At 40.2% G+C, this 72,089-nt stretch overlaps 3 protein-coding genes across 15 annotated transcripts in view; 2 read left to right on the top strand and 1 right to left on the bottom strand.

Moving 5' to 3' along the window:
• Window positions 1-496, top strand: part of col27a1a (collagen, type XXVII, alpha 1a) — an 81,750-nt gene extending 81,254 nt beyond the window's left edge. For all 3 annotated transcript variants that reach the window (XM_081704304.1, XM_081704305.1, XM_035521251.2), the window contains one exon: window positions 1-496. This exon is cut by the window's left edge and continues 2,806 nt beyond it. The gene's annotated coding sequence lies outside the window, so the exon portion shown is untranslated.
• An 11,908-nt stretch (window positions 497-12,404) lies between these two features.
• On the bottom strand, window positions 12,405-41,124 carry LOC113568672 (cytochrome P450 2B4-like). Of its 11 annotated transcripts, none has more exons than XM_081704372.1 (11): window positions 40,802-41,120; window positions 29,874-29,951; window positions 17,545-17,773; window positions 16,472-16,631; window positions 16,089-16,241; window positions 15,781-15,941; window positions 15,360-15,533; window positions 14,968-15,112; window positions 14,634-14,821; window positions 14,181-14,322; window positions 12,405-13,996 (listed from the first exon to the last, which is right to left on the bottom strand). In XM_081704372.1, the coding sequence occupies exons 1-11, from the start codon at window positions 40,819-40,821 to the stop codon at window positions 13,806-13,808; spliced, it is 1,641 nt and encodes a 546-aa protein (XP_081560498.1). In that variant the 5' UTR covers window positions 40,822-41,120; the 3' UTR covers window positions 12,405-13,805. The 11 variants fall into 11 exon arrangements, 10 of the variants coding, with proteins under 10 accessions (XP_081560498.1, XP_081560499.1, XP_081560500.1 ...); XM_081704373.1 differs by having other exon boundaries at window positions 14,968-15,109; XM_081704374.1 differs by having other exon boundaries at window positions 17,545-17,770.
• A 5,514-nt stretch (window positions 41,125-46,638) lies between these two features.
• Window positions 46,639-50,126, top strand: LOC145652871 (uncharacterized). The gene is made up of 3 exons (XM_081704594.1): window positions 46,639-46,738; window positions 47,882-48,794; window positions 49,135-50,126. Exons 2-3 carry the CDS (start codon window positions 47,892-47,894, stop codon window positions 49,153-49,155), a joined length of 924 nt encoding a protein of 307 aa, XP_081560720.1. The 5' UTR covers window positions 46,639-46,738; window positions 47,882-47,891; the 3' UTR covers window positions 49,156-50,126.
• Window positions 50,127-72,089: the final 21,963 nt, after the last annotated feature.

Below are 72,089 nucleotides of genomic sequence, written 5' to 3'. Positions count from 1 at the left end.
TGTCTCCAGATAACTTCATGTAACAGCATCCCAACTGGTCTTGGAGTTGATAGATTTCTTCTTTTTTGTGTGTAAATTTGGGGCTCCAGAGAACAATATATTACAATGTTTTCCTGTTGTTTTCCTATCCTTTATATTTCATTTTGTTATAGGTTTATTTTTGTCTGCGATAATCCAAATCATACCATATGGAGCTGTCTTCAATCATATTAGCTTTTCAAAGAGGTTATGACATGTGAAGTTTTACATTCATTTTTGTAGACATTTGTTAATCCCAGTTACCTCACTCTTTCTTGCATCATGCACTGGCTCACCATATCACTTTATGTGACAGTTTCTCTTCCGAAAGCTTGCCTGAACGTTGGCATATTTTGACAGTTTTCAGTCTGTTCTGCCTTGCTTTCCTTTATGCAGTTTTCCATGCTTGGTTAAATATGTGGATTCAGAGCTGGAATAAATACTAACATTCCCATTAAAGATGCTCCTACATGCTGCAGTGTGTCTTTCCATTTTTTATTTTTGGTTATTTATTTTTTGGGACACCTAATGTAAAAATGAAGACCCAGAACGTGCAAAGATGTCATCAAAATGTAGAATAGTTGTTTTGAGGAATCTAAAATCTATGATTGTCAATATTTGTTTATCACAGCTTAATCACAGCTGCTAGCTAGTGTAACTAGTTAAGAGTGCATTTTGACCAATATCTACCTAAAGTAAGCTACTTTGAGTGGTTAACTACCTAACCTAGCTATTTACTTTACTTAGCTATTTTGTCCTGACATGTTTGAATCAAAACGAAATGAAAATCTATCCTGATTGTTTGCTGAATCAATTCTTGATGATTCAGGGTAGCTAGCTAACCTAGTGAATTTAGCCACCTGGTCAAAGTGTAAAAGCCATGATTATTAAGGTTGTCTGCCAGATTTAATTAAAAAAAAGAAAGAAACAAGTTCACATGAAATGGGCCTTAATGAAGACATCGCTTTAGCCAAAGAAATCTAATCATTTCCAATGTACCATTACAGGAGGAGAAAAAACACCAAAATCTAGGTTGAAGTTTAAGGTAGCATGTTAACTAATCATCGGCATGTGAGTGACTATAACAGTTGATACCTGCCTGTAAAGTGTCCTTGAGTCTGAGAAAGGTGCTATATAAATGTTAATAATAATATTAATAATAATAATAATAATAATAATAATAATAATAATAATAGCTAGCAAGATTAAACAAAAAGCATCAGGGAGATGAGGAAGAAAATATGTTACTTGCAGGTTTGTCAGCATGGGGAGATTTACATGTGGGTTCTTACAATGCGACACATAAAAAAAGTGAACAGAGCTCGAATGATGTGATATTGTTAAGGGACTGAGGGGGCAAAACGTTCAATTAATATTACAAATACAAGAAATTTTATACACATTCACAGTGTATATGTGAATGGTTTATACATTGAAAAAAAAATGCATCAAAAACAAATAAGATGAACAGTTCCATAGCTGGATACGCCTAATATATTCATGGACAGAACACTGGAGCTTTATGGCTAAACAACCTCTGCGCTTGAGAGGAAATAAGATATTTTAACTTACACTAACTATCAATCAAAAGGTCCAGTAATACACAGTCCAGAAGTACATTTTAGTAATGCTAAAACGAGACTGCCGTGTTTATGTCGTCACACCTGCTGTTTGTGACGTCACAGAAGCAGATATATAAAAAGGCTTAACTGGCGTCATGGTTACCATTTTGACAGAGTGCGCAAACTGGACAAACCAAACTACGAACTACAAGGATATTCAACAATTGTTATTTCACATTTTCCTGTGGATAAATTGGATTATTGTCAGTTATAGATTTCTCCGATATCAAAGGTAGGCCTAACTATTCTCTTTAAGGCAAACTGGGAAACGTCTATATGAAAAGAGTGCATAGGGACAGGAAAACACACACACAAGCAGTACAACCAGTAAACAATGAACACTAACACGAACGTGTACACATGTACGATGACCGATATCGAACGAAACACACACACATGAAACGAAGAACCGCGTGCAGGTGTGCGCTAACAAGGGCGGCGTATTTACAAACAAGACGCACGTCACACCGAACAGTCAACAGTGAACTCCCACTGCACGTGGCGGGGCGTACCACGTGATCAGTGGGAACGAGCCCTTATCATGACAAACGTTTGCTGAAGAGTAGTTGGATATCAACTAAGGGTTTTTTGGAAAATAATATACAAGTAAATAATAAAGTAAAATGCAAATAGTATACACAAATTGTGTTATGTAAAATGCTGCATAGTTTAATTTAAGAGAAAGTTTATAAATATACATTTAGTGGGATATCAATTGATAAACTTCAAATAATACATTATCAAAATGATCAATATTATTAATATGCACTTTTTGTACTATGTAAAATCTTTTTGATGTACGTGTCATTTGCATTAAGAGAATGTTGAACAGAATAAGTTTATAGAGGTATAATTTATAGTTTATAGTTTATTTGTAAAGTAATTAAAGATTTAATATATTTTCTGGTTTTCCCCAGTGAGATCACCATGAGGGGGGCAGGAAGTACAAATAAGAACTTCTTCCCTAATCTGAAGACCATCCCAGCTCTACCCAAAAGCTCTATGGAGGCAATGGCCAACCCAAATATTTCTCCTTTTCGTTTCGTTAATTCGCACAGAGGAGGAAGCAGCCACTATTTCCCAGAAATTTCTGGAGTCCCCCAGAGGAAGCAATATAAACCTCAAGTCTCTCAAAACCTGAGAAAATCTGGCACGGGCACAACATTAGCGGCACTGCTGAAGGCCACTGATGTAAAAAATGGTGGAAAGTCAACAGGCAGACTCCTGGATGAAGGTCAGCGATGCAGCAAATCTCGGTTCCCTTCTCTGGTTGTAGAGCCACACACCAAGAGCAGTGCTGTGAGTGTGAAGGCTGATCACACTCCACCAGCTCCATCCATCTCAAGGCTACCCGCCCTCCACCCAACGCTGCCTGCTCTCAAACAAAAAAGCCCCAAGCCTGCTGTGACCCTACATGTCCCCCACAAACATGTCAGGGAAGTCCCAGGAAAGGTGCAGGACAAGCACAGTGAGGTGAACTCTACATTTTACACCAGGCCAGAAGTGGGTGAGGTCCTCTACCAGGACCTGGAGAGGCTAACGTCAGCCCGTCAGTGTGCCTCCAAGGTCGAAGCTTCCCAGCACCAGTATGACCTGAGCTGCCACAAACCGCTGCTCATCAGGAGGGCGACCTTACATAAGGTAGAGAGCAGAGCTGCGCGCCCAGCTCCGCCTGCCCCCTCCCTGGTGCCACGTCGCAACCGTGTGCCCCGGCCATGCAAGACTGAGGATAAAAACAAGAGGCAGGACAAGTGCCAGGATGGCCAGGCTGCCTCTACTTCCCCTGGAGCCAAAGAAACAGCTGTCGTGAAGATTTATTTCTCTCTGTTGTTAACAGGGAGAAGGAACTGTGGGCTTGACCAGTTGGGACAACAGACAGGTGAGCATAGGGGACCTCGCATTAATGGGTTAAAAAAAATGACTTCTTTTGACATTTATTTCACCATCGAATACTAGAGTATTGAGTATTGAGTATTGAGTTAGATTTGTTTTATTTGTCTGTTGTGTCTCAGCACCTGCACCAGTGCATGTGAAATGAATGGACTTCACCTGCTCTGTAGATGACCACGGTCAGTTGCCTTACGGCCTTTGTAAGCAACAGAAACCTTCAGGGCCATGTTTGCACATTTGCTCTCCAACCTGAGATTGTCTGACATCCAGCATTCCTGACACTTATTACTTCCTGAGAAAAAAAATCTTTAAATAAATGTATGCAATTTTAAATGTATGCAGAGATGTTGGTCTGTGATATTTCTGTTTCAGTTATCTTGAGTGTTTCTCCATTTCCTGTAGGATAACTAAAAAGAGAACCTACAGTACAAATGTAAAAATGGGTGTACGTTTGTTATCTTTCTTCACAACTGCTTCCTCTCCAACATACACATACTTGTGTTCTTTTCTTTCTACTGGACAATTACAACACACATTACATTTACTTTGACTTAAAGCACAAAGTTACACATCTGACTTTTGGTCTCTTCTGATTCAGCAAACACCAGTTCTCTTCTGCTGGTTGATAATCAGGGAAAGAAAAACTTTATCAGATATGTAATGAGTTATGTTTGACAAAGTCACAAATAACACCAAACATAATTAACCAATGCTGATTTTAAAGACTGCATAGACCTACCGATCAAGTTATGTAAATGACCACATTACTTCCAGTGAGTAAAACCATAAGAAAATAAGTAATTAAGTAATTAATAGATAACTGTCTCAAAGCCCCATTAACCACATTAGTATTTTAATACTGGTTTTTGAAAAAAGAGAAAAGAAAAAAATAGTACAGTAGAAATTGCCAAATCTTGCAGCTGTGAAAGTCAAAGGCTGTCACTCTTTGGTGGTAGTGGAACTGATTTAGCATTATGGGAAAATTCATAGATATAGTAATCATACGTTCTCCATACGTAATCATATGTAAACCAAAGACATAAAATGGTGAGATACTTTTACTGACCACTAAAAGTATCTGACCATTTTATGGCTTTGGTTTACTCCGTTGTCAGTAAGTTATTGGATGGATGAAAAGGATTCCTGTGTATTATTTTTTTTGACATTGTCTTTTGATGTTGCTTAAAGCTGTAGATGTCTGTACGGTAGAGTATGTACTGTTACACTGTGTAATTCCTTATTCAAGTTTTAAGGATACGTTGAAAGAGTCTGAATGAGTATTGCACAAACAATGAAGACAAACGGTACTCACATGCAACACCAACACGTAACACGAACAAAACAGCGACAATAAGCACAAACATGAACATGGGCAATAACTGACAACTAAGCACACACCTACAACAGTTTAAATACAGACAGACTTAACAAGACTAAAGCAGGTGCAGGTGTGTGCTAAACATGGGTGTGGTTACAAACGAGACAAACAATGAACTCCCACTGTACGTGGCGGACCGTACCACGTGACAGTGAGATGGGAGCATTCCGTGACAGTTTTTAAATTGCTTTTAAATGTGAAGGATATTCCATATCAATACATAATACTTTATGGAGCATTAGAAGTGGTCTTCACTGGCTTTGAGTGAAGTGAGACATTAACATCTAGGTTGATTCACAAATAGGACATAGAGCTTACTTGTGCTTTATGTGTTGAGTAATGTTACACTGAACCGATGCTGCCAGTACTTGATCTGCTCGTCATTCTTTTTGTAGACTGAAGATTGCGTTCATGGTTTGACAGGGACAATTTTGGAGCATTATGTATGATGAATTAGGTTCAAATGACATTATTCAAATGGTGCTTGGGTTGAGAATGGTATTGCCATAATTAGGTGGCACTGTGGATGCATATTGCAGCACAGTTAAATATATAGCTTTACATTTTCCTTTTAAAAATAGTCAAATGTGATACCACTGTGACTCTCAGGGGAAGAACTGTCTTTTGGGGAAGGTTAGATTCCAGTAGCCATTTGGGAATATGGGTTTTTTATTACCCATTGCAATTCTGAACAGTCCAAAGAATGGTACCTACCTCCAAATTTCAAGTGAGATTTTATGGTTCTTGAGTCCACCAGACTGAGGTCAAATAGCCATAAAAGTTGATCACGTGTCCCTGTAGGAGTTTTAAACATTATTTGGTGAAATTTAAAACCTGATAATGGTGGTGGAATTCTAGACTTGCTGAAACTGACTCTCTGTTTCCCATAACTTGGTGCTCCAGAATGGGTGTTGTGGGTTATTCAATGGTAAAAAAAATACAGTCAAGGAAGATGAGGGGGAATTGCTGTTCTCTACTGCATAGTCCTGAAAGGGGAAGAATCAAACCAAACTAAGCTGGCTGTGATCACTACTCTGTTTGGTACAACCATACTAGGAGTTGGTTATTGTGATGTTAGTGGATGTTGGTTGTAAAAAACAAGGGCATAAAATTGTAGGCGCAATTTTTTGCTATTTTGATTTCTATCAAATTCTATCAAATAACAGAACTGGAAGCATTTGGGCAGCAGCTTGAGGCCACTTCACTTTGGCTATGCAAAACAGATTTGAGACACATAGATGATGCATTTTAGATACTGTTTTTGGAAGAATGTTGTTTTTTATATCCCCATGAACACTGCAGCAGTAGGTAATTTTTACAAAATTACGAATCAGGTAAGGGCTCTAAGGTATAAGAATTTTCAAAACTGTGACGTTGACAGCACAGAAAGCGCGAGAGGTGAAGTTTCAAGTAAGTAGCATTGTCCATGACAAAGAGAAATAAAAGACAAAGGTAAAAGTAGACGCGAGAAGAAGTCAGCATTCAGTGGCGCTCAGTAAGTCGATCTACAGTCCGTTAATGTGCAGCGCTGACTTCAGATACCCGTGGGCTTAAATAAAAAGAGAAAAATAAGGAACAGGTGCATTGGGATGGTAATCAGGTGATTGTGAGCGTGGCAGGTGTGTGGTGCGGTCCTGAGCAGGAGTGGGCGTGTCCCTCCCACGACTGGCCTCCCATGACAAAAATTCACTTGTTAAAGAAATAGTGGTAGAGAAGATAGCTGGTGGGCTTGGCTATATAATGTAAAACACCGCTGATTAAAACAGGAATTATAACAGTTGTAATGGGATTCTTAAGGCAAAGCAAAGTTTATGTATATAGTGCTTTTTACAACAGCTGTTGTAAAAACAGCCCCAGTAGAGCAAGCCAGAGTCGACAGTAGTGAAGAAAAACTCCCTAAGCCTGAGAGTGAAAAAGCTCAAGAGAAACCAAAACACAAAAAGGGGAACCCATCCTCCTTTGGTCAACACAGAATAGACTCTTACTACACTGCTGTATAATACATTTGTCAATTCTCTAGAACAGTAGGGTCCTTTGTAGTTCGGTATACGATCCTAAAATTGGGCAGGGTTAACTGAGCAGTTATGGTACTGGACTAGTAATCAGAAGGTTGCACATTCAAGCCCCACCATTGCCAAGTTACCACAGTTGAGCCCCTGAGCAAGGCCCTTAACATTCAAAATGTCCTTGGTCAAAATTATAAGTTGCTTTGCATAAAAGTGTTTGCTAAATGCTGTAAATGGAAAACTAGAGGATGGAGCATATGATGTGGAGTCTCTATAAACCTAAAATAATAAATAAAGGCATGGTCATATTAACAAGTGTGAGGAATGGTAACAGGCATAAATGAAATACTTTTTATTTATTTTCTTTTTTTGCATAATAAATTAAATTAAATTAAATATAGCTAGTATGGTAAACGTAACTACACTGTAATCATTATATGAGCTCAAGAATGGATAATGACACACACCGCATGAAAGCGCAGCCTGATCAAAGTTGGTGGTTGGGTGATGTGCATGTAACCTCTCCTCAACCTTCCAATTGCCCCTCCATGAGGCACAGAGTCACAAAGGGCAGAAGAAAAGAACACAAGCATTTCCCTATATCTCTCCTTGGCCACAGACAGAGCAGTTACAAAAAAGCATGTCGCTGCCAGTTATACCATGTTTGACTATATACGTGACAAATAAACTTTGAACTTTGAAGAGACATATCTAACACACTAAATTGTGCTTTATATTGCACCTGTTTATAACAATTAACCTTTCATGTAATGGTTGCATATTTGTATTCCAAATCACACTTTTATGTAATGATGACAATTGGCTCTACCTAGCAACCTGTCTCCCTGGATACCCTGTCTCATGTCTTTGTTTTGAGTTGGTTCCATTCCTTATCTTCATCTTCTCCGTTGCTGTTCCGGTCCTTGTTTTGGTTTTTGCTGTTTTATTAGTTATCACCTGTTTATTATTAGTCCTCATTACCCTGTGAATTTAAACCCTGTGTTATTCACTGTTAGATTGCTGGTCTTTGTGATTCCTAGCCTGTGTTTGTATTCAAAGCCTCGTGTTTTCTATGCCTGTTGTTTATGTTATCGCTAGTGTTAGTTGTTTGTTCTTAATGTTGCTTGTGTCATTGTTATAGCCTGCTTCTCCTTCTTTCATTATGTGTTTTGTTTCTTTTTGTTTACTAAACAACTCTAATTATGGATTTGTCCATAATAAATCTTGCTGTTCTCAGCAAATGCATCTGCTTCGTGATCCACTTCCCCCCTTTACAGTAATATTTAAATTCCTTCCAATTTAATCTTTAATCAGCTGCATCCTTATTTTCATATTACATATTGTATTTAGATAACACAATTGTATTTTTCTCTACACATTTTTTAATCAGTGATACAAGCAGGTCCTGTGCCAAACCCAGGCAATGATCACTATTCGGCAAATAGTTGGTAGGATGAGTTTGTTATTACACAAAAGGGAAAATAAAAAGTAAAGGGAATTTTAAATAATGTTTTACATTGATTATTTTTACCACTTTCTTAAAAAATACAACTGTATATCAAAGTTGTGTTAATTGATATTGTAACAGCCTGAGTGCCAGAGGGCATGGAACACGAAGCACAGACTCCCTTGACAGTGACAGACGTTAACAAACAACTAATAGAACGATGGCACTCACTTAACATAAACAGTTAACATGAACATGAAGCTAACTAGCGTGAACATTAACAACTTCTACAAAAACAAGGGCAAACATGAACAATGACCGACAGTACTGCACAAATGAACCTGGGTTTAAATACATAGACATAGCAAGATTAAACCAGATCCAGGTGTGTGCAGGCGTGGTTACAAACGCCAAAAACAAGAACCTCTCACTGCACGCAGCAGGCCAAACCATGTGACTCGTGGGGGGAGAGAATTCTGTGACATATCTAACCACCCAGACATGTAGCAGAACTGGAAGAAAAAAAATTGTGTGTGTACCCAGTCTGTTGGGGGACCTGATATAACTTGTAATGTGGCGCAATAGAGAAGCAGATGCAATCACTAAGAAGACTGAGATATAATTGGGGCAAATCCAAAATCAGAGTCATTGAAACAGTCCAGAGCCGACATGGAAAACATGATAACAAACATAAGGAAAACATGGAAAAAAAGGAAAATAAACAAAATAATTGAACAGGCTAATCAGAAACTGAAAACCACATAGAACACAGAGCAGTCTCCCTATTCGTTAGAACTGTTGAACCCTGTTGCCTGAATTATGGCCTTTCCATTATAACCTGAAGCCAGAACTATTATTGAACTATAGCCCTCAGAATGTAATTAAGTTATTAATATTATTACCCGTAGAATTGACTGTAAACGTTTGACTTGGCAGAGAAGTCAATTTAATATCTATATTGCTCCCATGCTGACAGATTACACTTAATATTAACAAAATTCCCACCATCCCAACATCCCACCATGAGACTGATTACTTTAAGAAATGTGACCAGCATCTGCAACAGGCTCAAACTGTTATGGAAAAAGAATAGCCGAATAAGTAAAATTTAAATGCTTATTGTTACGATTCCAGTAAGAATGAGGCAAGAGGTAGAACGCAAATGCAGGAGGCAGTTTATTAAATGAGGTAAATACAAACACGAAGGGCAAAACAAACCCAAAGGGGCAACACTAAGAGTAAAATAATACACAACCGGAGTGAACAGAAAAGCAATGGCGATGACATTACAACAAGCATAAGCTAAACCTGACAGAAGGAACATAACATCACAATAACCAACATGGGAAACCAAACGCAGGGTTTAAATAACCAAGACAATCAAGCACTAATCAGACACATATGAACATATGAACAGGGAGAACCAAAGGACTGGAATAAAGGAACAGACGAGCGGTGGAGAAAATGAAACTATGAAACGGAACAACCAGGAAGCAGAAGGAAAACAGACAACAGGGAAACTATGAAAACAGGGATGTCAGGAGGGTGGCCATTCGTGACACTTATAGTATAACATTTGCAGATAAAACACCTCATAAAATCTTCACACATTTCAGCATTTGCCTCAGGAGTAGATATAACACTCAAATCCAATGCCTTATTAACTGTATTAAAAAGAATGTTAGGAGTGCGGGAATGTTTGGCAATTATATTGAGAAGGTCATTTGCTCTTGCAGCTTTTACCACATACTGATAATTAAGTAGGCATTCTATGAAAATTTGTTAAGAAACTTAAAGATCTTTTTTCCATTTCCAATATCTAGCTTGCTACATATCTGTCTGAGTGCACATGTATATTTTTAAGGTTGCTGGATTTAAACAGAGCAATTAAGTCTAAGATGTCAGCACATGTAGCACATGTAGAATTGAATAAATCATCCAACTCATCAGTGCTAGTACATTGAGGAGGGTTTGCAATAATGCAATCTAGAGAAGTTGAAAACTGACTGACCATATGAGGTGTAACATAAAGTGTTGTTATGAAATGAAGGACCATAATACATTGGAAATACATGAAATTAAGATAATGGTTATAATTGTTCTCTTTATTACCAGAGAAAATATTTAGATTTGTGAATTTGTTTTGTTGTTTGTGGAGTTATCTTGCCCGTGATTAGCAACACATTTTGAGAAAATCATATGTTTGAATGTAGCCCTTAATGTCACGCAACCAGTTTCTCTTAGCTCTGAAAAAAATAAATATCAATACACTTCCCAGAGTCTCATTCACAGCAAAGAACAACATTCAACCCATGACTGATCATTTATTCATCCTCAATAGACTATTGATTTCACCTGTTTCACATTATCAATGTTTATATAAACCTGTCTGTTTCATTATATCCTTGCAAATTACTTTTTCTAGTCCATACTGATTAGTTTATTCTCTTTGCGTATATTTTGTTTGGACCCTGTTGTGTTTTTGGATTTTTGCCCTCTTGATTTGTTTGCCCTGTTGTTTCTGTCTGTCTTTGTTTTTGTTTTTTTAGGCTGGTTTTCTCTGTTTTTTGTTTTTTTTTTGGATTCTCCCTCTGGATTCTCTTTGTTAATTAATTAATTCTTTTTATCTGTGAGCATCTGACCATTCTGTCCTAGAACACTTTACCCTACCCCTCTAACTCAAAAGAATTAGCACACTTTATCCATAGATGTTAATTTGCAAATCGAAGGTTAGTGCCTATATCAGACCTATGTATTCAGGGATAATGACAATGGATTCATGATAAATAAACCTGGCTCGATAAATAAACATGAATCCTGCTTACCCTTGCTATCGATTACAGTTACACTCTTATTAGTAACTCTCATCAATTGTAGACTGATCTTGGTAAGACCAACATTTTTTTCACTTGAAGTAGCTTTAGGAAAAAAGAAAAATGTGGTCTTGATACTGTTTACTTCTACTGGTGAATCAATTAAATCATTTAATCATGTAAAGATTAAAGTTTTAGTTTTTGATGCCCCCCTCTGAGGTAATAAAATTATATTGTAAGTAGAAAAGTATGGATGGCTTAAAATAAACTTGGTTCACGTAGACAAAGTCCTCTGTAGGCTTCAGTGTAAGGCCTCAGAAGTCCTCTGTGTCAGGCCTCAGTCAAAGACCTCGGTCTAATGCTGGAACATCTCAACCAAGCACTAGAAGAAACAATAATATGATGAGCACCAGGTGGTTTTAATGAGATCACTTTTTTAAGCCAGAATGCGTGTATTGCGCTCAGATTTCTCCCGTTATGTCCCAGGCCTCTGAGTGAGTGATACAGTCTGTGAGCTCTGATCTTCTTGCCCTAGGCCTGCCCCAAAACCCACCTCTGGTACAGCTCAGAAAACTGATGGCCCAGAACCCTGACAGTGTGAGCCTGACTGAAGTGCGCAGGTCCTGCTCCCTTGTCTTCCACACAGACGTCCTGAAGAACTTCCCCTCCGTACGCCACCTGCTCGCCTCTGTGCCCAATGTCGTCCGGATCCAAGGGGTCGGCGTCCAGACACGCGTCCTGCCCCCTGATCCGTAGACGTCACAGGATGTGCTGGCCACTATGCGCTCTCCCAGTGACGGGTTTCCCAATTTCACAATCGATATTAAGATTCTGGGACTGCAGTAGTGTAACAAAGTGACGTTTTCCCATGTTTATAACCCCGTACTGCAGTACAGGCAGCTGACCAGAGGGGGCAGCAGCACCCTGAAGACTGAAAAGTGATCAACGCACAGCCTGAGTGGATAATAAGTACCTTCTTCAGGGGGCCCTCATGGGCAGTTGCATCCCAGAGGCCTTCCAGACGTGGAGTACTGACACATTTTGATACCTTTTAAAAACAGACATTTATACTTGGGACCATTGCAAACCTGTGGCATTGCATTATCAGCTTGGAGTGATGGAAGTCACAATCACCAGAAAAAAGACTAACCACCAAAACACAATCACCAGGAAAATACAGTCATGAGAAAAAGACTATAACCAGGAAAACACAGTCACCAGGAAACAAACTTAAGATGCAAAGGCTTACGTGTTTAATGAGTGTTTGTTTGCATTTAGCATTTTATAAAATTGTTTATCTTCTCTTAAATACAAAGTCATGAGATATCATGATTCAAATTGTGACTGCTGCCTTAATCTCTATCCAATGCAAATGAAGCTAACAGTCTGTAACCTCAGTCAACATTTTCTGTGCCTCTGAACTAACTTACATGGTTAGTAGTTGGAATTGTAAATAAACTTGAAACATATAAACAGTAAATAAAATAAATGTGAAATGTGTGTGTGTGTGGGGGGGGACATGAAAAAATGTGAAACTTATCTTGTAGAAAATGTAAAATAAAGCTGTAATAAACTGGTTCATTCAAGAACTAAAAAGCAATATGTTTCTTCATCTGATTTGAGCTGCACTTGACAGAATAAAATCACTTTATGGTAGTAAAGATCACTACTTGATCTGGTGTGGCATTTTTACACACTTAAGTTGTTTTCTGTTGTTTTAAAGACATTCATAATATCCCTTTAAACATAGATTTACATAGGGTATTGTTTATTACACTGATGTTGTCAAACTCTAGTACTTATTGTTTATTACACTTATCATTGGATAAGATAGACCCTATGTTTTTTGTACTTCTAGTATGTATGTATGTATTTTGTACTTCTAATACCACCACTAGTATGTATTTTGAACTTTTAGCACTTATAGGTATCAGCAGTGATCCCTGTATTTCTACAGTATTCTAGTTCATTGGTATCTTGGACTCTAACCTACCGTACTGTACTAGGATGTATCCTATGAGTAAATGAAAAGCACTTTTGTAAGTCGCTCTGGATAAGAGCATCTGCTAAATGCTATAAATGTAAATGTAAATGTATGTAGGGTAGGCAGGTTCTTAGTCACAGTAATTGCATGACATCGCACTCCTGTGGAATATGTAATAGCGAGTAGGAGGTATAAATTGTAACATTTATTACATTAACATTTAAAAGTGAATTTATTACATGGATATAGTTTATATCATCAAATTTGCATATTTGTTCCTCTGGATTTTTCAATCATAGAGAGAATGTGTAAAGTGAATTGCAAACCAGTGGTGTGCTGTGCAAAGTTAGGATAAAAAAGTAATATGGTTATATTAGCTTGTTTTATAATGCTAAACCATTCATACACTTCACCCACTCATTGTTTACATTGCTGCTAATTTACACACACATGGAACCAGATATGCACCTTTGTACTCACTGCAGAGGTAAGTGTCCCACTTCAGAGCAGTAGTCATGGTGTAATGTGTGTGTGTGTGTGTGTGTGTGTGTGTATGTGTGTGTGTGTGTGTGTGTGTGTGTGAGAGAGAGAGAGAGAGAGAGAGGCACAGGGTTGCAGTCCAGAGACGGTGTTGTCCACGTGCGGGCTCAGTGGGTCGGCTCCCTACTGCGACAGCAGGTGTTGAACGGGTACGGAGTACGGATTATACCCATGTTGCCGTCCATGTTGGGACGCGGAGCTCCTGGGGGCCAGGAGAACTGCAGGTGCTGAATCAGAGAGGTGAAGAAGAGGAAGAGCTCTGTCCTCGCCAGAGATTCACCGAGACACACCCTCGGACCTGCGACACATACACACGTACACATATACACACGCCAACCAGTGAGAATACACACACACACACACACACACACACACACACACACACACACACACTGTTCCCACTGATGCAGAACATCAGATTGATTGTCTACCAACAATCTGTCTGCCATTCCCCTTCCTGGACAGAACAGTGGCAGGCTCACCCAAAGAAAAGGGGATGAAGTGTTCGTGTTTGCAGAACTGCCCTTCCTCATCCAGAAAGTTTTCTGGGTTGAATGTTTCTGGGTGCTTCCAGTACTCTTTGTCAGTGAAGACTGCAGTTAGGTTAGTCATGATCATTGTTCCCTGTGTGTGTTGGGAGGAATAAAAAAAGAAATACATATATTGTACAGTCAGTAAAAGTCAATGATGCTTCTTCACCAAGAAGAGTGTTGTCATCTTGTATTTTAAAGGGAAAAAAATATAGTAAAAAAATGTAAATCAAAATCCAAGCTACTAAACCCAAACCCTAAAATAAATACAAAACATGCAGTGATTTACCCAGTGTTGGTATATCTTTCTGAATTTCAAAGTGTTCTCTTGGACTTCAGTTTGAAGATCCCTTTTTCACCCTTTCACCTGTTCAGACAGAACAATCCTCCCACCCTCACAGTTACCTTGGCGATGTTGTACCCCCGTAGCTGGGTGGGCTGTGTTGTCTCGTGAGCCACGCCGAGGGGCAGAATGTTGCCAAGGCGCTGGATCTCATGGACGGTGGCGTAGGTGTACGGGAGACGTGAGCGGTCGTCCATGCTGGGAGCACGGTCATAGCCCAGCACACCAACGATCTCCTCATGACAGCGCTCTGGCCAACAAGAGAATGTGGGAACATGCAGAGCACAGAGAAGAGAGAAGAATGTCGTTTAGTCATGAGTTTTCTATACCATTATCAAGTGCACATATGTGTCTAGGACACTGTTCCTTTGGGATCAGTCTGTCATTGAGTTTCACCTTGGACGTTGGAGTTGTCCATCATGAAAATGAGACCCCAGCGGAGAGTGGTCGCCGTAGTGTCACTGCCACCAAAGAAGAGGTCTAATGCCGTCATAATCAGGTTCGCATCATGGAACGTGGAATTAACTGTCGACTTGTGCTGCTTGGAACATGAAGACATGATTCTGTTGGTATATCAGAGATGTGATATACCAGCAAAGATGTGAGGCTGCACACGCCCCCACTCTGACACGCTGGGCTTTCTAACTAAGGGACGAGGTGATTCAGGCATGCTGAAGGGAACTTGGTCTGAGCTGCACCAGGCTCCAGCCCCCCTGACCCGGACTACAGGCCTCTCTCCACCGCCTGCTGTCCCAGTGAAGGGCTCCCCCTGCAGGTCAAACTCTCACCTTGCTTATTTCCACCAGGTAGGTATCGATGAAGTCCCGCAGGTTTTCTGGATCGAGAGTGTTCCTGTGCTCCACCACGGACTCCTGGACGAACTCTATTAAGGCACAAGCATTGCGGTAGATCTTCTGGTGTGGCCCTGGGAAGTGTTTTATGAAGGGGAACAGGTTGAAGATCTGTGTTAAAACAAGAAAAAATAATCTTACATTCCATGGTGTCATTTTAAAAGCAATTTCTTCTAGACTTGGTGGCAAAAGTTTGTCGCAGCAATCCACATTTATGAAAGAGGCAACGTGTTAAGTGGTGCCGTTTGCTTTTAACGTCACGTTAAATCTGGTGATATGTTTCTGGTGATGTGTATGAATTTGGCCCACTGTGTTTCGGTAGCAGCAATCATCAGGACAGTCCTGGCTGAGACCCTACCTGTGCTGCAGGTCCACCAGCTACTCGAATGTTTTCATTCAGAAGTTCCAGCAGCTGAGCAAAGCGCTTGTTGTTGTAGTCGAAGCGCTCTCCAAACACGATAGAGCAGATGATGTTGGAAACGGCGTTCATAATGGGGTGGATGGGGTAAAAAGGGTTCCCTTTAAAGAAAATAGCAGGAGAATTGATCAGCAATGGATCAGCAAAACGATGGCAGAACTTGAATTCTAAAGCTGTCACACAAGTAGAGCGTGGTCTAGAATTGTGTACTGAAATGTCCTTAAAGCCAAACCCTAGTGTCACCACACCCTCGTGCTGCTGGAACTCTTGGATGAGGTACTGTGTTTCCTCATTCACACGCTCCTCCACAGACTTCTTCCCCAGACCGAAATTACGCAGCGTGTGCAGCACAAAGCGTCGCTGCACCATCCATGCGTTACCATACGTGACCGACACAATACCTAAGAGAGAAATGTGTGTGTGTGTGCGTGCGTGCGTGTGTGTGTGTGTGTGTGAGAGACAGAAGGAGTATTAATTCTCTGTGGAATCTGATCTTTTCCTGTAAATGTAATGGGACTTTGAGACATACTTCTTCTGGCATGCACATTGTGTTACTGGTTTTAATGCTAGTTTTAAAAAATGTTAAAGTTTACAGTTAATTGGCAGAGTTCAGAGGTCATGCACTACTGACCGTACCCGTGGGTGATCCAATCAAATAAAGGCATGAACGGCCTTCCGGAAAATACAGTGCCTTTGTGAATGTACGCTTCCTTCATGAGCTCCATGCTGTTCAGCACAATGATTGGCTTTCTGCCCAAGTGCATGGTGCACATCTCTCCATATTGGCTCATCTGAAGAGGAAGCAGAATACCAGCCATGCAATGTTTACACCGTTACATAAGGGCAAAGGATAGGAGTGGTTTCATTTTTGTTTCTTGACTGACTTACAGTGCAGACGCCTGTGTAACCAGGTAGGTTACAGTACAATACAGATACCTGTGTAACCAAGTGTTTTACGGTATTTATTTAATGTTATTTAAGGCCAACATGAGCTCTGGACTAAGGGAACGAGGGGTCTGTACCATAGTGCAAACAGTACACTTACACAGGGCACACAATACATTTACACCTGTGGGACCTGAGGCACCTGGCTGTGCTTTCAGCTCACCACACTCCCAGGTTGACTCAGGACAGGTGTGGGCAGGAATGCAGTGTGCTGTATGGGGGTTGACCAGTCACCTGTGTAACCTGCTCACTACACAGCTGCCGGAATGCCGTGTGCTGTATTGGAGGTGACCTGCTCTGTACTCAGCCACTGGTATCTTTTTGAGTGGAGGAGGGGAGTGCTTGGGGGAGTGTTTGTTATGCCTGTCATTGCTGACCTGCTGGCTACATTCCATGGCAGAACAAGTAAAGGTTTTGACATGACGACATAAGGAAGTTCAGAAGTCTACCGGCAGTCACAACTACAGATTTCTAAATATTCTGAGGTCTATAAAACTGTAACTATTGCCAGTAATCAGCAGATTAGTGACTATATTCAATTGCATATGTAATGCTGTACTGACCACTTACATACGACATAAGTATTAGGTGTCATATGTATGACACTTGCTCAGTATGCTAGAGGATCAATGTTGGTTGCTTCACATAAATATTATTACATGACCACACATCCATACAAGTCATGATCACAGAAACAATTTCACAACCTCTACAGGACATGAACACAGCGTAAATAACCAGGACAATGAATAAACTGACCAATCTGATGTGGGCCATTGGATCCCTCAATATCTGGTGCATGTTTCCCAGGAATGGCAGTGGGGTGGGTCCTGGAGGAGTGCAACTCCTAGAGGAGGTCATCCTGAAGACCTCCAACAGGAGCAGGGAGAGCAGGAGCACCAGCAGTGCTAGGCCAGCAGAGACCCAGTCCACATATCTGAATAAAGACTGCATTCTGAGAGGTGCTGTACGCTGCAGAGAAGTGCTGCTTTATACAGTATCGCCCAGAAAGGAAGGAGAGAGGCAGGGAGAGAGGGTGGAGAGAGAAATGGGGGGAGGAGAGAGGGGGAAAGAGGATGAGAGAGATTGGGTGAGGGAGTGTGTGTGTGTATGTGTGTGTGAAGGAGAGAGTCCATGAGTGAGAGAGAGAGTGTATGTGTGTGTTTGTGAGACAGAAGTAGAGGGAGACAGAACCGTTTGGCTGTCGCCTCTATAAGATCCCCTCATGTGTGACATTACTGGGTAAAAGGCACATGAAGACAAACAGGTTTCTTGATATGATTGTAGAGCAGGTGAAAGGTCAAGAGCACAGAAAATGTTGCTTTACTTCAACTCACAAATTATTTTCACACACAAACAAACCTTATGTTTAATCTCACATCAGTAAGTCCTGATGTTTGAACCTTATAAACACTCATTTACAATTGTTACAAAAGAGAGGTTTTTTCACTTGACTGATGCAACCTCTTGTAATGGTCTGATGTTTCATCTTTGTTGCAGTATAATGAGTATAATGAGGAATGTGGGTTGTTGTGTCTCTAAATGTGAGTGTATAGTGGGGTTTTGTGTGTCTAAATGAGTATGTTGTGGGAGTTTGTGCCTCTAAATATGAGTGTATTGTGGACTTTTTGTGTAGGTTCACGATGTTCTGGGCATCATGAGTTAAAGAGTTGAGACACTATGGCTCAGGGATTTTGACTTCCCCTCCTGCAGGAGATTCTTGGGTTAAATCCCAGGAAGCCCTGGTTTAAAGAGGTGTACTTATTACAAATAAGAGCACCTGTTACAAAGTGATGTCGCAAAGAGCTTTAAATCACGTATACAGATGTAGTGAAGAGGGATGACTTATTTTGAGATGTGAAGATGTTTTTATTAATGCTCACATTGAGAAATACTTGAATAATTTGTTAACTAAATAAATGTTTTTTAAATAAACAGAAGCTATGCATTTAAAAAGTTAATGCAGTGGCCTTACATCATTTTGCTATAAATGATGTCTCTAAAGGAAAGCTCATACTCGCACTTTACACCTGTCAGTCGTAAATCCGGCTCATCTTACACTGCTTTCAAGTTCTGTCAGAAATATCATGGGGCGTTCCAATTGCATACTATTTACTAATAATAAATAGTTTTTGAGTATCTATTACCTAGTGTATTTAAAATTGAGTACACTCAAAAATACAAGATGGATACGTAGAACTAGGCAGTTTTGGAGTATGGTTTGAATGGACACTGTTGTCCGCTAATGCAAAACGGAAAAGGAGGAGCTACTCGCGTCTGGGAAATTTTGAAAACAGTTGGTTCAGCACCGACTGTTGCAGGCGGTTGGTGTATAAACGTCAGTACACCAACAGTAATATAATTAAGAAACATAAAATGGCTGATATTTTAACTGACAGTAAGAAATGTATTTGAAACGCATGTTACCTTAAATTAGCTATCAACCTAGCTGTAGTATTGTTTGGCTTTCATAGGTAAGATAGGTATCCAATTAGCCGACCAGGAAGCTAGCTGACGGCAGCTAAATGTAACTTATCCATGTTTGTAAACGAGGGAGAATATCATGCTTTACTGTTTTACGGTTAATACCAATGTTGATGTAATATATGAACTCAGTGAGAAATCTATGACCTCATACATGAATAACCATAGTTAGGATACAGTAGCTACTGCTCCTTAATTGCCATGTAGCTAGCATTACCTAGCTGAGGTGTGAGCTCAGGTAATGTTACATGATAATTGTTAGCGTGAGCCCAGAATAATTGTATCTTTAGGTGTGTGAGCACAAAAGGAATACAGTAAAAGGAAGTTAAACATGACAAATCATCTAAAACACTCTCAGGGGCTGATGGACACCCGCCTGCTGATAACCAGCCACAAAGAGGAGAGCGAGAGAGGAGGGAAATTTTGTAATTCGACCGGATCGCCGTGGAGCCCAACTGCCTTTCATTCAGGTTTTTCCGTTTTCTTTAAACGCAGCTCTGTTGTAAATGTGCTTTTCAGTCCCAGAGGGGCCGTGTTCCGTTAGGATATGAATGACAGTGCGAACCCTCCATGTGAAAGATGACCATTTACTGTGGTGAACTCGTGAAGGCTGCGGTTTAATTCACAGGAAAACAACTGGAATCTACACGTTAGTAAATAAAGCAGCACTCTTTTACCGGGGCGTCTTTGTCGTAAAGCAGTACGGTTAAAAAAAAAAAAAAAAAAAAAAAAAAAAAGCATCGTAAATTTACCGTTTTATTTGATCAAATATAATCTTTAATAAGCTGTAGCTTACAGTTACGTATGTTGGCATAGCAACGCTTCATCACTTCCTATTAGTACGAAACTAAGTAGTACGTTAATATTTTGTGTAGGAACTCGCCAAAGCCGAACTATTACGATCAGAATATACTATATATATATTATAGTATTAACATTAACAAAAGGAGTTCTCTCATGGCATCCATTTCCACGACCAATAACCTCTTGAACGCATAACCACGTCGTAATTACGACCTCCAAACTAGTAATTAGGACTTTCTGAGCAGGGCTGGAAGGCTGCGTTAATTCAGTTCAGTTCAGTAAGCTTTATAGTATTGCCAATTATAGTCTAGTATTATAGTATAGCATTAGCTGCTTGTCAGAACCGCCAATAAAACACAGAGCTAGCTAGCTAACGTTAGCAAACTACCAGCTAAACAAGTTAGCTAGCTAGCAGTTAGCGAGCGCTAGCTAGCTCAATTCGCCAGAACAACCACCAAGTCATCTATACAACAAGCTGTTAGCTAGCGAACTAAGTTAACGTTAGCCAGCAGTTAACTAACTCCTGTTCAAACACTGGGTTTCTCTAGCTTAACCGGTTCATTGGAACCATCTATGAAAAACTGCCTCAAAATACACTAATTGACTAGCTAGCTAGCCAGCCGTCGCAGCAAACAACTTAACAATGTATAGTTTGTTCACCAAAGTTCTCTCAAATGGATTTTGGGGATCTTATTGAATGTGTGGGCACCTGAAATGCTAATATATTAGATTACTAATATATGACTGATATTTCTTTTCCGTAGGCCTTATACATTCTACAATCAATAATGACGACATTCAAACATTTATTGCAACATTTCAATAATTAAATATGATTTTCAGCGGATCTGAACAAACACAAGAACTGTAAGACCACACAGTACACGCTTCGCAGTGTTGATGTGCAAGCTTTTTTTTTCTTTTTTTTTCTAGCCAACAGCTGTCACTCTTCTCTGTTGTCGGATTTCAATGCTCCAATGCATCGAATCTTTTTCGACACAATCAGGAAGAAGCTCTTAAAGCTTCAGTGGGTCTTCATCCACCCATCACTACAAAATAGGTTAACACAAACGAAGGCTTTGAAACACAGATTCTAATAAACACACCCATTCAAATAAACATGCAATGAACAGCCAAAAACAGCATCAGACAGGGTTTAAATACATGAACTTAACCAGGTAAGAAAAAGGGGCAGGTGTGGAAAATCAAATGAGGGGCGGACAAAACGAAACTATGGAATGGAACTGAAATACACAAGACAGGAAAAACACGGAACATATAAGCTGGGAGGGACTGATCATGACACTAAGGATGCAACATGCCTTATTACATTTGTTAATAAAAAGTACACATAGTAATAAATATGATGCAGAACACATGCCCCTGTGGATCTTACAACAATTCATTTTAACCTCTTTAATTTTAAGGGATAACATAGTTATGGTACATGATAACTGTGCACCAATAATCAGAAACATTTAACTACAAGTAGCTGACCTTAGACCTGCAATATGAATCCATTGCCTGGTCCTGGTAATCAGACAGTTGTTGTTTTATATTACACCATTCCCAAGGATTATCTGGGTTGCTTTCAAAAGATGTATACTAAATGTATAGTATAGTAGATGTATAGTAAATACATGAAAAAAATACCCTGCAAAATTGAACAATATTTGTTGCCAATACCAGACTCAAGGTATAATGTAAGAGTACCAGCAATAACTGCAGGTGGTATCAGGTACAAACAGAAAATATGTCTTCTGATGATGGTCATTTTTACAAGGGCACACAAAATCACTCAATACATTTTTCAGAAGCAACAAGGCTGATAATAATGAAGATAAGTGGATTTTTTAAAAGATGATTTGTAATCCGTGCCAGGTCCATTTCTATTTGAACTGACATTTGAGTGTGAAGACAAGCTTTTCAAGTTTTTCACATTAGCATAAGTGGGTAGGGACAGTTGTACACATAAGAGAGAAGCCCTGTGCATATAGTATATTTTTTTAAACCTCAGATACACTACAAGTACATACAAGTATGCAAAATATACTTGCCCATACTTGTAAAGAATTTGTGAGACACAAAAAAATTTCTGATCTCTGTAATAGTAGTTTAACCAATGAATGAACAACAGGGGTGAACAATTATTAATTGCTAAAATATTTGTAACTATACTTTTTTGTATTACATTATTATGTTTGTATTATATTATTTGTAATATATTGCTGAAAATGAATCATTTTATAGGAGCAAAAGTCTTATACAAGGGGAATAAAGCTGATATACATTTTTATTCTGAATGCATTTATTTATTAGTTTTTTTTTTTTAACTAACAAAGGTAATAGGAACCATTAACTTTAGAAGCCCCATTGTTAGTGAAGAGAACAATAAATTGCTGAAAATGAATTAGTATTTTATAGGAGCAAAAGACAGAATCTTCTGAAGGCATTTATTTATTAGTTAATTTTTAACAGCACTAAAGAACATTATGTTAAATGTTAATACCATATGAATCAGACTTAATTGGTTCACACAAATGGTGATTCTTACAGTGGATCATAAATGTATTACAAAGTAAAGTTGACATACTAGAATAAAAAAAATCAGGTGAATCCCAAAACAAGGTAGCCATAAGAAAACAAAGCTCAGCAAGAAAAAGCTGCAGGCCCCAATCCTACACATTTCTCAGAAGGTGGAGACACATCTCACAAGATGTGAGTTTTAATTTAACAAACCCAGAATTTAACGGTAAAAATCACAGCCTGCTTTTTGAACCGCACCAAGCAGTTTAGGTGGGCCCTCAAGATGGTGTGTCCAGTTAAGTGCATAATCTGGGTTTCCTGACCTGCTTTACCGCAAGAGGAGCTCGACCAAAGCTAGCTCCCAACAACAGATTTGTCTCTCTACTGCCAGGAAAGTGATTCAGAGACAAAAAGAGGTAGCGCTTCTTCTTGCGAAAAATTGAGGCCCTCATCCAGTACAACACTTATGACTTCTACACACATACATACACAGTTAAAAACCATTCTGGACACTGGACATTCTACACTGAAAAAATTATTGATGTTTATTACTCCTGGCTCACCACCCCTTCCGCGTTACAGTGCCACTCCTCAGACTTATTTACGTTAAATTGAATGTTTAGTGTTGTTAAATGGTTGATTTGTATATGCGTGTTAGTTTAGTCCTTTCACATTAATTTATTGAAATCCAAAATCAATATTAAATCCACAAGTCTTTTACTTTGACCTTTTCTCAGATAATAAATTTTTGTTTTTCTGTTAATCACTTCAGTTACACCATAACACAGTAATCATCACACAGTACACAATAGAACTATACTGTTCTCTTTTACCTTTTGTGTTGTGTTTGGGTTTTAAGTACCAACTTTGTGCTATGCAGACAAAAAAAAAGGAAAAAGTGCTGAATAAGCAGATGGTTATTTAGATGCTCATTATTAAGAACATTGTCATGTTTCAGGCATTTATGAACCAAACCAGCCTGTGTAGTCATGCCGTTAGCCAGCTGTGAGGTCACTGAGGTCTGGATCCAGCTAATTTCTTTAGAGCTCAAAATAAAAATTTAAGATAAATACAACTAGATTTTTTTTATCTTGTGGTCGACAAGTTGTCCTACATGATGAGTGCATTCTGAATTCAGATTAAAATTAATAAGTGTCCATTGTGTGAGAGAAGGTATTAGCGCAGCCCCATGCATCATCAGCGTTTCAACTAACATCAGTTGTTGGCCTCTAAAGTAAAAGCAACATGTTAAACATGTAGCATGATAGACATGTAGATTGAAACATGTTAAATATGCATACTCTAGCCATGATGAATACTAGGCTATTTCTTTCTTATTAGTAGGTTAGCTAACGTTTCTCACAACTGATTAAAAACAACGGTATCAATAACAGTAGGTCTATAAAAAATAGACGTTACGGGGATGGTTGATCAAAACAATCCAGTCAGATTTGTTTCTAAGACCCCTTGTTTGTATTTGTTTGTAAGCGAATTAAGATGTTAAGACGTTACAAGCATCAGGGTTAGGATTAAGGTTAGGGTTAGTATAAGGAAAAGCAAGCAGATGTAAGGACTACACTAAATTAAAAAAGGAGATCAGGTCAAAGTCGATTACAGTCATATCATGAGTAGGGCGTAAGCACTGATTTAGCCAGGAATTCAGCAGGACACTTCACAACAAAGTTAGTAATGCTATAAAATATCATATAAGATGTAATTGGTTCAATAATAGTACAGTAACAATTTCGAAGAGAACCACAACCGAGGCATACAAGGGCTAATCTTTTTGTATATCTGTAACAGCGTCAGTCCTGCCCACTAGCCTTTCTCCGCTCAGACGTAGATCACCCTCACCTGAATACTGATTAATTACACCTGTCTCTCATTTCAGTTTCTTTTATAACCTCCCTTTTCCCATAGTATCCTCGCAAAGTATCGTATTCTCATGTATACCAAGCATTTGTTTATGTTGCTTTTCCCGGATTTTGACCTCTGCTTTCCCCCTAGACAATGCCTCACTCTTAGTACCTTAGACAACCTCGGATTCTGCCTTCTGGTTTGGACTGTGCCCTCAACTCTCCTCTTCGCCATTCCCTTCCCGTTTACGACTACTCTTCTATTTTGCCTCACAACTCCTTCCTGCCTGTACTGAAAATAAACTCTTGCATTTGGATCCACACTTACCTGTGTCCTGACGATTCCTTACAACATCCTTGAATGATGCACTTATATACGGATGACACACCTTGCCCAGACCACGTGAGGCTGTTGTGCATGCAGATATCAGGAGCACATGCAGTGAACTTATTCCAAGGCTCTACTTCACAAAAGGAGCAGACTGTGTTATGGAAACTTAAAGGTGTGGGGAGTGCACCCAAAACGTTCTCGCCCCAGTTCTGACAATTCTGAGCTGTGCAACCAGTGAGGATTTATTAGGACATCATCAATTTCTTCTCTCTTTGCATACAAGTGTAGAATTATTCAATCTTTGGTGTATACAATGAGTCCCTTTTCTATCTAATCTTATTTATTCAAAAGAGGCACTTTTTTCTCTGCAAAGAGAATATGTCTCTTGATAAATTCATGTAACAGCATCCCAAATGGTTTTGTTGTTGATAGATTTCTTCTTTTTTATTTGTAAATTTGGGATTCCAGAGAACAATATATTGCAATGTTTTCCTGTTGTTTTTCTATCCTTTATATTTCATTTTGTTAAAATCATACCATATGGAGCTGTCTTTAGTCGTATTAGCTTTTCAAAGCTTCAAATGTGAAGTTTTACATTCATTTTTGTAGACATTTGTTAATTCCAGTTACCTCATTCTTTATTGCATCATGCACTGGCTCACTGTATCACTTTATGTGACAGTTTCTCTTCCGAAAGCTTGCCTGAACGTTGGCATATTTTGACAGTTTTCAGTCTGTTCTGCCTTGCTTTCCTTTATGCAGTTTTCCATGCTTGGTTAAATATGTGGGTTCAGAGCTGGAAAAAATACTAACATACCCATTAAAGATGCTCCTACATGCTGCAGTGTGTCTTTCCATTTTGGACAGCTAATAAGTTAAAAAACAATTTGCAGACACTTGAATACTGAAGAAAGCACAATATACCAATACATTTTTTGATAGTTTACATCAGTGTCCAGGATACATTCCAAGAACAGATCTTAAGCTTTACAGCATTTGGCAGGTGCTCTTATTCAAAGCAAATTACATTTTAAAGCAAATTCTAGCTGGTTATTAATTAATAGGTCTTTTTTATTGCTGTACATCAAAAAAGCTGTAATACCAATAATATACAAGAATTTTTCAAAAAGAGCAAGAATTTGCCTCTCAAAAACAAGACATGCCTCTCTTGTCTGCATCAAAATTTCTGTTTGTCTTAAAAGTCAAATCCTAAAACCTTAGCCGGTTACTTGTGCACAACCAGAATTTTTGATGCACTTTGTTCCTCACTGCACTAGTGCTCTGCACATGTAAAAATTAAGACCCAGAACATGCAAAGATGTCATCAAAATATAGAATAGTTGTTTTGAGGAATCTAAAATCTATGATTGTCAATATTTGTTTATCACAGCATAATCACAGCTGCTAGCTAGTGTAACTAGTTAAGAGTGCATTTTGACCAATATCTACCTAAAGTAAGCTACTTTGAGTGGTTAACTACCTAACCTAGCTATTTCCTTTACTTAGCTATTTTGTCCTGACATGTTTGAATCAAAACGAAATGAAAATCTATCCTGATTGTTTGCTGAATCAATTCTTGATGATTCAGGGTAGCTAGCTAACCTAGTGAATTTAGCCACCTGGTCAAAGTGTAAAAGCCATGATTATTAAGGTTGTCTGCCAGATTTAATTAAAAAAAAGAAAGAAACAAGTTCACATGAAATGGGCCTTAATGAAGACATTGCTTTAGCCAAAGAAATCTAATCACTTCCAATGTACCATTACAGGAGGAGAAAAAACAACAAAATCTAGGTTGAAGTTTAAGGTAGCATGTTAACTAATCATCGGCATGTGAGTGACTATAACAGCTGATACCTGCTTGTAAAGTGTCCTTGAGTCTGAGAACGGTGCTATATAAATGTTAATAATAATAATAATAATAATAATAATAATAATAGCTAGCAAGATGAAACAAAAAGCATCAGGGAGATGAGGAAGAAAATATGTTACTTGCAGGTTTGTCACCATGGGGAGATTTACATGTGGGTTCTTACAATGTGCCACATAAAAAAGTGAACAGAGCTCGAATGATGTGATATTGTTAAGGGACTGAGGGGGCAAAACGTTCAATTAATATTACAAATTTTATACACGTTCAGAGTAATCATGGTTTATACATTGAAAAAAGTTCCATAGCTGGATACTCCTAATATATTCACGGACAGAACACTGGAGCTTTATGGCGAAACAACCTCTGCGCTTGAGAGGAAATAAGATATTTTAACTTACACTAGCTATCAATCAAAAGGTCCAGTAATACACAGTCCAGAAGTACATTTTAGTAATGCTAAAACGAGACAGCCGTGTTTATGTCGTCACACCTGCTGTTTGTGACGTCACAGAAGCAGATATATAAAAAGGCTTATCTGGCGTCATGGTTACCATTTGGACAGAGTGCGCAAACTGGACAAACCAAAATACGAACTACAAGGATATTCAACAATTGTTATTTCACATTTTCCTGTGGATAAATTGGATTATTGTCAGTTATAGATTTCTCCGATATCAAAGGTAGGCCTAATTATTCTGGCAAACTGGGAAACGTTTATATGAAAAGAGTGCATAAAGGAAATAATTTCCATGTGTCATTTAGATTGAGACATTCGTGAGACATTCATACAAAGCGTAATTTTTCCTTTGAAAAGTGCTGGGTTTTGGATTCATTTCTGATGTCCCTTAAATTCGTGTTCCTTTTATCATTGATGGCACGCGTGTTCACTGAAATCAGCGCTTGGTCTAAAAGGAAGAAGGTGCACATTTATGGCTGTTTGTATACTTGTTGGCGTCGAAAAGTATCAGCACTGTAGTTTAAAATATATTTGTAATACAACTTTTGCATTTTGATTAAAAATAATTTTCGTTTCACGAAATATCAGTTGCCCTGCGTTTTGACATTGTAGATCTCTTTTAGATGAAACATTAACATTTTTACTTTCAAAAAGTGGTGGGGATAAAACCAGCCATTTAGGAATGTTACAATCTGATTTTCAGCCGAAGTGACATGTAGCATACCCATCATAATTTACGCATATGCCCGTGAACAAATTAAAATTATTACTTGTGTGCTGATCATCTTAAGAGAATATTTAATAGATTAAGAAAAGTGTCATGGTCCGAATCCTGCAGGGCAAGAAGCGTGGTTACAAACAAGACGCACGTCACACCGAACGGTCGCCAGGGAACTCCCACTGAACGTGGCGGGGCGTACCACGTGATCAGTGGAAATGAGCTCTTATTATGACAAACGTTTGCTGAAGAGTAGTTGGATATCAACTAAGGGTTTTTTGTAAAATAATATACAAGTAAATAATAAAGTAAAATGCAAATAATATACACAAATTATGTGTTATGTAAAATGATTAATCAGAAACATTCTTTAGTAGAAACAATTTCATACAATTAGACAGTGATATATATGTGTGTGTGTGTGTATGTGTTATTTGCATTAAGAGAATGTTGCACAGAATAAGACAAGTTTATAGAGGTATAATTTAATGTTTATTTGTAAAATATTTAAAGATTTAATATATTTTCTGGTTTTTCCCAGTGAGATCATCATGAGGGGAACAGGAAGTACAAAGAAGAACTTCTTCCCTCATGTGAAGAACATCCCAGCTCCACAAAAAAGCCCTATAGAGGCAATAGCCAACCCAAATATTTCTCCTTTTCGTTTTGTTAATTCGCACAGAGGAGGAAGCAGCCACTATTTTCCAGAAATTTCTGGGGTCCCCCAGAGGAAGCAATATAAACCTCAAGTCTCTCAAAACCTGAGAAAATCTGGCACGGGCACAACATTAGCGGCACTGCTGAAGGCCACGGATGTAAAAAATGGTGGAAAGTCAACAGGCAGACTCCTGGATGAAGGTCAGCGATGCAGCAAATCTCGGTTCCCTTCTCTGGTTGTAGAGCCACACACCAAGAGCAGTGCTGTGAGTGTGAAGGCTGATCACACTCCACCAGCTCCATCCATCTCAAGGCTACCTGCCCTCCACCCAAAGCTGGCTGCTCTCAAACCAAAAAGCTCCAAGCCTGCTGTGACCCTGCATGTCCCCCACAAACATGTCAGGGAAGTACCAGGAAAGGTGCAGGACAAGGACAGTGAGATGAACTCTACATTTTACACCAAGCCAGAAGTGGGTGAGGTCCTCTACCAGGACCTGGAGAGGCTAACGTCAGCCCGTCAGTGTGCCTCCAAGGTCGAAGCTTCCCAGCACCAGCATGACCTGGGCTACCACAAACCGCTGCTCATCAGGAGGGCGACCTTACATAAGGTAGAGAGCAGAGCTGCGCGCCCAGCTCCGCCTGCCCCCTCCTTGGTGCCGCAGCGCAACCGTGTGCCCCGGGTGTGCAAGATTGAAGAGAAAACCAAGAGGTAGGACAAGTGCCAGGATGGCCAGGCTGCCTCTACTTCCCCTGGAGCCAAAGAAACATCTGTTGTGAAGATTTATTTCTCTCTGTTGTTAACAGGGAGAAGGAACTGTGGGTTTGACCAGGTGGGACAACAGACAGGTGAGCATAGGGGACCTCTCATCAATGGGTTAAAAAAAATGACTTCTTTTGACATTTATTTCACCATCGAATACTAGAGTATTGAGTATTGAGTTAGATTTGTTTTATTTGTCTGTTGTGCCTCAGCACCTGCACCAGTGCGTGTGAAATGAACGGACTTCACCTGCTCTGTAGATGACCACGGTCATTTGCCTTACAGCCTCTGTAAGCAACAGAAACCTTCAGGGCCATGTTTGCACATTTGCTCTCCAACCTGAGATTGTCTGACATCCAGCATTCCTGACACTTATTACTTCCTGAGAAAAAAAATCTTTAAATAAATGCAATTTTAAATGTATGCAGAGATGTTGGTCTGTGATATTTCTGGTTCAGTTATCTTGAGTGTGTCTCCATTTCCTGTAGGATGACTAAAAAGAGAACCTCCAGTACAAATGTAAAAATGGGTCTACGTTTCTTCTTTCTTCACAACTGCTTCCTCTCCAACACATACTTGTGTTCTTTTCTTTCTACTGGACAATTACAACAGACATTACATTTACCTTGACTTAAAGCACAAAGTTCCACTTCTGACCCACTTCTGACTCTCTTCTGATTCAGCAAACACCAGTTCTCTTCTGCTGGTTGATAATCAGGGAAAGAAAAACTTTATCAGATATGTAATGAGTTATGTTTGACAAAGTCACAAATGACACCAAACATAATTAACCAATACTGATTTTAAAGACTGCATAGACCTACCGATCAAATTATGTGAGCATTTAAACTCCATTAAAAGTAGGACTTCAATATAAATATATTCAAAAAAACTGGCACAGTAGAGATTTTTCAAATTTGATCTGATCGCCAAGTGTCACCACTCAGTTTTTTTTTTTTTTAGTGATTTTTCAGCACTGGAGATCCCCTTGGCCTGCATATATGCAATATTGCACTAGTCTTAAGGCCTGTTTTAGCTGGCAGTCAAGCTGTATAATAAACCTCTGAGAAACACTATATAGGAAAATCATTTTGAGCAGTACTTAAGCTACATTCAAATATTACTAATTGTGTTGATGCAATATCCATTCAAAGCACACACACTAGCAATGTGTACTTTTGTGCAGCAGCACATCTTCATTCAATAAACACTTTTTTTTTTTTAAACATCCGTTTTAAGTTTGTTTTAGTATTTTGAACTCATAGTTCAAACTTTGTGACTGTTTTGCTTTTAATCCAGTAAACTTTATTTTGTATTCATAAATGTCATAAAGGTACGTGTCTAATCTAAAGCTCTTCAAAAAAATGTTAGTCTCCGTTTCTCTCTGCTTAGGTAGCGTTAGTTTGAGGTGAGCAATGAAATTCCGCAATATCGTCCATATAGGCGCATTCCAATTTGAATCTTGGAGACTTGACCGTGAATCGCTAAAGCGCGGATAGCTTCACCGCGTTCAACGGAGGCCACTAGTTTAATAATTTGTGCAGTAATTACTCACTACAGGTGTAGTTTCACCCTGACCTTAGGTGTGAATTGAGGGGCGGGCTCAGCACTTATTGAACTAAATTAGGACGACGGTATTCAACATCCGGAGGAGGTTTGGTGGTGTTCTCAATCTACATCTCACCTACAGGACTTCACAAACTCAGCTAAATATCTTCTCATATTATCCTTTATCTCATACATTCACAAATCAAGCATCTGAAATGTGCTTCACAATTCCTGTCCACATATCCCACAGATCTCCTCGACACAATCACAGACGTCACAATCTCAGCAACCTCACTGACTCACAACGCTTCACACCATCACATATCGTGGTGGCAGGAGGGCTCTGGAACTGCCAGTCTGCTGTCCAGAAGGCTGACTTCATCTCAGCATTAGCATCCCTCCACTTCCTCCACTTCCTGGCTCTGACAGAAACATGGATCACCCCTGAGAACTCGGCGACTCCGGCTGCCCTGTCCTCTGCCTTTTCATTTACCCATTCTCCGAGGCGTCTTGGCAGGGGTGGTGGCACAGGTTTACTAATGTCTCGAGAGTTGCGTTTCACTCCACTTTCCTTCGCTACACTTTCCATCTCCTCTTGAATTTCATGCCATTACAGTGTCTTTCCCCACCAAACTTCTTATCATTGGCATCTACCGCCCTGCAGGTTCCCTAGATCACTTCATTGATGAACTCGACATCCTTCTGAGTCAATTCCATATTGAAGGAAACACACTCATTCTCCTTGGTGACTTCAATCTTCCATCAGACAGGCTGCATTCCTCCTGCATCCTTCTGCTGTTGACAGCATTTGACCTCACCCTCAACCACTCTCCTCCGACTCACAAAGCGGGCAATGTTCTGGACCTGATCTTCACCCGTACCACCACAACATCGGACATCGCAGTCACCCCCCTCTACCTCTCGGACCATCACTTTCTATCCTTCTCTCTCTCCCTTCCTTCTCCTTCCATCCAGTCCTCTCCAACATGTTCCTTCTTCCGCTGTCACAATCTGCACTCCATAACTCCCTCTTCCCTTACTTCTACTATTTTGTCCACCCTTCCTCACCCCGACTCTCTATCCTCTCTCTCTTTGGATACAGTTACAAATACTTTCATTTCTACACTCTCCTCGTCAATGAATCTTCTGTGCCCTCTCTCCTCTAGGCCCACCAAGTTCTCCCCACCTGCCATGTGGCTAACAGAAACACTTCGCTGCCACTAGAAAGAACTAAGGACTGCAGAGAGGTGGTGGAGGAAATTTCGCGTAGATTCAGACCTCAGCTCATACAAGTCTCTCCTTTATAAGTTCTCACTGGAAGTAACATCTGCAAAGTAATCTGACTACAGAGAGAAATTCAAATCATCCTCATCTGATCCACGCAAGCTCTTCACTATTTTTTCTTCTCTCCTTAATCCTCCCCTCCCCCCCTCATCTCTTACTCCAGAGAATTTTGTCACTTTCTTAAGAGGAGAAGGTTGCAGCAATCCGCCAGTCCTTTTCCTCTGTCTCCACCCCTCCAACCAATGTGCATTCCCCAACATCCAACTCTCTGACTTCTTTTTCTCCTCTCTCCACAGATGAAATTCTTCAACTCCTGACTTCCAGCAATCCGACTACATGTCTGCTGGATCCAATTCCTTCTGCCCTGTTCCAGACAATCGCAAGAGATCTGCTTCCTTTCATCTCTGTCATCATCAACAACTCCTTATCTTCTGGATATGTGCCTACTGCATTCAAAACCCCCAGGGTGGTACCAATCCTCAAGAAGGCCACACTTCACAGCTCCGGCGTTACCAACTACAGACCGGTATCACTTCTCTCTTTCCTCTCAAAAGCCCTTGAACGAGCAATTTTATAATCAATTGTCTCTTTTTCTCAACCAGAACCAGCTGCATGATCCCAATCAGTCTGCCTACAAACCGGCACATTCTACAGAAACGGCCCTCATAGCGGTGACTGAGAAACTTCATGCCGCTAAAGCTGCCAGTCATCTGTTTTGATTCTTCTAGACCTTTCAGCAGCCTTTGACACAGTGAACCACAACATTCTTCTCTCTGTTCTTTCCAGGCTTGGTGTGACTGGCTCTGCTTGGAGATGGTTTCAGTCCTATCTGGATGGACAGTCCTATCAAGTGACATGGAGAGGATCCACATCCAAACCGTGTAGACTCTCCACTGGTGTTCCACAAGGCTCAGTATTGCTTTCTCCTGCCACTGCTATGCTGATGACACTCAATTATTTCTCTCTTTTCCACCCTCTGACACGCAGGTCTCCAGACGTATCTCGGCATGCTTGACTGACATTGCGTCATCAATGACAGCCCACCACTTGAAGCTCAACTCCAGTAAAACTGAGCTTGTGTTCAACCCAGGTACTCCCAACCCTTACCATGACCTCACTGTTTCCTTTGAGAACTCCCTGGTATCACCATCCGAAGCTGCCCGGAGCCTGGCTGTAACTTTGGACAACCGGTTGTTGTTCTCAACTCATGTTTCTAATCTAACCCGGTCTTGCAGATTCCTCTTTTGTAACATACGAAGGATTCGACCCTTTCTTTTGCAGGAAGCTACCCAGGTGCTTGTGATCTCAAAGCTAGACTACTGCAACTCTCTACTTGGTTGTCTTCCTCTAAGAGCCATCAAACCTCTACAACTTGTCCAGAATGCATCAGCACGACTGGTCTTCAATCTTTGGAAGTTCACACAGGTTACTCCACTGCTGCGCTCCCTTCATTGGCTCCCTGTAGCTGCACGCATCAGATTTAAAACCTTGATGCTTGCCTACAAAGCCAAAAATGGACCAGCCCCTTCATGCATGAGGTCAATGGTCAAAGCCCGATCCGTACCTCGAGTACTTTGAACCTCAACTATGACTCGGCTTGAAATACCTTGCTTCAGGTCTTAAGGATGACAAGCATCGAGACTACTTTCTGTCCTGGCTCCAAGATGGTTGAATGAACTCCCGCTTGCTGTCTGGACAGCAGAATCCCTTGCGGTCTTCAAATGCAGACATCTATTTGTAGAATATTTAAAGGACAACTGACACTGTTCCCATATTGACTGGCTAAATTAGTACTTATTGTAAGGTATTGTTTGTTGTTTAACAAACTCTAGCACTTATCATTGGTTAAGATTGACATTATGTATTTTGTACTTTGTACCGGTGATGTGTTAGGCCTCAGACGATTAAAGCATTTAAACTTCTGTCAGCATTTAGGCCTACATTTAGGACTGAACCCAAACCAAACTCAACAATGAGGAGGATCTAGAAATCTAGGTTGGTTCGTTGTATAATGTGTCTTTTTTCTTATTTTGTGAACATTGAAATGTAAAATGTTTGACAGCTTTCACATTGTATTGGATCTGTCAACCTGTATCTGAATGTTGACAAGACAAAAGAAATGGTTGTTGACTTCAGGAGAGCAAGGCGAGCTCACTCCCCGCTTGCCATCAACGGCTCCTCAGTGGAGATCGTCAAGAACATCAAGTTCCTTGGTGTTCACATAGCGGGGGAACCTCACCTGGACCCTGAACACCAGTTCCATCACCAAGAGAGCCCAGCAATGTCTTTACTTCCTTCGGAAGCTGAGGGAAGCCCATCTCCCATCACTCATCCTCACTACCTTCTACAGAGGTACTGTAGAGAGCATCCTGAGCAGCTGCATCATTACCTGGTTTGGGAACTGCACCGCCTTTGACCGCAAGACCCTCCAAAGAATAGTGAGAACAGCTGAGAAGATCATTGGGGTCTCTCTTCCCTCCATCACGAACATCTACATAACACGCTGCATCCAGAAAGCCACCAACATTGTGAAAGACCCCATACACCCCTCACATGAACTGTTCACCCTTTTGCCATCTGGAAGAAGGTACCGCAGCATCCAGTCCCACACCTCCAGACTGTGCAACAGCTTCTTCCCAGAAGCCATTAGACTCCTGAACTCTGGCTAACTCCAATACCAATTCAGATTCCAAAATGGGCACTTCTATACATGCTTATAGACAGTCACAAACACACACACACACACATACATATCTATACACACACTCACACATTGTTTTGCATCGGACTAGTGCTGAGGTCAAACCTCACACAAATAAAGTCTGCACTCCTCTTGCAGTCTTGCACATTATCCTACTTGCTGCTAGAGTACTGTACTAAACCAGCACTGTACTCTGAACTGTTCTGGCTGCTACCGGTGACTGCTATGTTCAGAGTAGCATGTCACTGATTGCTATGCATAACTCGCTTTACATATGCCCAGTACTGTGTACTGTACTAAATTGCACTGTCTACTCATTTTGTATTTGTCCTGTCCTGTATTTATTATTGTTTATTTAATATTTATTTAATGAAATTTTGCACTATATTGGACTGTTTGCTCTTGTGTAGCATGTCTGTTGCACTGTTGTTTTTATGTTGCACCATAGTCCTGGAGGAACATTGTCTCGTTTTTGTTGTGTTCTTGTATATAGCTGAAATGACAGTAAAACCTCTTGAACTTGAACCATCATCTGAGCAGGCTTCATATCTGTAATTACGTTTCAAGGCAAGGCAAGCAAACCTTGACCGCTGTCAAAAGATACTACTGAAAAGTTAGATGATAAGAACTTTAGCAGACTAGTTATTGGAATACTTATATGTTGATGAACAGTTGGCATCTGTTTACAGATAAAAGGAGCAACAAATTTAAATGGCAGAGCCCACCCAGGCACCCCCTCATACACAGACCAGGGGCCTCAATTATAAACGGTGCATACACAAAAAAAAAGGGTCTGCAATGTGCATACATACCATCTCAGATGGAAAACGGGATGTATAAAGAAAGACTTGGCAGGAAAATGGGTGTATATTTATGGAAGCCTTGACCCATGCGTACAGCCATAAAAGCATTTGGGAGATAGCGGGAATTGGCGAGGCAATCCCCTGTGATTAAATAGAGAATTGCAGCTTAATGTGCAAACTTCATCATGTGTATCAGTTCATAACAACAAGCTAAGCTCCATAATAGGTCACCAAGTCAAGAAAATTCATACCTAAGCATTTTTGTTTGATGTGTTTATTGATTTATATGGCTATACCAGTTCATTAGCCTGTTTTTATGTTTTGACATTTATTGCTTCAAAAAAACTACTTGCATCTTCCAATGTTCTTGATCCCCACTCCTAAGAAACCTTAAATGGACGGATAAGAGTTGTGGATAATTATAAGTCTAAACAGCTGTAAACTAATTCCACACAATCATAGAGTGTTGTAATTAGCTTTAAACAATTGTCTGTGTCAATCACATAGCAGCCTTAAACACTGCATCACATCTGCGGGGGACAGTGGCTACCTCCTCAAGTGCTGGCTCCTTACTCCATTCCCTAACCCACATAGCACAGAGGAGAGACGATGCAATGACACACATGCTCTGTTGTGCTCGGTTGTGGAGTGCAGCATTGAGCTGCTAAAATGTCGCTGGCGTTAACTGGATGCATCAAATCAGAGAACATCAGGTGCTATACTAACCAGAAAAGGTCTGCTGGATTGTGAGAGCAGGTGCTGTGTTACACAACGTGCCACTGCAGAATGGTCTCCCCCTTTAATCACTGACCAACAACCCAGTGACCCTGAACCAGACCCACATCCCTACCAACCAGACGCTAGTAATCTTCAGGCTGCCACACTGCGTGAGGAGGTGATGTGTTGACTGTGAATAACTGAATCCCAATGCAAAGGTATATTTGTAGAACACATTCTTTTAATGGTGCTGACATTTCAGACATACCTTTTATTTACTTTTAGCTTTTTGTCAGCTTTTCAAATGCTGTAATTGTATTCACACTGCTTTTTCAGCCATTCTGTATAACCACAGTAAATGAAACACAAGAACGCAAGTTTAACATTGGTAAACCCTTATTAATGAGATACCTCAGTTGCTCATGTTATCAAATACATTACTTAATGTAAATCAACACTTCAAATTAAAATAATATTAATGTAGTTTTTACATGTTTACTTAACATTAGTTAAATTATTGTAAATGTATTACTTCATGTCTTGTTCATGTTAACTAAAGCATTACTTATGTAACGATAAAGCTCCACTACCCACACATCATGTGGTACGGCCCGCCACGTGTTGTGGGACACGTCTTTGTCGATTGTTTCTAGTGAGACTGCCCTCTTATTTATTAGCATGCCCCCATGCTAATGCTGTCATTTGTAACACCTGCACCTTGTTCTTTGTTTATTTACAAGCGTATTTAAACACTTGTGTTGCTCATATCGTTTGTCGGTCATTGTTAGGGGTCATGGTTCACTTATCGCAATTGCTGTTCATGGTCTTGCTCGTGTGTATATTTCTGTAGCTGTATATCATTTATATCAGGTTTAACTGGCTCGTTACATGCGAGTGCCATTAATGTTTATTGTTTATCCGTGTATCGTCTCATGTTTAATAAATGATTGTCAACACTAAGAGAGGTTTCTGCATTTTGTCCCTTGCCCTGCAGCACTCGGGCCTTCAGATCTTGTATATTTTGCTGGTAGAACACTATAAAATGCATAACTAAGCAATAATATATTAATTAGGATTAATTTAGCAAGAATGAAAAAAAAAAGGAAAAGAAGCTTGGTGCTGCTATGGTGACATTTTATAAGTAAAACAAAACTACTACTCATATACACAGCTTCAGAGAAAATTTTCTTGGGTGCTTAAGACTGAACAGCACTAACAGCCTACAAAAGTTCCCTCACCTGGTTCAGAAAACCTTCTTTGGAGTCTCTCTCTTTCTTTAACCTCTCTCTCTCCCTCTCTACAGTCAGATTGTTGTACCTGGTCTCTATCTTTGGTCAGGTTGTTGTTACTGTAAGGTTGGACTCAGGTCAGCTACATGATGACACCAACAGCCTACTGGGTGAGCAACCACGCTCTAACAATGGTGGGCCCGTGTGCAGAACAGTTAGCGCTTGCATCAGGTCAAACAAAAGGAAAAAACGAAACACCATGCTGAGCGTGGAAAAAGGGAGAACAAAGGATGCCACGGGAAGAAATGGCAACCCCGATGCACTGGGGAAAACCAAACTAAAATCTCCCAAACAAAACAAGAAAACAGCAAAGAACTTGAATGGATAAGGGAAGCCTCAGGAGAAAAACAGACTGGACAGGGAAAAGTGGAGACGGCAGGGGACATGTAAAAACACAAACACCCTCACAGAAAAGAAGTGAGGTGTAGCACAAGGGCTCACAGACCTCAATACCCCAAGTTACCGGCTAGGAGCTTGGCTCAGAACTTTGGCAAAGACCCAGTACTGAATGACTACCGCCCTGTCGCCCTCACATCAGTCGTGATGAAGTACTTTGAAAAGCTAGTCAGAGATTTCATCACATCTTCACTGCCAGCCTCCATGGACCCACTGCAGTTTGCATACCGCCACAACTGCTCCACTGATGATGCAATTGCACATCTGCTCCACACCACACTGACCCACCTGGACAAAGGGAGGGGTAATTATGTTAAAATGCTGTTTGTCGACTACAGTTTAGCATTTAACACCATCATCCCCTCCCTATTCACTACTAAGTTGGAGGATCTAGGACTGCATACATCCCTGTGCGACTGGATCTCCAACTTCCTAACAGACAGACCACAATCAGTACGGGTGGGCAACTGTGCCTCATCCACCCTCACCCTCAGCACTGGAGCTCCTCAGGGTTGTGTCCTAAGCCCCCTGCTCTACTCACTGTACACCTACGACTGCACAGCCACTTCCAGCTCCACTCGGACAACGATGAGAGGACAACCTGGAGGAGATTAAAACACCTGGAAAACTGGTGCCAGGAAAATAATCTCCTCCTAAATGTCAGTAAGACAAAGGAGCTGATTGTGGATTGCAGCAAGAAGTAGGAGCGACACTACCAACCTGTGAGGATTAGTGGAACCATGGTGGAGAGAGTAGATAGTTTCAGGCACCTTGGTGTTCACATCTCACAGGACCTGTCCTGGTCCCGCAATACCAACTCCCTGGCGAAGAAGGCTCGTCAGCGTCTTTACCACCTCAGACGCCTAAGAGACTTCAGACTGCCCTCCAAGGTACTGCGGAACTTCTACACCTGCACTATCGAGAGCATCCTCATGGGGAACATCACAGTCTGATTTGGGAACAGCACCAAGCAGGACAGACAAGCACTCCAGAGGGTGGTGCGTTCAGCAGAGCGCATCCCTCATACGGAACTTCCTGACCTGCAGACCATCTACTACAAGCGGTGCCAGACCAAGGCCAGGAGGATTGTGAAGGACCCCACCCATCCCAACAATAGGCTCTTCTCTCTATTGAGGTCAGGGAAGCGCTTTCGCGCCCTGAAGACCAAGACAGAGAGACTGAAGAGGAGCTTCTTCCCACAGGCCATTCGGGCCCTGAATCAGGGAAACTGATAAACTGTGGGGACCACCACCATCATGTAACATATAACTTTAAATATTTTCAATTACAAGATGGAACTTTACATTGTGTACATACATATCCATATATACATTGTGTATATAAACATAATATACATATATATTGTACATACATACATATATATTGTACATACATACATTATATATATATATATATAATGTAACATACACACACAAAAATATATTGAGAGAGAGAGAGATTTCTCCATGCACCCCTGTTTTTCTTTTTCCTCAGTTTGGACAGAGCACTCTCAACCATTTCACTGCGAGTTATACTGTGTAGGACTATGTACGTGACAAATAAACCAAACTTGAAACTTGACTAGGTCACTGGGCTTATATAGACCAGCTGTTAGCCCAGCTAGCCCAGCTGTTAGGTCTTAAGCCTGATTAGTGGTGTGCCTGACTCAAAGCCTCCCTCTGTTGGCCGGAGGGGGCCTTGGCCTGGCACCAAACGTTACAGTTACTGTCAGTAACTGGAGTCTCTCTGCAGGAAATTGACCCACAGCACTGTGATGGCAGCCAGCAGAAGAACACACAGCAGCCCCAGACACACTACAGTCAGTCTGGAGTATATACTCCCTGCAGTGTCTCCTCCTATAATGGGAAATGCATATGGATACACATGGGCTTTAGCTGAACATTCACATCATTATCTTTGCATTGAGCTAAGCTTATCATTATGACATTGGAAATAAGACACTCTTTCTAAATTAAATGTTTACAAATGTGTGTGTGTATGTGTGTGTGTTGAGTTTGTGAGGTAGAGTATGTGGTAAAATACATTACTGTAGCTTTCTGCTGGTCTGCATTGACAGTTTATTGATTGTACTTTGCCTCAGTCACATTGTGTAGGAAAAATGTGTGTTGAAATAAAGTTTCAAATGTTCAAATGATAGTGAAATATCACAAAGGTACATGGCATTTTGCAAATAAATGACGACATGTATGTAACTTAATATGCCTGTATGAGAGCGTAATATCTAAGGTTTGGAATATTTATGGAATAAGGCTGAACAGGACATGGAATGTTAGTGCTCACTCAAGAGTTTTGGGGAAGAGAGAAATCGGCCTTCTGGAATTCATAGATATAACACACTGGTGGTGTCATGGGTGAAGAACGTGTAGGTAAAAAGGAATGCGAGTCTCCAACTGAAGCGTTTAATTAAACGAATGAAACCGACCATAAAAGAGCACTAACAAGAACAATAGAAGCAGGCATAACATCAGTGACTGACAAATGGTCAAAGACAAAGGGCTTTTATAAGACATCAAATAAAGACATACCACGACCCAGGTGGTGTGACAAATGAGGAAGACACACACCGCCCTTGATGGACGTGTCAAATAATCAGTACATGACTGCGTGAACACAGGAAAAGCCAAGAACTACGCCGCCGCAGTTCATGGGAGCATCGTGACAGGTAGTTTATGTGAAAGTAGGTGTGCCCAAACTGGCATACTCAAATAAATCACTTGATAGCATTGAATATTCTTAAAGTACAGTCCATTTATCAATACAATATGTATTAGGATTAATACAAGTACCTGCTTACCAATTTTCAGCCGTCCACATGCATCCGTTCGCCAGAAATCCTACGCTGAATTCACGATGTTTTTCTGGTAAATTTCCACAATCAAGCCTGTCCTTTTAAATGGCCTTTTAAAACATGCTTCCGCTATAAAATAACTTCACATTTTGTCATAGAAAATTCCATTAGCATCAAGGCAACTGCGTGACATATTTAAAAAGTATATAGGATACTAGAAAAGCTCTTTATTTGCTTGCTCACTTCTTTGTGCGAAAGCACGCATTCATTTCCTTTGTAACCTAACACAAATTACACAAGCCTTTATTTACCTCAAGTTGCACAATACTAAGGGAAAAGTGTTCCTGAATAGTGCGTTAGACCCCTCCCTTTTCTTAGAGTCCGTGATTTCTATTGGCCAATTGCAGTACCATTGTCTTGGAGTGACAGCAACTCTCAACAAAGTTTGAAGGGGGAAGGGGAGGGGCACTTCAATATTACTTCACAAGTGTTTCCAGGGCAAGCTGCATGATTGGCAGCTGTTTCAACAAATACAGGATGCTTAGACAAAAGCTTACACCCCACACTTGCCTTATTTGATTATCCCTTTAACCGTTTAAAGGCCTGCTACTGTCAACTAGCGCTGTAGTGTAGCGCATGCAGCCATAAGAATGATTTGATCATCAATACTTTTGGACATCATGGAAAGGAAGAGGCTTATTTTAGCTGAGGTTTATGTGGAGTTGTTTGGGTGCTTCTAGCATGGACTAGCTTGGCTTTCCATGGGGACCACCTTAATGAATAAATGCAAAATGTATTGATTGATTAATATGAAGAAATATTTAGCTGTTATAAGGCAGAGTAAATATAAGATATTGGACTTGGCTCAGGTATACGGAACTCACCAACAAGCTTTTAAAATGGGGGAAAAAAACATGAATATAAACAAACCACAAAACCAGAGTTAACTAACCAAAACACTTTTAGGACCCAGTAAATTAAAACTGAGGAAAATACCCTGATAAGGGAGAGTCCTACCAAGGAATTTCTAACAGGCAAATGGATTGCATACTTGTTTAAGCTACCAGGGGTGATGAATCTAAATCTGGTGTGAGAATCATTTAGCCCTTGCAGTGAAAAACCATACATGTGCACTTACTGTTTTTGTTTGTTTGTTTGTTTGTTTGTTTGTTTTTTTGTATTCTACAAAATGAAAACAAAGCATTATTGCAGGTTTTATTTTTAAATGTGAAATAAGTAAGTAATAAAATTTGGCATTTTATTGTAATTTTAATGCAAAAGTTGTGCAAAATCAAAAACTACAATAACTGAGTACACAAATGGCTTATATATGGTTTTTCGTTTCCAGGGCTCAATGAGAGCAGCTGTTACCTAGGTCTAATGCATAAATTAAAAGGAAAGATTAATCGTTTAGCGAGAGTAAATACAGCAATGTAGGCTATTGGCGTTGGCACCAAAGCATGGCATGCAAATGACAGAATAGGCTTTACTTTGCTGGTGGCAGATTTTAGCCCAGTCAGTCGTCTGCCCGTGCGTGGGGAAATGACGCAGCATAATTCAAGGTTCAAACGAACCACGCGTCCGTTGTGCCACCGTCGATGACCCAGCTGTGTATTAAACTGTCTGTAGATGTTTAAATATGATGCCCTATTCCAGGCCTCTGAAATCTCAGAGATGCTTGTAGTTGTTTAGCCCCGTGACAAGCAAAAAAAAAAGTAGGCTGTTCTGATGTTGACTCGTAGCTTTGCAGTTGGTGACTTTACATGGTTTTGTGATCTCGGTTAATAGCCAACCTTTGCTGCTAGCTAGCTGGTTAATGTTATATTGGCTAGTTAGCTATATTAGCTAGCAAAAGTTAATCTTCTATATCATCAAACCTATACATGTAAGCTACACAACACCACATAAGGAGCCATCTATATCGCTGTAAATGGCACTTTTCCAAAGAATGAAACAAGGCAGCTAATTTATCTTCGCTAGTTTGTTAATACCAACATAACTTATTAATCCTGAGCCAGAATGTCAGTAGCTAGTTAGCTTGCTAGCTATGAAGCTGCCATCTTAGGATGTCATAGTTCGCTGTCAAATGCTTTTTCCAGCATAACGGAGTACCATGTCACAAGGCAAAAGTGATAACCAAGTGGCTCGGTGAACAAAACATTGACATTTTGGGTCTACGTCCAGGAAACTCACAAGATCTCAAGCCCTTTGAGAATCTGTGGTCTATCCTCAAAAACAGCGTGGACAAACAAAAACACAAAAACTGATCGACTCCAAGCACTGATTAGGCAAGAATGTGTTGCCATCAGTTAAGATTTTGCCCAGAAGCTGATATCCAGCATGCTGAGGTGAAAAGTTTTTTTTTTTCAAACAACTTATGAAATGCTTATAATTGTACTTCACTATACCATATAAACATCTGACAAAAGGATCTAAGAAGTTGTGAAACCCAACATTTGTCAATCTCAAAACCTTTGGCCACGACTGTACACACACACTCATGCCTAGTGTATGTGTGTATAATGCACAGTAACGGACCTCAATCACACGCTATAGTTTTTATCAACGAAGGATGTGCAAAATGTCTGCTATTGACGAGACTGCAGAATTGACCAACAGGATCTGCAGTTCCCAGATATGAAGTAATGGATGTAACTTCATCCCCATAGTAACACATCCAGATGAATCTTTCTCCTCTTTTCTGCATTTGTAGGTGGGTGGGTTTGATGGTGCCGATCTCTTGCAGAGCGTGGAGGCCTATGTCCCCATGACCAATACGTGGGTAGACATCCCCACGGTGCTCAACCCATGAAGCAGCTATGGCACTGAGGTTGCAACACACTCTATCACCAACACACTCACTGTCACTCACAGAGGTGATGATGATGATGATAATGATTGGGGCAGTATTTTGTCACATAAAACAGTCTCACAAAAAGGACTGTGTACAGGTGTATGCAGGCATAATAAAGGAAGACAACAGTCTTCCCCATTTCACCAAAGACAGTGGTTACACTGTCACACTTAAAATACACTACAGTTAACAGTTTTAATAAAGGTTTAATGGAGGACAAACCTGGAGAGACCTGTAGCTCATCTGAGTGCAGGTAGTGTTGGCTTCTCTCTTGGTTGGATTTGATTAGCCTGACTAATGATTTAAATGAACTGAAAAGCTATTAAAAGTCTTTACATTTGTTATATACCAGCTGTTCTTAGTGACATACTCAGAAGATGATTTGAAAAAAAAATATTATCTGGCATATTAATACAAGCACAAATACTGGCTTTAACTGTTTATCAACAGTTTTTACTCAGAACAGGCTGAAATCGTTGTGAGAACAGGCTGAAATCGTGTATACATACCTGTATAAGAACTGGTGTCTTCTTAAATAAGGTGACACTGTTCTGAAAGAATATACAGCCAGTTTTCCACGGAAGTGATGTTTATGATAGAAATTAGTTTCTGATTGAATGTGAACTTGTGTGTTTACACCTGTTCTCTCTCTATAAGCAAAGTGGATGTTTTATACATTGACTAAGAGAGCTGTAAGTGACCCAGACAAACTGAGATGTGATGATGAGTGTGAGGAAAGACACCACTACCCTGCCTGAAGAGCTGATAATGTCCTCGGGCATCAGATCCAATGATGATGACACCTACTATTACAACGTCCTTCTAATGACCTACAAAGCACTGAACAGTCTTGCCCCACAGTATCTTAGCAAACTCCTGAGAACAGGAGGGAATACACAGCAGTACCATGAGTTCTATATGGCATCAGGTAAAATTGACTTTTTTGGATATTAAAAGCAAACAAATAAACCAAACTCTATTCCTGATGCTACTCCATTATGTGTGTGTCTGTGTGTGTGTGTGTGTGTGTGTGTGTGTGTGGTGTATAATACAACATTTAAACTACCTTGGTCTTTCCTTGTGTTTCCCTTCTTTCTACATTCACTTCTGTTTGCTGGTTTTCTCATCACTCTTTTACAGCTTTGTTGCCTAGTCAAGGCTGTTACAGTGGTCTGATGATCTAAGTCACAATTATAGACAAAAACAGTCTAACGATAAATAAAAACACACAAATTCACAGTTGTACTCATCATATCTGTTAGTAAGCATATTGAGTAAACATCCACAGTGTTGGCCAGAAAAGGTCAGTGAACACTTAGAACACTTAAAAATGTACAACCAGGGACCTGCATCAGAAAGCAGGTTTGGTGAATACTCAGTCAGTTGGCTTAGAGTTGAAAGAAACTTGAGGTTTTCTGTTTCACAAAGAGGGTTTGGCTGACTGGGCTCACTGCACAACACCGGGTATTTATTTATTTGATGGGCTATTTATTTTTAGCTGATGGATGAGCAGCCAAGACAAAATGATGCTGTACCTGTAACCCGTAATCAAAACCTGCACAAAGGAAAATGTTTTTAAGATCCAGATTTGAATAATTGCACATAATATGAAGCAGTCACCATTTATAGGATGTAAAAGTAAAAGATGTCAAAAACAGACGTCTGTCTTAGAACAGCAATGTTAATCACCTCAAAAATGATGGACGTGCTAATAGCAGTTTTCCTGCACGCACTGCCTCAAGCAGAATATGTGCCAACAGTTTGGACTTACTCATCCATGCAGTCTGTACTTCACATGTGGACTTACTATCCAAATGCAGCATTTTTTTCTTTCTTTTTTCCATTTTCATTTGATAAAACTGTGATTGCATATGAGTTAATGTAAGCCTACAAAATGTATAATTTCCAGGACAACCTTGGCCAATCGAAACTTTATCTGACAACAGTTAACCAGGCTTGAATATCTCTACAGTAAACCAGATCTTCCTTTCACTTGGTCAGCTTCTCTAACTGCGCAGTCTTGGTGTTCAAAGTGTTCTTCCAGTATATAATTTATCAAATTGCACATTAATGTTTATTTTTTGTCTGTGGTTCTTCTTCAGTGTCCAGACTGTCCTGTTTTAAGAAGTCTGCTTATTTGAGCGACATCGTTAAGGTTTTATACACTGGAGATATTTTACAGCATATTTTTATTCATATACAGTATGAGCAACATCTATTTAACTCATATCTGCACCAACTATACACCCCCCCCCCCCCCCCCAACACCACAGGAGGAGAAAAAACACCAAAATCTAGGTTGAAGTTTAAGGTAGCATGTTAACTAATCATCAGCATGTGAGTGACTATAACAGCTGATACCTGCCTGTAAAGTGTCCTTGAGTCTGAGAAAGGTGCTATATAAATGTTAATAATAATAATAATAATAATAATAGCTAGCAAGATGAAACAAAAAGCATCAGGGAGATGAGGAAGAAAATACGCTACTTGCAGGTTTGTCAGCATGGGGAGATTTACATGTGGGTTCTTATAATGCGCCACATAAAAAAGTGAACAGAGCTCGAATGATGTGATATTGTTAAGGGACTGAGGGGGCAAAACATTCAATTAATATTACAAAAACAAGAAATTTTATACACATTTACTGTGTATATGTGAATGGTTTATACATTGAAAAAATGCATCAAAAACAAATAAGATGAACAGTTGCATAGCTGGATAGGCCTAATATATTAATGGACAGAACACCAGAGCTTTTTGCCGAAGCAACGTCTGCGCTTGAGAGGAAATAAGATATTTTAACTTACACTAACTATCAATCAAAAGGTCCAGTAATACACAGCCCAGTAGTACATTTTAGTAATGCTAAAACGAGACAGACGTGTTTATGTCGTCATACCTGGTGTTTGTGACGTCACTGAAGCAGATCTATAAAAAGGCTTATCTGGGCTCGTGGTTACCATTTGGACAGAGTGCGCAAACTGGACAAACCAAACTACGAACTACAAGGATATTCAACAATTGTTATTTCACATTTTCCTGTGGATAATTTGGATTATTGTCACTTATAGATTTCTCCGATATCAAAGGTAGGCCTAACTATTCTCTTTAAGGCAACCTGAGAAACGTCTATATGAAAAGAGTGCATAAAGGAAATAATTACCATGTGTTATTTATATTGAGATGTTCGTGCCTTTATATACAAAGCGTTTTTTTTTTTCCTTTGAACAGTGCTAGGTTTTAGATCTATTTCTGTTGTCCCTTAAATTCGCATCCCTTTTATCATCGATGGCACGTGCGTTCACTTAAATCAGCGCTTGGTCTAAAAGGAAGAACGTCCACATTTATGACCGTTTGTATACTTGTCGGCGTCGAAAAGTATCAGCACTGTAGTTTAAAATATATTTGTAATACAACTTTTGTATTTTGATTAAAAATAATTTTCGTTTCACGAAATATGAATTGCGCTGCGTGTTGACATCATAATGTAAGAAATAATAAGAGCTTTCAGATTCTAATGCCAGAATCTGAAAATGTTCATGATTATAAACACGATGACTAAAACATGCGTAACAAACATATATAACAAAGCATTACAGCGTGAACACAGGAACAGGCAGACATACACATGAGTACAACCAGTAAACAATGAACACTAACACGAACGTGTACACATGTACGATGACCGATATCGAACGAAACACACACACACGAAACGAAGAACCGCGTGCAGGTGTGCGCTAACAAGTGCGGCGTATTTACAAACAAGACGCACGTCACACCGAACAGTCAACAGTGAACTCCCACTGCACGTGGCGGGGCGTACCACGTGATCAGTGGGAACGAGCCCTTATCATGACAAACGTTTGCTGAAGAGTAGTTGGATATCAACTAAGGGTTTTTTGTAAAAATAATATACAAGTAAATAATAAAGTAAAATGCAAATAATATACACAAATTATGTGTTATGTAAAATGCTGCATAGTTTAATTTAAGAGAATGTGTATTAATATACATTTAGTGGGATATCACCTGATAAACTTCAAATAATACATTATCAAAATGATCAATATTATTAATATGCACTTTTTGTACTATGTAAAATGTTTTTGATGTATGTGTTATTTGCATTAAGAGAATGTTGCACAGAATAAGACAAGTTTATAGAGGTATAATTTAATGTTTCTTTGTAAAGTATTTAAAGATTTAATATATTTTCTGGTTTTCCCCAGTGAGATCACCATGAGGGGAGCAGGAAGTACAAAGAACTTCTTCCCTGATGTGAAGAACATCCAAGCTCTACAAAAAAGCCCTACAGAGGCAATGGCAAACCCAAATATTTCTCCTTTTCGTTTCGTTAATTCGCACAGAGGAGGAAGCAGCCACTATTTTCCAGAAATTTCTGGAGTCCCCCAGAGGAAGGAATTTAAACCTCAAGTCTCTCAAAACCTGAGAAAGTTTGGCACGGGTACAAGATTACTGGCAATGCTGAAGGCCACCGATGGAAGAAATGGTGGAAAGTCAACAGGCAGACTCCTTGATGAAGGTCAGCAATGCAGCCAGGCTCAATTCCCTTTTCTGATTATAGAGCCAGGCACCAAGAGCGGTGGTGTGAATGTGAAGGTTGATCACACTCCACCAGCTCCATCCATCTCAAGGTTCCCCGCCCTCCACCCAAAACTTCCTGCTCTTAAACAAAAAAGCCCCAAGCCTGGTGTGACCCTGCATGTCCCCCACAAACATGTCAGGGAAGTCCCAGGAAAGGTGCAGGACAAGGACAGTCAGGTGAACTCCACATTTTACAGCAGGCCAGAAGTGGGTGAGGTCCTCTACCAGGACCTGGAAAGCCTAACATCAGCCCGCCATTGTGCCTCCAATGTCAAAGCTTCCCGGCACCAGCATGACCTGGGCTGCCACAAACCGCTGCTGATCAGGAGGGCAACCTTACATAAGGTAGAGAGCAGAGCTGCGTTCCCAGCTCCACCTGCCCCCTCCCTGGGGCCGCAGCGCAACCATTTGCCCCGGGTGTGTAAGATTGAAGAGAAATCCAAGAGGCAGGACAAGTGCCAGGCTGGCCAGGCTGCCTCTACTTCCCGTGGAGCCAAAGAAACATCTGTGGGCTTGAGCAGGTGGGACAACAGACAGGTGAGCATAGGGGACCTCGCATCAATGGGTTAAAAAAATGACTTCTTTTGATATTTACTTCAGCCTCAAATACTAGAGTTTTGAGTTAATTTTCTATTAGGTTCTGTGTATCATTTAGCATTTCAGCAGATAAACTAGAAAATGTATTAAATTATGGCAGATTTAAGCATATTTGAGAATGGAGTCTGTAACGAAAACCGCAGCAAAAGAAAGAAGAATGTACTAAAGAGATTACATATAAAACTCCTAAATTAACCTTATATTTCATAATTAGTGAAGAAACAGTCATTGTAGGCAATAGTCCTGTTCAGACTTGTTTTATTTGTCTGTTGTGTCTCAGCACCTGCACCTGTGCATGTGAAATGAATGGACTTCACCTGCTCTGTAGATGACCACGGTCAGTTGCTTTACAGCCTCTGTAAGCAACAGAAACCTTCAGGGCCATGTTTGCACATTTGCTCTCCAACCTGAGATTGTCTGACATCCAGCATTCCTGACACTTGTGTATATTACTTCCTGAGAAAAAGAATCTTTAAATAAATGCAATTTTAAATGTATACAGAGATGTTGGTCTGTGATATTTCTGTTTCAGTTATCTTGAGTGTGTCTCCATTTCCCGTAGGATGACTAAAAAGAGAACCGCCAGTACAAATGTAAAAATGGGTGTACGTTTGTTATCTTTCTTCACAACTGCTTCCTCTCCAACATACATATACTTGTGTTCTTTTCTTTCTACTGGACAAATACAACACACATTACATTTACTTTGACTTAAAGCACAAAGTTACACTTCTGACTCTTGGTCTCTTCTGATTCAGCAAACACCAGTTCTCTTCTGCTGGTTGATAATCAGGGAAAGAAAAACTTTATCAGATATGTAATGAGTTATGTTTTACAAAGTCACAAATGACACCAAAGATAATTACACAAAGCTGATTTTAAAGACTGCATAGACCTACAGAACGTTATGTAAATGACCACATTACTTAAAATAAGTAATACAATTAGAAAATAAGTAAGTTATAGATAACTGTCTCTAAGCCCCATTAACCACATTAGTATTTTAATACTGGTTTTTGAAAAAAGAAAAAAGAAAAAAATAGTACAGTAGAAATTGTCAAATCTTGCAGCTGTGAAAGTCAAAGGCTGTCACTCTTTGGTGGTAGTGGAACTGATTTGGCATTATGGGAAAATTCATAGATATAGTAATCATACGTTCTCTGTATGAGTGAGCATTTAAACCCCATTAAAAGTAGGACTTCAATATAAATATATTTAAAAAAAAAAACTGGCACAGTAGAGTTTTTTCAAATTTGATCTGATAGCCAAGTGCCTTCAATCAGTTTTTTTTTTTTTTTTCAGTCTGATTTTTCAGCACTGGGGAAATGTACAATATTGCACTAGTGCTAAGTGCTGTTTTAGCTGGCAGTCAAGCTATATGATAAACCTCTGAGAAGCACTCTATAGCAAAATAATTTTGAGCAGTGCTTATTAAGCTACTTTAACATATTTTTAATAGTGTTGATGCAATATCCATTCAAAGTATACATACCAGCAATGTGTACTTTCATGCAGCAGCACATCTTCATACACTATACACATTTTATATATATAACATCAGTATTCTGAGCTCATGGTTCAAACTTTGTGAATGTTTTGCTTTTAATCAAATACACTTCATTTTGTATTTTTGTAGTAAAAGTACGTGTCTAATCCAAAGCTCTTCAAAAAACACTGTTAGTCTGCATTTCTCTATGCTTAGAGAGCGTTAGTTTGAAGTGAGCAACCAAATGCCGCAATATCGTGCATATAGGCGCATTCAATTTGAATCTCGGCGACTTGACCATGAAGCGCTAACGCGCGGATAGCTTCACCGACGTCAACAGAGACCACTAGTTAGTTTGTGCAGTACTCATTCAGACTCTTCCTACGTACCCTAAATACTTGAATAAGGAAGTACACAGTGTAACTGTACATACTCTGTTCTGTTTTTGGTGGGCTTTCTTGTGACGTTCAGCTTTCTGCTGAAACAAAAGACAATGTCAAAAAATAATACACAACAATCTTTCATCCATTCAATAACTTACCGACAAAGGAGTAAACCAAACATGTAAAATGGTTCAATACTTGTACTGACTCTGCCTCACAGTTATTATTCAACTGAACATGAGATTAGAGTTCATACCAAGAAAGTCTTAATAAAAACACCACATACACAAAAGAAACAAAAGTCACAAACAAGGGAAATTGCTTGTTGTATATTATATGCATCATATTTCTTCAGATTTTACTTTTTTTTTATCAGCACTATAAAACATTAACTTTATTTTCAACTTTAGTGTAATTATATTCTATAGTCTAATGTATTATAAAAATGTTATAAAACATAAATGCTATAAAAATAAATAGTAACACTACATGGTGCCACTGGCCACATGGTTTTGTTTTGTCAACATGTGGCTTGTGTTTACACTCCTTTAACCCCATATTGTCTTTAGGTATTGTAAGGTGGGCTCAAACCCAAGTCAGCTGGGTAATGACCCCGACAGCCTACTGGCTGAGCAACCATGCTCAAACAGTGGGCTTGTGTGCAGAACAGTTAGATCGGGCAACAGGTAAACAAGACAATTAAATAACGAAAGGGGAGTTGAACCCTGGCCGTTTTGTTGCAGAGAAAGACCCGCTAGACTGCGGCAGCTATAAAACTACGTGTGCGTATATCGCTCTTCAGAGGAACGGAGGACGACAAAACTAGAGGGGAAAAACAACTAAACACCACACCGAGCATGGGAAAAGGGAGAACCAAGGACACCATGGGAAGAATGGCAGCCCAGATGCTTTGGGGGAAACCAAACTAAAACTTCCCAAACAAAGCCAGAAAACAGGGAGGAACTGTGATGGCTAAGGGGAGCCTTGGAAGGGAGACAGATTAGAGGGGGAAAACTGGAGATGGGAAGGGATGTGTAAAAACACAGACACCGTTGCAGCACAGAAGTGACGTGTAGCACAAGGGCTCACAGACCTCAATACCTGAAGGTAGCAGCTAGGAGCTTTGCTCAGAACTTTGGCAAAGACCCAGCACTGAGTGACTGGGTCACTGGGCTTATATAGGCCTAGCCCAGCTGTTGGGCGTTAAGTCTGATTAGTGGTACGACTGAGTCGAGGCCTCCCTCTGGTGGCCGGAGGGGCATCGGCCTGCACCGAGCCTTACAGATATTTATTGTTTGGTTTATGTACAGGTACAGGTTCCATGACCATACTTGATATGCAGTTGCTTGGGTATGTTGTTTTATGTATGTTCTAAGAAAATGACACAAAGAAGTAAATTACAACACTATAAGCAGGACACATAGAATATTAACAAATATATTCAACCACAAAGGCTAATTATTTACATTAATGGCATTTAGCTGATGCCTTTTGATTCTCTGTTATTTGCATGTATTATTTATTGTCACTTTGTCCATTACAGCCTTGTCCATTAGGGATGTGCTTCAGAGATGACACTGCAATTTAGTTCCGCATTAGTCTAGGACTAGATTATTATCTAGGAAAACAACACTTGGTCAACCCGCAGAGAAGCCGTTCATGAATCGCAGCAAAAGACTATAGAAAGAGTCTGAGTCCCATGTTATTTAAATAACATTGAAGTATTTAGTAAGTACATTTTAGTGTATGTCCTATTCATTAATGTAACATTCAGATGGAACTTCATGCCTATATTCCTTGAAAGCATATATGAATAAATGAGAACATTAGATCCTTTTAACTGACCCATTGACTGACTGATTAATTGACACGCAGAGATGTCAAGGCGCAGTGTACATTTACTAACAAGTGGGTACTAGCGCCACGATAACGATGCTGCAGGAACCTGTTCTAATGGATCTACTCGACCCATCTCTTACAAAGAGACGCCCTTCAGGTGTGTGTGCATACATGTGTGTACATATGTGTAAGAGTGCATGTGTATTTGGTGTACATCAGCCTCTCTTTCACTGTCTCTTCCTCTTTCTCTGTTTCTGTCTCTGTTTCTCTCCAGAGGAAGGCAGGCAACCGTGGGCTGGTCAGGTCCTCCATCACCTGAAGCCATACTGGCAGCCTCACCCAATCACATGGCCCATACACCAGTGAGCTCATCACGGAGGATGAATTTACAGGTCAGTGCTGATGTCATATTCAACTGTTTATAACCAGTTCATGACAAGCTATAATCATTGTTTTTTCTTACACACACACACACACACACACACACACACACACACACACACACACACACACACACACACACACACATTTATGGAAGTCTATATGTATTATAGGCATGTATGTACTAAATTAGAATTGCTGTAATAAACTTTTTAAGCATATTGTCAATACATCAATTCATTTACTTAATACTCATCATATACCTCATATGCACTAAATACTTAAATTCCACCTCCAACTCCACCGGTCCAATTGAATTTGCTTCATTGTACTTCACTGAACTGTTACTAAAGCAGTGTTAAAGTGGCTTTAATGTTATACTAAAGCTATTCTAAAACTATACTATAGTTATACTAAAAAATACTAAAGCAGTAGTAAATTAGTACTGCAGTAGCATCAACATGTCCCATGTTTTCATAAAATGTTTACTTTCTGCTGCATTCTGTGTTTACTACGGACAAAGCATCATTATCACTTGTTTTAATGATATTTGTTTGTTTGTTTAGCTCATGCCTTTGCATTGCTCTACTGGTGGCTGGGAACAGCATGGCACAGCCTGACCTCTGGAATCTCTGTGCTTGATGTTTTTCTGCTCAGCAGGTAAGTTTGTGTTTGTGCATATGAATGTGTATATGTGTGTACATGGGTGTGTATGCGCATGTTTGTGTTTGTGAATACAACTCTGTACTCTGCATTGCTATGTTCTCCCTCTGTCTCTTCACAGACACACTGCATATGTGAGGAAGGCTATCTTCCTCTTCCTCCTCTTGCTGCTTTTCGGTGAGTCTGCATTTCTGAGTCACTACATATCAAATCATCTCATGTCCGAGCTCCTGTGTGGGGAAAAAAAACATTTGTACTCAACACACAAAAGACACAATGACAGAAACGCACATGTAACGATGCAGTGTAAGCTGACAGGTCTGCTGGTAGCAGTTAGGAAATGACAGCAGATATATTGGTAAGAAATGTTTTGATAACTGGCATGTTAGTGACATGTGTAGCTAACAGGGACTTTAGTGATGGGTGTGTTATTTTTTTTTTACAGGAGCACGGGACTGGTTCTCCTTAGTCACTGATTGATTCCACACACGTTCACACACCTGTCCGAGCCCCTCTGGATGTGAGTACTCTCACTGGCTGAAGAGTCAATGCAGGACTGAAACCACACACGTTTATTGGATGCCTCCTGTGTGCTAGAACATATACTGTTAATAGTGTTAATAAACCCACTGTTTCAAAATTCTTCTCTCTCTCTCTCTCTCTCTCTCTCTCTCTCTCTCTCTCTTTCTTTCCAGCCTGGGGCCTACCCTGTTAAGTGTTGGGCATTCCGTGGTCCCCAAACATTACTCACATTACCTTGGAACACATCCCTCATAACTTGTCATCCACTGGACACATCAACATTGCTCCCAAGGACTTCACCGTTCATGTGAGTCGTGAAAAACACACACACACACCCGCACACACACACACACACACACACACACACACACACACACACAACACCAAATTATTTAATTAATAAGTTGCCCTGTCATCTCGTGATAGAGCTGCTCCTTTTTAAGGGGATCCAGGGTGTAATGTTTTCACATTTCAAGTTCAAGTTCAAGTTCAAGTTCGGTTTATTCGTCACATACATAGTCATACACAGTATAACACGCAGTGAAATGGTGGAGAGTGCTCTGTCTAAACTGAGGAAGAGAAACAGGGGTGCATAGAGAAAAAAATATATATATGCAGATAAATATATATATTCTATGTATGTACAAAAATATATTAACAATGTATGTACAATATATGTATATTATGATTATATACACAATGTACAATGTATATGGTTGGGTATATATGTACACAATCTACAGAATGTACAGATCCATTTTGTATAATACCATATCTACAGTTGTTGTGTAACAGGGTAATTGAGTATAAATCTAAATCTATATATACAGATGTATACAGTCATGTTACATGGTGGTGGTGGTGGTCCCCACAGTTTATCAGTTTCCCTGATTCAGGGCCCAAATGGCCTGTGGGAAGAAGCTCCTCTTCAGCCTCTCTGTCTTGCTCTTCAGGGAGCGGAAGCGCCTCCCTGACCTCAACAGAGAGAAGAGTGTATTGTTGGGATGGGTGGGGTCCTTCACAATTTTCCTGGCCTTGGTCTGGCACCGCTTGTAGTAGATGGTCTGCAGGTCAGGAAGTTCCGAGTGAGTGATGCGCTCTGCTGAACGCACTACCCTTTGGAGTGCTTGTCTGTCCTGCTTGGTGCTATTCCCAAACCAGACTGTGATGTTCCCCGTGAGGATGCTCTCGATAGTGCAGGTGTAGAAGTTCCGCAGTACCTTGGAGGGCAGTCTGAAGTCCCTTAGGCGTCTGAGGTGGTAAAGACGCTGACGAGCCTTCTTTGCCAGGGAGCTGGTATGGCGGGACCAGGACAGGTCCTGCGAGATGTGAACACCAAGGTACCTGAAACTATCTACTCTCTCCACCGTGGTCCCACCGATCCTCACAGGTTGGTAGTGCCGCTCCTGCTTCTTGCTGCAATCCACGATCAGCTCCTTTGTCTAACTGACGTTTAGGAGGAGATTATTTTCCTGGCACCAGTTTTCCAGGTGTTTAATCTCCTCCAGGTAGGCCCTCTCGTCGTTGTCCGAGATCTGACCCACGACAACGGTGTCGTCAGCAAACTTGACAATGATGTTAGAGCTGGAAGTGGCTGTGCAGTCGTAGGTGTACAGTGAGTAGAGCAGGGGGCTTAGGACACAACCCTGAGGAGCTCCAGTGCTGAGGGTGAGGGTGGTTGAGGAGCAGTTGCCCACCCGTACTGATTGTGGTCTGTCTGTTAGGAAGTTGGAGATCCAGTCGCACAGGGATGTATGCAGTCCTAGATCTCCCAACTTAGTAGTGAGTAGGGAGGGGATGATAGTGTTGAATGCTGAACTGTAGTCGACAAATAGCATTTTAACATAATTTCCCCTCCCTTCGTCCAGGTGAGTCAGTGTAGTGTGGAGCAGATGTGCAATCGCATCGTCAGTGGAGCGGTTGTGGCGATATGCAAACTGCAGTGGGTCCATGGAGGCTGGCAATGAAGATGTGATGAAGTCTCTGACTAGCTTTTCAAAGCACTTCATCACGACTGATGTGAGGGCGACAGGGCGGTAGTCATTGAGGTCGGAGGAGGGTCAAGGTTTCTTCGGGACGGGGACGATGGTGGACCGCTTGAAGCTGGACGGGACAATACCGAGCGTCAGGGAGAGATTGAAGATGTCGGTGAATACCGGGGCTAGCTGATCTGCGCAGGCTTTGAGGACCCTCCCGCAGATACCGTCTGGTCCCATCGCCTTCCTGGTGTTCACCCTTTTAAACACTCTCCTCACGTCACTCTCCGTGATGATGAGAGGGCGCTGTTCTATGGTGGGCCCCGCGCATGTGCCATTGGCTGCGCCGATAGTGCCATTAGCACTAGCGCCGTTAGCATTAGCGCTGTTAGCACTAGCGCCGTTAGCATTAGCGCTGTTAGCATTGGCGCTGTTAGCATTGGCGCTGTTAGCACTAGCGCTGTTAGCACTAGCGCCGTTAGCATTGGCGCTGTTAGCACTAGCGCCGTTAGCATTTGTGCTGCTACCATTAGCGCTGCTAGATGTAGCCTCGAAGCGAGCAAAGAATGTATTCAGCTCGTTCGCCAGAGACTCATCCGCACTCATCATTTTTATACACTCCTGCTCTTCCAGGCACTGACACATGAAAACGAGGAAGGAAAACCTCTTGGAACATTTACTTATGACCAAGATGGAGAACCCATCCAGACCTACCAACTTCCTGTAAGAAAGTTGTACAGTAACTCACCAAAATATAGAAAGATGGAAATATTTACACATAACTTTTTATTCCGATAATGTTAGCAGTGTTAATATTATTAATAATGTATTATTGGTGTTAGTGTATTGAATGTATTTATATATACTTTACTTTATATATACACTATAATCTTTTGTACTCAAGTTGATAACATTTATTGACACTTTGGCCCTTTAAAACATCTACAGTAATACATCTCCCTCTGGTGGACAAATTAATGTACCACATCTCAAATGCATCTCTAAAGAAAAAGTTCAACATTGTTTCACTGATCTTAGGCCAGTTTTGCTGTTGCTCCACTTAAGAATAATAATAATAAAAAAAAAAAATAGGGGCAAAAATTTGTACAACACTCGAAAAATAGAACATAAATGGTGCCACACTAAGCTTGTAGTCTTCCAGCTTGCATGGAAGGAGAGCCTTCCATAGAATAGCACTTATTAACACTCCAACATCTTATCTCTCAAACCTCATAGAAAATAACTAAAATAATGCTATATTTCTTTTTAGTACAATTGCACATCTACTAAGAAATATTCTGCTCTCACACGTTTCATAAGGAAATCCTACCCGAAGTAACTGAACCTTTACTAAAAATGTAGGCTTTCAGTCAGTGTTTAGGCCTAATCATAGTACAGAGACAGCACAAATTAAAGTAGTTAATAACCTGTTGTTGGCTTCTGACCAGGATTATGTCTCTTTGCTTGTATTACTTGATCTGAGTGCAGCATTTGACAATATAGATCACATCATTTTAGTACATAGACTCAAAAATGTTGGAAATCCTGGCAGTGGATCTAGAACACATACACATACACACACACACACACACACACACACACACACACACACACACACACACACACACACACATCTCTCCGTAACACCCCTCCCCATACACAAACAACAAAACATGCCCAAAACTTCAACATCTGGAAAGAGCATCTGCCACTACATTTTCTGAACCCTTTTTATGTTTGATGTCAATATTAAACACTTGTTTAATCAGAGACCAACGCATTAAGCGTTGATTGGCATTAGCCATATTCTGCAAGAACACGAGCGGATTGTGATCAGTGTATATGGTAATGGGGCCCGGAAGACCACCAAGGTACACCTCAAAATGTTGTAACACTAGGAGGAGCGCAAGGGCCTCCTTCTCAATAGTGCTATAGGCCAGTTCAGAGAGAGAGAACTGGTGTTTGCTGAATCAGAAGAGACCAAGAGTCAAATGTGTAACTTTGTGCTTTAAGTCAAAGTAAATGTAATGTGTGTTGTATTTGTCCAGTAGAAAGAAGAACACAAGTATATGTATGTTGGAGAGGAAGCAGTTGTGAAGAAAGATAACAAACTTACACCCATTTTTACACACACTCAAGATAACTGAAACAGAAATATCACAGAAAAACATCTCTGCATACATTTAAAATTGCATTTATTTAAAGATTTTTTTATTTATTTTTTTCTCTCTCAGGAAGTAATAAGTGTCAGGAATGCTGGATGTCAGACAATCTCAGGTTGGAGAGCAAATGTGCAAACACGGCCCTGAAGGTTTCTGTTGCTTACAAAGGCTGTAAGGCAACTGACTGTGGTCATCTACAGAGCAGGTGAAGTCCATTCATTTCACATGCACTGGTGCAGGTGCTGAGACACAATAGACAAATAAAACAAATCTGACTCAATACTCAATACTCTAGTATTCGATGGTGAAATAAATGTCAAAAGAAGTCATTTTTTTTAACCCATTGATGCCCCTATGCTCACCTGTCTGTTGTCCCAACTGGTCAAGCCCACAGTTCCTTCTCCCTGTTAACAACAGAGAGAAATAAATCTTCACGACAGATGTTTCTTTGGCTCCAGGGGAAGTAGAGGCAGCCTGGCCATCCTGGCACTTGTCCTGCCTCTTGTTTTTATCCTCAGTCTTGCATGGCCGGGGCACACGGTTGCGACGTGGCACCAGGGAGGGGGCAGGCGGAGCTGGGCGCGCAGCTCTGCTCTCTACCTTATGTAAGGTCGCCCTCCTGATGAGCAGCGGTTTGTGGCAGCTCAGGTCATACTGGTGCTGGGAAGCTTCGACCTTGGAGGCACACTGACGGGCTGACGTTAGCCTCTCCAGGTCCTGGTAGAGGACCTCACCCACTTCTGGCCTGGTGTAAAATGTGGAGTTCACCTCACTGTGCTTGTCCTGCACCTTTCCTGGGACTTCCCTGACATGTTTGTGGGGGACATGCAGGGTCACAGCAGGCTTTGGGCTTTTTTGTTTGAGAGCAGCCAGCTTTGGGTGGAGGGCGGGTAGCCTTGAGATGGATGGAGCTGGTGGAGTGTGATCAGCCTTCACACTCACAGCACTGCTCTTGGTGTGTGGCTCTACAACCAGAGAAGGGAACCGAGATTTGCTGCATCGCTGACCTTCATCCAGGAGTCTGCCTGTTGACTTTCCACCATTTTTTACATCCGTGGCCTTCAGCAGTGCCGCTAATGTTATGCCCGTGCCAGATTTTCTCAGGTTTTGAGAGACTTGAGGTTTATATTGCTTCCTCTGGGTCACTCCAGAAATTTCTGGGAAATAGATGCTGCTTCCTCCTCTGTGCGAATTAACGAAATGAAAAGGAGAAATATTTGGGTTGGCCATTGCCTCTGTAGGGCTTTTTTGTGGAGCTGGGATGGTCTTCACATCAGGGAAGAAGTTCTTCTTTGTACTTCCTGTTCCCCTCATGATGATCTCACTGTGGAAAACCAGAAAATATATAAAATCTTTAAATACTTTACAAATAAATATTAAATTATACCTCTAAACTGTGTGTGTTTCGTTCGATGTCGGTCATCGTACATGTGTACACGTTCGTGTTAGTATTATTGTTCATTGTTTACTGGTTGTACTCGTTATGTGTGTTTCTGCCTGTCCCTATGTTCACGCTGCAATGGTTTGTTACATATGAGTGCAGTTACCGTTGATTACTAATCTTTTGTGTCTAATAAATGTTTTTCTGGGACGAGAGAGGTCTGTGAGTCCTGCTCCTTGCCCTGCAGCACGCGGGCCGTGACACTTTTCTTAATCTATTCAATATTCTCTTAAAATGATCAGCACAAAAGTAACTATTTTAATTTGTTCACGGGCATATGCGTAAATTATGATGAGGATGCTACATGTCACTACGGTTGAAAATCAGATTGTAACATTCCTAAATGGCTATTTTTATCCCCAACACTTTTTGAAAGTAAAAATGTTAATGTTTCATCTACAAGCAATCTTTCCTTCATTTATTAATTAATTTAAGTAACACACATGTTTTAGTCATCGCGTTTCTAATCACAGAATCTGAAAACGTTCATGATTATTATTTGAAAACTCCTATAATTTCACACAATGTCAAAATGCAGCGCAACTGATATTTCGTGAAACGAAAATGAATTTTAATCAAAATACAAAAGTTGTATTACAAATATATCTTAAACTACATTGCTGATACTTTTCGACGCCGACAAATATACAAATGCCATAAATGTGGACGTTCTTCCTTTTAGACCAAGCGCTGATTTAAGTGAACGCACGTGCCATGGATGATAAAAGGGATGCGAATTTAAGGGACATCAGAAACGAATCCAAAACCCAGCACTTTTCAAGAGAAATAATACGCTTTGTATATAAACACACAACGTCTCAATCTAAATAACACATGGAAATTATTTCCTTTATGCATTCTTTTCATATAGACGTTTCCCAGTTTGCCTTAAAGAGGATAGTTAGGCCTACCTTTGATATCGGAGAAATCTATAACTGACAATAATCCAATTTATCCACAGGAAAATGTGAAATAACAATTGTTGAATATCCTTGTAGTTCGTAGTTTGGTTTGTCCAGTTTGCACACTCTGTCAAAATGGTAACCATGACGCCAGTTAAGCCTTTTTATATATCTGCTTCTGTGACGTCACAAACAGCAGGTGTGACGACATAAACACGGCTGTCTCGTTTTAGCATTACTAAAATGTACTACTGGGCTGTGTATTACTGGACCTTTTGATTGATAGTTAGTGTAAGTTAAAATATCTTATTTCCTCTCAAGCGCAGACGTTGCTTCGGCAAAAAGCTCCGGTGTTCTGTCCATTAATATATTAGGCCTATCCAGCTATGCAACTGTTCATCTTATTTGTTTTTGATGCATTTTTTCAATGTATAAACCATTCACATATACATGGTAAATGTGTATAAAATTTCTTGTTTTTGTAATATTAATTGAACGTTTTGCCCCCTCAGTCCCTTAACAATATCACATCATTCGAGCTCTGTTCACTTTTTTATGTGGTGCATTATAAGAACCCACATGTAAATCTCCCCATGCTGACAAACCTGTGAGTAACATATTTTCTTCCTCATCTCCCTGATGCTTTTTGTTTAATCTTGCTAGCTATTATTATTATTATTATTATTATTATTAAAATTTATATAGCACCTTTCTCAGACTCAAGGACACTTTACAAGCAGGTATCAGCTGTTATAGTCACTCACATGCCAATGATTAGTTAACATGCTACCGTAAACTTCAACCTAGATTTTGGCGTTTTTTCTCCTCCTGTAATGGTACATTGGAAATGATTAGATTTCTTTGGCTAAAGCAATGTCTTCATTAAGGCCCATTTCATGTGAACTTGTTTCTTTCTTTTTTTTAATTAAATCTGGCAGACAACCTTAATAATCATAGCTTTTACACTTTGACCAGGTGGCTAAATTCACTAGGTTAGCTAGCTACCCTGAATCATCAAGAATTGATTCAGCAAACAATCAGGATAGATTTTCATTTCGTTTTTGATTCAAACATGTCAGGACAAAATAGCTAAGTAAAGGAAATAGCTAAGTTAGGTAGTTAACCACTCAAAGTAGCTTACTTTAGGTAGATATTGGTCAAAATGCACTCTTAACTAGTTACACCAGCTAGCAGCTGTGATTATGCTGTGATAAACAAATATTGACAATCATAGATTTTAGATTCCTCAAAACAACTATTCTATATTTTGATGACATCTTTGCATGTTCTGGGTCTTTATTTTTACATGTGCAGAGCACTAGTGCAGTGAGGAACAAAGTGCATCAAAAATTCTGGTTGTGCACAAGTAACCGGCTAAGGTTTTAGGATTTGACTTTTAAGACAAACAGAAATTTTGATGCAGACAAGAGAGGCATGTCTTGTTTTTAAGAGGCAAATTCTTGCTCTTTTAGAAAGATTATTATATATTATTGGTATTACAGCTTTTTTGATGTACAGCAATAAAAAAGACCTATTAATGAATAACCAGCTAGAATTTGCTTTAAAATGTAATTTGCTTTGAATAACAGCACCTGCCAAATGCTGAAAAGCTTAAGATCTGTTCTTGGAATGTATCCTGGACACTGATGTAAACTATCAAAAAATGTATCGGGATATTCTGCTTTGTTCAGTATTGAAGCGTCTGCAAATTGTTTTTAACTTATTAGTTGCCAAAAAAATAAATGAACAAAAATAAAAAATGGAAAGACACACTGCATCATGTAGGAGCATCTTTAATGGGTATGTTAGTATTTATTCCAGCTCTGAACCCACATATTTAACCAAGCTTGGAAAACTGCATAAAGGAAAGCAAGGCAGAACAGACTGAAAACTGTCAAAATATGCCAACGTTCAGGCAAGCTTTCGGAAGAGAAACTGTCACATAAAGTGATATGGTGAGCCAGTGCATAATGCAAGAAAGAGTGAGGTAACTGGGATTAACAAATGTCTACAAAAATGATTGTAAAACTTCACATTTGAAGCTTTGAAAAGCTAATACGATTAAAGACAGCTCCATATAGTATGATTTTAAGAAAATGAAATATAAAGGATAGAAAAACAACAGGAAAACATTGCAATACATTGTTCTCTGGAATCCCAAATTTACAAATAAAAAAGAAGAAATCTATCAACAATAAAACCATTTGGGAAGCTGTTACATGACGTTATCAGGAGACCTATTCTCTTTTGAATAAATAAGATTAAATTAGATAGAAAAAGGATTCATTGTATACACCAAAGCTTGAATAAGTCTACACTTGTATGCAAAGAGAGAAGAAATTGAAGGTGTCCTAATAAATCCTCACTGGTTCCACAGATCAGAATTGTCAGAACTGGGGCAAGAATGTTTTGGGTGCACCCCCCACACCTTTAAGTTTCCATACCACGGTCTGCTCCTTTTGTGAAGTAGAGCCTTGGAATAAGTTCACTGCATGTGCTCCTGATATCTGCATGCACAACAGCCTCACGTGGTCTGGGCAAGGTGTGTCATCCGTATGTAAGTGCATCATTCAAGGGTGTTGTAAGGAATCGTCAGGACACAGGTAAGTGTGGATCCAAATGCAAGAGTTTATTTTCAGTACAGGCAGGAAGGAGTTGTGAGGCAAAATAGAAGGGTAGTCATAAACGGGAAGGGAATGGTGAAGAGGAGAGTCAAGGGCACAGTCCAAAGTCCAAACCAGAAGACAGAATCCGAGGTTGTCTAAGGTACTAAGAGTGAGGCATTGTCTAGGGGAAAAGCAACAGAATCAAGAAACGCTTGCTATACATGAAAATACAATACTTTGTGAGGATACTATCGGAAAAGGGAGGTTATAAAAGAAACCGAAATGAGAGACAGGTGTAATTAATCAGTATTCAGGTGAGGGTGATCTACGTCTGAGCGGAGAAAGGCTAGTGGGCAGGACTTACGCCGATACAGATATACAAAAAAATTAGCCCTTGTATGCCTCAGTTGTGGTTCTCTTCAAAATTGTTACTGTACTATTATTGAACCAATTATATCTTATATGACATTTTATAGCATTACTAACTTTGTTGTGAAGTGTCCTGCTGAATTCCTGGCTAAATCAGTGCTTACGCCCTACTCGTGATATGACTGTAATCGACTTTGACCTGATCTCCTTTTTTAATTTAGTGTAGTCCTTATATCTGCTTGCTTTTCCTTATACTAACCCTAAGATTAATCCTAACCCTGATGCTTCTAAGGTCCTAACATCTTAATTCACTTACAAACAAATACAAACAAGGGGTCTTAGAAACAAATCTGACTGGATTGTTTTGATCAACCACCCCTGTAACTTCTATGTTTCATAGACTTACTGTTATTTAAACCGTTGTTTTTAAACAGTTGTGAGAAACGTTAGCTAACCTACTAATAAGAAAGAAATAGCCTAGTATTCATCATGACTAGAGTATGCATATTTAACATTTTTTAATCTACATGTCTATCATGCTACATGTTTAACATGTTGCTTTTACTTTAGAGGCCAACAACTGATGTTAGTTGAAGCGCTGATGATGCATGGGGCTGCGCTAATACCTTTTCTCACACAATGGACACTTATTAAGTTTAATCTGAATTCAGAATGCACTCATCATGTAGGACAACTTGTCAACCACAAGATTTTTTTTTAATCTAGTTGTATTTAGCTTACATTTGTATTTTGAGCTCTAAAGAAATTAGCTGGATCCAGACCTCGGTGACCTGACAGCTGGCTAACGGCATGACTACACAGGCTGGTTTGGGTCATAAATGCCTGAAACATGACAATGTTCTTAATAATGAGCATCTAAATAACCATCTGCTTATTCAGCACTTTTTCCTTTTTTTTTTTTGTCTGCATAGCACAAAGTTAGTACTTAAAACCCAAACACAACACAAAAGTTAAAAGAGAACAGTGCAGTTCTATTGTGTACTGTGTGATGATTATTTTTTATGGTGTAACTGAAGTGATTAACAAAAAAACAAAATTTTATTATCTGAGAAAAGGTCAGAGTAAAAGACTTGTGGATTTAATATTGATTTTGGATTTCTATAAATTAATGTGAAAGGACTAAACTAACACGCACATACAAATCAACCATTTAACAACACTAAACATTAAATTTAAAGTAAATAAGTCTGATTGGTGGCGCTCAACATCATGGGAGTCACCTTGCTCCCCTCCACTCTCCTAACTGGATCCAACAGCAAAGATCAGAGCAGATGTCACATATATAAATATACACTGTCATGGCACGGCCCCCTCCTCCTAGGCTCCTCGCTGTTTGTTTGACGTCACGTGTGTGTGTCTTCATTGCCACACCCCACCCATGTGTCATACCTGTCTCTGGTTATCTCCGTTGTTAATGTGTATATTTAAGGTCCTGGTTAGTTGTTGGTCTTTGTCGGTGTTTGACCCTATATGCACCGTGTCAATGTGCACAAACTGCTTATTGCTTGTTGTGTTTTTTGTCTCATCACTGAGTAGTACTTTGTGCTTTGGTTTCATTTTTGTCATGTTCATTAAACATCTGTGTTTATACAATGACTCGCCTTTGCATCCTGCCTCTGGAAAAAAAAGGTAAGGAAGTGACGTAACCGTCCCAATCCAACCCATGTGAAGGAATTCTTCATAGTAGTGGGCACGCTCCATGCCAGTGCAGAGGGTGAAAGCTCCACTGAGATATTTAGAGAGGGCCTGGAGATCCACGGTCAGACACTGTGGAATCCTGCCTGCCCTTCCTGGCAGTCAGAATGGTGAATCTGGAGTGTTTTACGTAACCGGAATATCGGGACAGTTATGAGGATTATGGCATGGATGAGGACTATGACAACAGTAGTCTCTGGTCAAACGTGGATTCTGACCGCTTTATGTACCCTTCAATGAAGGTGAAGGAGTCCCTCCACGAGGATCCCACTTTTGGGGTTGGAAATGGAATCAGGAAACTCCAATGACGATGAGCCCCTGGAGTCTAAGCCTTCACCCAGAGCACTCTCATCAGCAGTCTCATTCAGAAATACCTCACATTATTTTTAGACGTTTCCACTCGTACGACTGTCCTTCAGCATGACATTGATGTTGATTCTCATTCACCCATTAGACAACACCCATATCACACCAATCCCCAGAAATGTACATTGCTAAATCAAGAAACCAAGTATTTGTTAGAAAATCATCTTGCTATCCCTAGTGTTAGTCCCTGATGTTCCCCATGGTTTCTGGTGCTAAAACCAGATGGCACATACCGCTTCTACACTGACTACAGAAAAATAAATGCAGTTACTGTTTCTGATTCCTTCCCAATGCCTAGAATGGAGGATTGTGTGGATAAGATGGGGTTCAGCTAGATTTGTAAGTAAGCTTGATTTACTTTAGGGATATTAGCAAGCTCCATTAACCTCTCATGCATCTGACATTTTGGCATTTGCTACCCCTGACTGTTTTCTACAATATACGGTAATGCCTTTCGGTCTTAAAATGCTCTTCTACCTTTCAGTGTTTGATGACTATGATTTTAGGTGACGTGCCTAACTGTGAAGTCTATTTGGATGATGTGGTTGTGTATACTAACACTTGGGAACAACATGTACAGTTGCTTGATCTTGTTTTTAAGAAGCTATTGGATGCCTCCCTTGTGCTTAATCTTGAAAAATGTGATTTTGGTAAGAGTGAGGTTGCCTACTTGGGGAAACTGGTGGGTTGTGGTAGTGTGCGTCCTCTTGATGCCAAAGTACAAGCAATCAAGTCTTTTCCTGCCCCAGAGACCAAAAGACAACTCCGACGCTTTTTGGGCATGGCAGGTTTTTATCGTTGCTTTTGTAGGAACTTCTCTGATGTTGTTTTACCCCTCACAAATTTGCTTTGTGACACCACCCCTTTTGAATGTTCACAACCCTGTGAAGATGCATTTGACTCAGTGAAAGCTGATTCAGCACTCCTGTTCTAGCAACCGCTGATTTTACTCGTCCTTTTACACTTGAGGTAGATGCCAGTGGTAGTGGAGCCGATGCTGTCCTCCTGCAAGAGGACTCACAAGGTCTAGATCACCCTATTTGTTATTTTTCTAGAAAGTTTGTGAAACATCAGCTGGCCTATAGCACTATTGAGAAGGAGGCCCTTGCGCTCCTCCTAGTGTTACAACATTTTGAGGTGTACCTTCGTGGTCATCCGTACCCCATCACCATATACACTGATGACAATCCGCTCGTGTTCTTGCAGAATATGGCTAATGCCAATCTACGCTTAATGCGTTGGTCTCTGATCATCCAAGTGTTTAATATTGACATCAAACATAAAAAGGGTTCAGAAAATGTAGCGGCAGATGCTCTTTCCAGATGTTGTCGGTTTGGGCATGTTTTGTTGTTTGTGTGCTGGAACATCCTCTGGAAGTCCACGCTTATGGGGAGGGGTGTTACGGAGAGATGTGTGTGTGTGTGTGTGTGTGTGTGTGTGTGTGTGTGTGTGTGTGTGTTTGTATGTGTATGTGTTCTAGATCCACTGCCAGGATTTCCAACCTGATTGAGACTCCACCCCTTTCCTTAGCGGGTTTCTCAGCCAACTGTGTCGACCATTTAAAGTCCACTCCCAGGAGACAGGGAGTGACTGCCAATTTTGTTGGGTGTGCATTTTGTCTATGTTTTTATGTTAGGTAGGTTTCTTGTGTTGCTAGGATTAGTTAGTGTGTATTTTTATTTAATTAGTGTGGGTTTGGTTTGTTAATTTGGCTTGGGTCACTCCTGAAGACATTTGCACCAGCATGATTGATTGTTGGTTTGTTTGTTTGTTTGTTTATGAAGCATAACCTTTGTAAAATACACTGAAAAACACCCTCCATTTGTGCTTCTGTTTGTTTTGTTGCTGCTCACTTTGTCACAACTTCCATTATATTAGCCATTTGTATTTCTTTTTCCTTGTTATGGCCTCACAGCCTAGACAGGGTCGTAACAGCTCCAAGATCTTTAACAATTAGAGAAGATGTGATTTGCAGACCATTGATGTTGACTGAGTAGTTAGAGAGTAAGGACCTAGCTGTCTCTGGGCCTAATAAATGCACCTCTGTTTTGTCAGGATTAAGTAAGAGAAAGTACCTCAACATCCAATGTCTGATGTCCTTTATACATTTGTCAATAATACTAAGCTGATATAGGTCCCGTAGTTTGGCTAAGAAATATAGCTAAGTATCATCTGCATAGCAATGAAAACTAGAACAGTGTTTATGTATAATGTCACCTAGAGGTAGCATATATATAAAGAAAAAAGCAAAGGCCCTAGATCATTGTGGGACACCATAACTAACATTGTTATATGCTGAGAAGTCTCCATTTATGTTAACAAACTGGTAGCGACCAGCTAGATAAGATTTAAATAAGGAAAGGGCTATTCCCCTAATCCCAACAACATTTTTGAGTCTATGTAGTAAAATGATGTGATCTATAGTGTCAAATGCTGCACTCAGATCAAGTAATACAAGCAAAGAGACATAATCCTGGTCAGAAGCCAACAACAGGTTATTAACTACTTTAATTAGTGCTGTCTCTGTACTATGATTAGGCCTAAACCCTGACTGAAAGCCTACATTTTTCTGATTCTGATTCAGATATGACCTTAGCTGCTGAGCTACAGCTTTTTTCTAGGATCTTGGAAGTAAATGAAAGATTTGAGATTGGCCTGTAGTTTGACAGCTCACATGGGTCAAGGTTAGATTTTTGGATAAGTGGTCTAATTACTGCTAATTTGAATGGTTTAGGAACATAGCCAATGTTCAAGGAGGAGGTTCTTAAATTTAGTAAATGTTCAGTTACTTCGGATAGGATTTCCTTAAGAAACGTGTGAGGGCAGAGTTTTTCTAAGTAGATGTGCAATTGTACTAAAAAGGAATACAGTATTATTTTGGTTATTTTCTATGAGGTTTGAGAGATAAGATGTTGGAGTGTTAATAAGTGCTTTTCTATGGAAGGCTCTCCTTCCATGCAAGCTGGAAGACTACAAGCTTAGTGTGGCACCATTTATGGGCTATTTCTCAAGTGTTGTTCAAATTTTTGCCCCTAATTTTTTTTTATTCTTAAGTGGAGCAGCAGCAAAACTGGCCTAAGATCAGAGAAACAATGTTGAACTTTTTCTTTGGAGATGCATTTGGGATGTGGTACATTAATTTGTCCACCAGAGGGAGATGTATTACTGTAGATGTTTTAAAGGGCCAAAGTGTCAATAAATGTTATCAACTTGAGTACAAAAGATTATAGTGTATATATAAAGTAAAGTATATATAAATACATGAAATACACTAACACCAATAATACATTATTAATAATATTAACACTGCTAACATGTAAATATTTCCATCTTTCTATATTTTGGTGAGTTACTGTACAACTTTCTTACAGGAAGTTGGTAGGTCTGGATGGGTTCTCCATCTTGGTCATAAGTAAATGTTCCAAGAGGTTTTCCTTCCTCGTTTTCATGCGTCAGTGCCTGGAAGAGCAGGAGTGTATAAAAATGATGAGTGCGGATGAGTGCGGATGAGTCTCTGGCGAACGAGCTGAATACATTCTTTGCTCGCTTCGAGGCTACATCTAGCAGCGCTAATGCTAGCAGCACAAATGCTAACGGCGCTAGTGCTAACAGCGCCAATGCTAACAGCGCTAATGCTAACGGCGCTAGTGCCGTTAGAGCATCTGCCGCTACATTTTCTGAACCCTTTTTATGTTTGATGTCAATATTAAACACTTGGATGATCAGAGACCAACGCATTAAGCGTAGATTGGCATTAGCCATATTCTGCAAGAACACGAGCGGATTGTCATCAGTGTATATGGTGATGGGGTACGGATGACCACGAAGGTACACCTCAAAATGTTGTAACACTAGGAGGAGCGCAAGGGCCTCCTTCTCAATAGCGCTATAGGCCAGCTGATGTTTCACAAACTTTCTAGAAAAATAACAAATAGGGTGATCTAGACCTTGTGAGTCCTCTTGCAGGAGGACAGCATCGGCTCCACTACCACTGGCATCTACCTCAAGTGTAAAAGGACGAGTAAAATCAGCGGTTGCTAGAACAGGAGTGCTGAATCAGCTTTCACTGAGTCAAATGCATCTTCACAGGGTTGTGAACATTCAAAAGGGGTGGTGTCACAAAGCAAATTTGTGAGGGGTAAAACAACATCAGAGAAGTTCCTACAAAAGCAACGATAAAAACCTGCCATGCCCAAAAAGCGTCGGAGTTGTCTTTTCGTCTCTGGGGCAGGAAAAGACTTGATTGCTTGTACTTTGGCATCAAGAGGAGGCACACAACCACAACCCAACAGTTTCCCCAAGTAGGCAACCTCACTCTTACCAAAATCACATTTTTCAAGATTAAGCACAATGGAGGCTCCAATAGCTTCTTAAAAACAAGATCAAGCAACTGTACATGTTGTTCCCAAGTTTTGGTATACACAACCACATCATCCAAATAGACTTCAGAGTTAGGCATGTCATCAAAATCTTAATCATCAAACGCTGAAAGGTAGAAGGGCATTTTAAGACTGAAAGGCATTACCGTATATTGTAGAAAACAGTCAGGGGTAGCAAATGCCAAAATGTCAGATGCAAGAGAGGTTAATGGAGCTTGCTAATAACCCTAAAGTAAATCAAGCTTACTTACAAATCTAGCTGAACCCCATCTTATCCACACAATCCTCCATTCTAGGCATTGGGAAGGAACCAGAAACAATAACTGCATTTATTTTTCTGTAGTCAGTGCAGAAGCCGTATGTGCCATCTGGTTTTAGCACCAGAAAGCATGGGGAACACCAGGCACTAACACTAGGGATAGCAAGATGATTTTCTAACAAATACTTGGTTTCTTGATTTAGCAATGTACATTTCTGGGGATTGGTATGATATGGGTGTTGTCTAATGGGTGAATGAGAATCAACATCAATGTCATGCTGAAGGACAGTCGTACGAGTGGGAACGTCTGAAAATAATGTGAGGTATTTCTGAATGAGACTGCTGATGAAGAGTGCTCTGGGTGAAGGCTTAGACTCCAGGGGCTCATCGTCATTGGAGTTTCCTGATTCCATTTCCAACCCCAAAAGTGGGATCCTCGTGGAGGGACTCCTTCACCTTCATTGAAGGGTACATAAAGCGATCGGAATCCACGTCTGACCGGAGACTACTGTTGTCATAGTCCTCATCCATGCCATAATCCTCATAACTGTCCCGATATTCCGGTTACGTAAAACCCTGCAGATTTACCATTCTGAATTCCAGGAAGGGCAAGCACGATTCCACAGAGTCTGACCATGGATCTCCAGGCCCTCCCTAAATATCCCAGTGGCGCTCTCACCCTCTGCACTGGCATGGAGCATGCCCACTACTATGAAGAGTTCCTTCACATGGGCTGGACTGGGACGGTTACATCACTTCTTTGCCTTTTTCCAGAGGCAGGATGCAAAGGTGAGTCATTGTATAAACACAGATGTTTAATGAACATGACAAAAATGAAACCAAAACACAAAGTACTACTCAGTGATGAGACAAAAACACAACAAACAATAAGCAATTTGTGCACGTTGACACAGTGCATATAGGGTCAAACACCGACAAAGACCAACAACTAACCAGGACCTTAAATATACACATTAACAAGGGAGATAACCAGAGACAGGTATGACACATGGGTGGGGTGTGGCAATGAAGACACACACACGTGACGTCAAACAAACAGCGAGGAGTCTAGGAGGAGGGGGCCGTGCCATGACAGTGTATATTTATATATGTGACATCTGCTATAATCTTTGATGTGGGATCCAGTCAGGAGAGTGGAGGGGAGCAAGGTGACTCCCATGATGCTGTGTGCCTGTCACGTCTACAGACCAGAGCATTCCCCATTTCCCAGGCAACCTAGTAACTTCCGGGGTTTTGTCATTCTCTATGGTTCCCTGTCTCCTCCCCTTTGTCTCCCAACTGTTTCTAATTTATCCCTGATTATAGTCTTATAAAAAATAAAACCGTTCCTATGTATCTTGTTTGACAGTTATTGTTTCTCCTCGCTTATGGTTAGCTTTTGTTTCTCCTTGTGCCTTCGTTGATATGTGTTTGATAATATGTCTCTCTTGGTTGTTGGTTAGTTCTCGTCGGTCTTTGTTTCGCTTTGTTTTGGTTAGAGTGTGTTTGTCTTTCATTGTGTTTGTGATAAGAACCTGTGTTACACCTAGCTCCTTGCTCCTGTTTTGTTTGTTTACATCTCATTTGTGCTCTCCCTCTGTGTTTGCCGTCTACGCTGCCTTTCCCGTAAATGCTTACCCGGTATTGCTGTCTGTCTTTGATTTTGTTGAGTATTTGTTTGTTTATTAAAACTAAGTGTTTCTTTATCCTATTTGTCACGATCGTTTTGGTTTTACTTGTTAGTTCCATTTCACGTAACACGCAAGGTGTCGGCACTTCACACGT

The sequence above is a fragment of the Electrophorus electricus genome, chromosome 21 (genome assembly GCF_041902795.1).
Source record: "Electrophorus electricus isolate QZ-2024a chromosome 21, ASM4190279v1, whole genome shotgun sequence".
Taxonomy (NCBI): Eukaryota; Metazoa; Chordata; class Actinopteri; order Gymnotiformes; family Gymnotidae; genus Electrophorus; species Electrophorus electricus.
This window is presented reverse-complemented; position numbering and strand designations above follow the sequence as displayed.

Excerpts from the sequence above, each read along its gene's own strand:
- LOC145652871 (XM_081704594.1), top strand. The coding sequence starts at position 47,892 with ATGAGGGGAGCAGGAAGTACAAAGAACTTCTTCCCTGATGTGAAGAAC. Across the intron at positions 48,795-49,134 it reads GCAGGTGGGACAACAGACAG|CACCTGCACCTGTGCATGTG; the intron begins GTGAGCATAGGG and ends GTTGTGTCTCAG.
- LOC113568672 (XM_081704372.1), bottom strand. The coding sequence starts at position 40,821 with ATGTGGACGGCTGAAAATTG. Across the intron at positions 17,774-29,873 it reads ACTTTGTGCTTTAAGTCAAG|CAGCACTTCTCTGCAGCGTA; the intron begins GTAAATGTAATG and ends TACTGTATAAAG. Across the intron at positions 16,242-16,471 it reads TTGGATCACCCACGGGTACG|GTATTGTGTCGGTCACGTAT; the intron begins GTCAGTAGTGCA and ends TTTCTCTCTTAG.